At 49.6% G+C, this 71,641-nt stretch overlaps 1 protein-coding gene across 1 annotated transcript; it reads left to right on the top strand.

The window, feature by feature from the left end:
• The first annotated feature begins 1,470 nt into the window (after positions 1-1,470).
• Positions 1,471-44,672, top strand: PNOC (prepronociceptin). The gene is made up of 3 exons (XM_006116718.5): positions 1,471-1,608; positions 21,582-21,724; positions 43,210-44,672. Exons 2-3 carry the CDS (start codon positions 21,599-21,601, stop codon positions 43,774-43,776), a joined length of 693 nt encoding a protein of 230 aa, XP_006116780.1. The 5' UTR covers positions 1,471-1,608; positions 21,582-21,598; the 3' UTR covers positions 43,777-44,672.
• Positions 44,673-71,641: the final 26,969 nt, after the last annotated feature.

Consider the following 71,641-nt stretch of genomic DNA (forward strand, 5'->3'; position numbering starts at 1 on the left):
ACAGGTGGGGGAGGGAAGGATTCTGTGCTGTGGGGGCACCCTCTTTTAGAAGAGGTGGAAAACCCAGGGCCTGTCCTTTGGTATCTTTGATCTCCTGGTACTTTTCTCAAAAAATGGTCACCTTTGTTGCAAAAATCCAGCTGTCGTCTTCCTAAAATTCCCCTTTGCAGTTTCAGTGGGACTTAGCGTTTTCCTTAGGACTCCGGCGTACACTCTTGGGCCATGTCTACATTAGGAAAGGATTTGGAAATGACTAAATTCGACTTAAAAGACTCCCGATTTAACCCATTTGTAATAGCGTGTCCTCACTACGGGGAAGCATCGAAATCAGTCCGAGGCACATGAGTCTGGTCGTGTGGACGGGCCACCTCGACTTGGCGCCCCAGGCAGCACTGGGCAGTAATGACTCTGGGGAGTGGTTATTTTGAAATAGCGGCACTGGATCATCCACATTGCTTTTCCGTTATTTCGGAATTAGCTTTATTCCTGGTGGAAAGCAGGAGTACAGATTTCAAAATAAGTGGCCCCTTCTTTTGAAATAATGGACGTGGTAGTGTGGCCACTCTGCTTGTAAATTCGACCTAAGGGGGGTTATTTTGAAACAAAGTCCTAGTGTAGACAAGGCAGGTTCCCATGTGCTTCTAAAGAGCTGCTGGATTCCATCCCAGAACTGCCTTCTTTTCAGCGCTGGGTGAAATGATCCCTGCTTGAGCTCTTTCCTACCGCACAGGGGTCTTGTGTAGCTTAATGCATTTATAACATGGATGAAAACTGCCATCGCTTTATATAAAGGAAAGAATTTTTAATAATACTCTCAAACGCTCACAAAAACACAAAGCTTTTATGAAGCACTGTTCATTCTGTGATTTCTAAGCACTTGTAATAGTAAGCCCCTTTTACAGAAAGGGAAACTGAGGCTCGGGGCAGTCAAGTGACTTACCCAAGGTCACCCAGCATGCCAGTGGCGGAGTCAGACACAGACTACCTGTCTCCTAGTCTGGGGCTCAGTCCATATCACTACCCAAGCTCCTCGGGGGTTTCTCATATACAATGCTCACAATGCTGGGAGGAGAACAAGAGGTGCTAAGCGTTCACTCCCCACCCTTCTGAAGTCCTTTGTGAATGAGGGGTAGGCCAGGGGACTGGGAAACCCATTCCCTTTCTGATTGGGGGCCTGGGATTCCCTTGTCCTGGAGGCTGTTGCTCTGATGGAGCTGTTTTGGGGTTCTGTGCTGCAGTTAGCTGGCACGGGGAGCTCCGAGCCTTCATTACTGCTTCTCCTCCCGAGAGTGAGTAATGCAGGGAGGCTGGTGTGTTGCATGTTAAAGGGTTCCGGTAAAGCGATCACAAAGTGATACTGTTTCTGGAAAGGTTTCGGGAGGGGAGGGGGATGCTAAGGGCACGGTGCTGCTGTTAGTGTGTCAGCCAGCCAGCATCCTGAGGGGTGGGTTCAGCGATGCACGTGGTGGTAGGCTAGGGCGGGAGAAGTGTGGATGAGTGTGTACTGTCTATAGATATAGATATATATACACACACACGACTGTGGCAGAGGCACTGTGGAAGAGTCACACATCAGAGGAAGCCTTGCTCCGGACAACACACCCTCAGGTAGGCTAACACCAGCCCTGCGTCTCTTTGTGTCGGTGGCTAGCAGAGCGGAGGGAACAGAAGACCACACGGGCTGTCTCTTGCTGCAAGCAGGTGCTTCTTCAGATCAGAGCATCTTGTTAGTATAAAGACAATGGGGGAGGCTTTTGGTTTTTACTGAGACTTTTTCCCCCCTGTTTAAAGAGTTACAATTAATTTAGTCTCTTTAAGGAGTTTCTCTGGCTGTGAGGGACTGAAAGACTCAGACACTAGTTTGGGTGAGAGATTCAGGCGAGGGGGGCAAAGTTTTGCCTTCACAATCTGGCTGCCTAGAAAATCTTCCTCGGACCTTATTACGTGAAAGACCAAATGCACCTGGAGGTGGAATTGCTCAGTGTATCAAAATCTACTAACCCCAAGGAAAAACCATATTGTCTTAGTGCTGTTTCTATTGATTTCTACCCTCCAATTTATTTCTATTGATATTTATCAGACAGGTATTGTTTCTTAGACTGCCCATTTTAGACGTAATTATTTTGCAGGTGCGTGATTCTCAGTTAAATAGAAAGGGGGGTTGTTTGCTATTTGGGGGGGGGGGCTGTTTTGGGCTTTGTGCAGTTATTTCCAGGAGAATTGCTTCCACCCCAGTTCAGAATTCCCTCAGTCGCTGTCCCATTGTTTTCCCCGTTCGGTATTTCTACCTCGTCTAATTTAAAGCAAGAACAAAAGAGATTGCTAACTTTGGAACTTGACTGGAGGGTGTTCTCAAAGACAGCTGAATTAGGAACAGTGCCTTGTCCTTTCTGAAAACACACAAAAAGGTACACAAATACTCTCACAGTCACCCGTGCAGGACAAGGAGGGGTCAGGATGACTGTGTTTCAATGGGGTGATGCCAGAAGGAAAAAGGCAAGGAAATTGTTCCCCAGCAATTCTTTGCCTCCGTATTGCATTTCTGAATCTATATCTGTCCTATCTGTCTCTGCACTTTTACTCATCTTATAATTTGGCCAATTATGCTCAATTGCACAATTTAGTGCATTGACAAGAGGATGCACTTGCTTTTCTGCAAGCATCAAATAAACCAGAGGAATCTATGGCCAAAAAAAATCCCTCGCTGAAATCTCACAAAAGACAGAAATATATTTTCCTTCTTATCCATCCCTTCTCACAATGAAGTGTGATTTCAATCAGATTTGCGAATTGCGTTGAGACTCTCTAGAGCCGCTAAGTAGCCTAATTATTTTGTATGGCTACGTCTTGTAAAGCAGCATTTTCTGGTTTGGGGATCAGCTTTCTTCCTTGCTCATAGGCAGAATCATCATAACTTTATATTTTGCATTGGAAGAGAGATGCCAGTGTTTTAATCGTTGCCAGTGGGGGACACTGTTGGATAATGTGGTGGCTAGTTGCTCAAATCAGCTGGACACGTTCCCTGTGACTAACAGGAGCCGAGACCAACTAGCTGCTTGGTGTTTAGACCCAGGGCCTGATCCAAAGCCCATTGACAATAATAGGAGTCTTTCCAATTGGACTTTCACTCAGGTCCCATTTTGGGGGGCTCTCATGAATGAATGAAAGAATGTGATGGCTGGATCAACGTTATAAATGAAAACTTTCGATCATGCAGGGGGCAGTTCTTTGTCGCTCCCTGGTTCGGGAATCACCTTGTCTGCTGGCTCAGGAGGAGTACGACTGATTCAGTATCACTTCACGCACTGAGTGATGGCTCTCTACACCAATATTGTCAATGTTCCTAACTTTTATGGCCCTGGAGCATAGTCCATCCTGCCCATCTCTCTCCCCCATAGAATGGTTCCTTCCTAGACACGGTGTCCAGCAACCGAGCTTCTGCCACGGACCTTAAGAGACCACTAAACAGTCAGTGGCAGGAAGAGCAGGAATTCTGAGCCGGCTGTCATCAGAGGAGAGGCAGGGTCTTTTAAATTCATTTTCCCAAAGACGCGGCGAGAGGGCAGAGATCCTGCCACCGGTTCTTTCTGCCTGGATACAGTGCTTTAGTGGGTTCGTCAATGCCGATGAGGGGCACTACTCAGTCTCTAGTCTCAGAGGGGTGGCCGTGTGAGTCTGTAACTTTAAAAACAAGGAGGAGTCCTGTGGCACGTTAGGCTATGTCTAGTGCAGCCCTCTGTCAACAGAGGGATGCAGTCATCAAGCACATCAAAATTGCTACTGAAGCAGGGATTTAAATATCCCGTGCCTCATTAGCATAAACATGGCTGCCGCTTTTTTTTCGAAATGGAGTTTTTTCGGAAAAAAACGGCAGTCTAGATGCAGATCTGTCGAAAAGAAAGCCTTTTTCAACCGATCCTGTATTCCTCAAAAAATGAGATTTACAAGATCTGTCAAAAAAGGCTTTATTTTTGACAGATCCGTGTCTGGACTGCTATTTTTTTTTAAAAAAACTCTGTTTCGGAAAAAAAAGGGCTGCCATGTTTATGCTAATGAGGTGCGGGATATTTAAATCCCTGCTTCATTAGCAGTTTCAATGTGCTTGATTTGCATCCCTCTGTAGACAGAGGGATGCAGTCTAGACATAGCCTTTTAGAGTAGCAAAAGTATTTAGGATCATGAGCTTTCGGGGGCAAAACCCACTTCCTCAGATGATAAGCTGGAGTGGACACTGTGGTATAAAGCCAGTCTCCCCTGTCTTTAACACCTTGTTGTTACATCAAAAGCTAAGTAGGGGACACTTCCTGCTCACTCAATTCTCCCCATTAGCACCAATGCTACAGTTGACAGGTACCTTTTTATCCCCCTGTTATAAACAACTTGGTTTCTGTTCTTTCCACTCCAGCTCATCATCTGAGGAAGTGTGTTTTGCCTCCGAAAGCTCTTGATTCTCTATACGTTTGTTAGACTCTAAGGCTACGCCTAGACTGCACGCCTTTTTCGAGAGAGGTGTTGTCGACAGATACTGTCGATAAAGCCTCTGTCGAAAAGGAGCATCTAGACTATGATCAGTCCTGACGCTCTCTTTCGACAAAGCACAGTTTGCATGCAATAACGCCTTTTTTCCAACAAGCACTTTCGAAAAAAGGCGTTACTCCTCGTAAAATGAGTTTTACCACCGTCGACAGAACGCGGCGGCAGTGTAGACGCAGGTATAGTTTTGTCAACAAAGGCCAACTTTTGTTGACAAAACCCTGTCGTCTAGACACACTCTCAGGTGCCATAGGGCGCCTCCTGGCTTATTCAGTCTTTAGCACAGCCGGCCTCCAGCAAGATCATGCACTGAATGGGTCCTGGCCGGCTTAGACACAGTGGGTCACGGGAACTGGTTCAATCTCCATGTCTTTGGGGGTATCACGGCAGGAGTATCATGCCTCAGTTGCCTTCTGCAATGTTGAATCCTGTTACCCATCAGTTCGTGCCCTACGGTATGAGGACTGACAGGTCTTGTAGGCTGTTTTTTTCTGGCAGGTGCCAGTCTTATTAATCTCAATGTCCAATCCAGTTCTTAGATCTTACCCACCTAGTTGCCTCAACCACGTCCTACAGCAGCAAATCCCGCTAGTTTAATCATATGCTGCTTTTAAAAAATACCAAATCCTTTTATGCTTCCCGTTCCACTTGTATTATATGGGGGAGAGTTATTAATGGCTGCGCCTGACTTATCTCGGGAGCTGTCCCCCATACAAGTGGCCTCTGTTTTATTCATGATTTTATACACCTCCCGCATGTCTGGACCCACAGCTCCCCCTCCAAAAGCCGGATTCCTAGATTTCCATAAGGCTTCACAGCTTGGCAACATATCCATAGACATTGAGCACAATGAAGCGACACTGAGGGATCATAATTATCAACACTGTGTGTTTCCCTAGTCCCAATCCCTCCAGGGATCCCAAACACGTTACAAAAAATGAATGGATCTAGCTCCCTGCGAGGCTGGAAGGGGGAGATGTCTTGTTACACACACACTTACCCCCGGAGCTATATCAGTACCCCTCTATTCCAGGCAAAGATTTCTGCTGAGCATGCCTGTGTTACAACTTCAACTATACTTTCACAAATTCCACGAACAAGGGTCCGTTCCCCTCCTGACACCCTGCCTGGGGAAATGAGCATACTCATCCGCTAACCGTGAATGGCTCACGCCACCGTGACTGGGCGCCTCTCACGGAAGCTATCGGCATCTCTTTGGAGTCCCTGCCGTCATGCTTCCCAGTTCCTTCTCACGCCCACGCTCCCTGCACTTTAAAGAGCCCCACGGTTCTGACATGGCCGTTCCGTGGAGTTTAATAAGCAGAAAGGATGGTGTCATTGTGCATTCAGAAGACCAGGTCAAATTCTTTTTTGTACCCTGGCACCGTAAGTGCTATTCCCGTTGGAGAGGGCAGTCACCAGGCTGATGGCCAGAGAGAGAAAGCTGGAGAGAAAGGCTCCTTTGCTCACGGCTTGAGTTCGACTGGCCTACTTTTGGCTACATGTGATGGTACCAAAGTTGGAACAAGACGATTGTTTGGAACAGCCTCTGTCCAGCAGACGGGTGTGGGTGGCGTTGGCCTGCCTCCCAGTCCTGTGCTGGTTGCAAGTCCCAACAGGCCTTAAGTCAGCTTTGGGCAGGGGTGGGGAACCTCAGGCCTGGGGGCTGGATGCAGCCCCCAGCTTGCCTGGATTCGGCCCCCATGCCTCAGGGCCCCGCCTAGCACTGGGGAGCCTGCACTGCTACTCCAGCCCTCCTGCTGCCCCACCGTGGGGCTGGAGCACAGAGGCTCTGGTGTGGGAGAGGAATATGGGGTGTATCTTTCTGCTTCTCAGCTAAGGGCCATGTCAGTGAAGGTTTGGGGGCTTTTTGGCTTCTCACTTGTGGCCGGCCCCTGACTGATTTTTCTGTGGGTCAGAGGCTCCAACCCAAAAAAGGTTCCCCCCCTCCCGGCCTAGGGGCTGCTCCAAACTACCCTGGGGGCTCTGGGCTCCAACTACCCTGAGTTCTTTGGCCATGCCCCCTGCCCCAGGGTGAGTGAGGGCAAGGTGGGAACTGACCTATGAGGAGAGACTGAGGGATTTCGGTTTGTTTAGTCTGCAGGAGAGAAGAGTGGGGGGGGGGCAGTTTGATAGCAGCCTTCAACGTCCTGAAGGGAGGTTCCAAAGAGGATGGAGAGAGGCTGTTCTCAGTAGTGACAGATGGCAGAACAAGGAGCAATGGTCTCAAGTTGCAGTGGGAGAGGTCTAGGTTGGATATTAGGAAAAACTATTTCACTAGGAGGGTGGTGAAGCACTGGAATGGGTTCACTAGGGAGGGGGTGGAATCTCCATCCCTAGAGGTGTTTAAGTCTCGGCTTGACAAAGCCCTGGCTGGGTTGATTTAGTTGGGATTGGTCCTGCCTTGGGCAGGGGGCTGGACTTGATGACTCCTGAGGTCTCTTCCAGCCCTAGAATTCTAGGCTTCTATTCCCTAGCTCTCCATACACGAGCTGGGGCGTTGGAGCTGCTTCTTGACCACATCTGAGCCATGTGTGTCCTCCTTGCTCAGATCTCCACCCTCCCTCCCTGGGACCCCTCTCTCTTTCTGGCTGGGCTGATCCGGGCAGCGGGCAGCTCTCTGCTCGCCCCTTGCGGCGGATCTCCGGAGATCCACCAGCAGCTGTGCCCTGCCCCAGAGCTTCACCCTGACTGGCGGTGCCCATCAGCGGCTTTGCTTATCTCGCGCACCAGAACGCGTCTGTCCCCGCCGGATCTCAGTGCATCTGCCCTGCGGCGATTGCTAGTGCCTGGAGAGGCCTGGCTGATAAGATCTTTCAATTAGCAGGGAAGAAAAGCCTCGATGGCAATCGGTGTGTCTCCCCCAGCCGCTCTGTGACAGCCCGTGGCAGCCTGCTTTCCTCGGGCATGGTGAACTTGAATTCTCCTTGGGAGGGGAGGGCGAAAGGAATGCGGCAAGCTGCCTGGAGAGCCGGGGGAATCAGGAGTCACTGAGGTGCAGTTCCCTGGCTCTCAGTATGTGAGTGAAGTCAGAATCCGCCCCCTTGGAGGTCCTAACCCCCTCCAGGCCTTGCTGAGCCGGGGAGAACACAGGCATTGTCCAGTGAGCCCGGGAGGAAGAGAGAAAGACCAGGTCTTGTCTGTGTCCGGCAGCTGCCACAAAAGACTCCCCTTGATAGGAATTACAGCCTGCTCCTGCCTTTCCCCGACCCCCAGGAGCAAGGCACTGCTGACTTGCATAGGGGCAGGATTGATGTCAGTGAGCTGGGTGCAGCTGCTCTGGGCTGAAATAATAATTAATAAACTAAGCGAGAGGAGAGGCCTTAACAATTGGGCTCCACTAAAATGAATAAGTATTGGCAGGTTGTGGTTCCTTTTTTCCTTCCTCTGAATCGGAAGGTTCCCACTGTGCTTTGCAGGATGATTAATCGACTTCCAGGCCATTAAGATTTCCTAGCCTGACCCGAACAGCCAGCGCAGGAGCATCCGCTACAGCCGTTGTCATTCAGGCGGGTCGGGTGTTTCCCAAATGCAAGAGCTGAAAAATGAGAACAGGCTTTAAGATCAGTGACCATGGGTAGAGCCAAGGGATGTGGGTTGTCAGCAGGTGGGACTGAACCTGGGACCTTAGGGGCTAAAGCCGGGAGCCTCTATTGCGTGAGTAAAAGCCAGCTGGTCCTTAGCAGATTGCACTCTCCCATCTTGGTGCCTCTGGGTTACACACGTAACGGGGCGGTCGGAGATGCTGTAGAAAGAAGACACCACATCTGTAGCATTCTTCCCACCTCCAAGGTGTTCTGCGCGCATCCATCATTAACACTGTGTGAGGTAGGTTGGTCAGAATCAGCACTTCCTCTGTATTTGACACAATAGGGAAACCGAGGCACAGAGGGGTGACAACACTTGCAAAAGAACCCCCCCCCAAGGGAAGCAGTGGCAGCCCTGCGTGAACACGCCACGCTGCCTGGCCCCACTAACCCATGCCTGGCCCATGCACAATGAAGGGGGGAGATGGCTCTGAAGGACTTTCGGGGCTGAGCTGACAGGGTGACTGCCATTCCCAGCCCCTCCTGTGGAAGCTTTTGCCAATCCTCTGACTCATTCTTCCATCCAGATTTAATGAGCCTCAGCAAAGATTAAGGTAATTCCAGGCCTTATCAGCGCTCTTCCTCGGACAGTCAGCAAACAACCGAGATTAACCCTTCCGTGCCCTCCTCTGGCTCTACTCCAGCCAGAGAGAAACTGCGTGTGCCAGAGTGCAATAAATCCGCTACTCCGGCTTTATGGGTTGCCTGGGTAACTCCCTGACACTGCTGGTAAAAAGGAATTAAGGAAACATTGTATGGCCCATTCCACCCCAGCATCCCTTCCAAGCAGAAAGAAGCAGCCCAGATTCCTTCATTTCTCTCTGGCCTTAACACGTTCCTTCTGTTCAGCTTGGAAAATGGTTTGTGGGTCCCAAGAGCAGCCGTCTCTATATTTGCCTCTCTCACAAGCCCTGGAGAAGTTAACTAGCTCAGACCTGATCACATTGGAACCAGCTCAAACGTTTGCCCCAGCTCAGAGCTGACTCTGGGTCAAACCGGGCCTTTGTTCTCAGTGTCACAGCTGTGCACGAATGAGGTTTTTTCATGGCACTGCACTCTTGAGTCACTAATAGGAGATGTTACTCCCAATGCTCAACTAATCATAGAACGCTAGAACTGGAAGGGACCTCAAGAGGTCATCAAGTCCAGCCCCCTGCCATCACGGCAGGACCCAGTACCATCTAGACCATCCCTGACAGGTGTCTGTCTAACCTGCTCTTAAATATCTCCAGAGAGGGAGATTCCACAACCCCCCTAGGCAACTTATTCCAGGGTTTAACCACCCTGACAGGCAGGAAGTTTTTCCTAATGTCCAACCTAAACCTCCCTTGCTGCAGTTTAAGCCCATTGCTTCTTGTCCTATCCTCAGAGGCCAAGGAGAACAATTTTTCTCCCTCCTCCCTGTGACACCCTTTTAGATAGTTGAAAACCGCTCTCATGTCCCCTCTCAGTCTTCTCTAAACTGAACAAGCCCAATTCTTTCAATCTTCCCTCATAGCTCATGTTCACTAGACCTTTCATCATTCATGTTACTCCTCTCTGGATCTTCTCCAATTTCTCCACATCTTCCTTGAAATGTGGTGCCCAGAACCGGACACAATACTCCAATTGAGGCCTAATCAGTGCAGAGCAGAACGAAATGACGTCTCATGTCTGGCTCACAAAACTCCTGTTAATGCCTCCCAGAATCAGATTTGCTTTTTTTTGCAACAGTGTCCCACAGTTGACTCATATTTATCTTGTGGTCCACTATGACCCCTAGGTCCCTACGTGGACTTCTCCCTAGACAGTCGCTTCTTATTCTCTGTGTGTGCAATGGATTGTTCCTTCCTAAGGGGAGCACTTTGCATTTGTCCTCACTGAACTTCATTCTGTCTCTGATTAACCAATGAAACGAGCACTGCCAATAGAAGTATTAGAATCACGGGATCCCATTCAACGTGGAACAAGTAGCTGTAACCTCCATAGGTCTCTCTGGGCCAAGTTCAGTAGTGACATCCACAGGAGTGTACTCATAAGCCAGGCTGACGGGTGGTGGTCAACACAGCTGAGATAAAACCCCTACATGTTAGCCCCAAATCATAGACCTGCTCTGGCTACTTTGCATGATCCTCAACATGAGCTGCCACATTTGTGTCCTGCACTGTCACTGCACCTGTTTCCTCCTAGAACTACTGGGAAAACAACTCATGGGTCCCACACCAGCCAGCTGAGCTAGCTGGAGACACCAGGGCCGGTCATGCTGGACTATTGTAACATGCAGCAGTAGCGTAAGGAGCCACAATCCCTTCTGTGGGGTAGCACCAAGACCCTGGTCAAGGCAGCACCTATCAGGTATGCTTGGGTCTCCATGGATTCAGCATCCTGACACCGCTCTGAGACACCCCCATTTTGCAGCTGGGATAAATGAGTCACAGCAAGGTGAAGTGACTTGCCCAGGCCACACAGTGGCAGAGCTGGAAAATGATCCCACTACTTATGAATATTCATTGTGTAGGAGTTAACATTACTAATTAAGGTTTTAGGGAAAGTAGTAATAAATGTGTGAATTAACATACTAAAATAGATAAAAGGGTATAGCTGTTGCCAATTTGTTGCCACTCGGCCATTGTGTTGACTGTCCGCGGTAAACATGCACGGGCAATACAGCAGTTCTGTTTACCCCAGCTGCTCCTGGGTCGCCTGTTTCTTCTCTAACCACAATGATCTGGTTCTTTCTTTTAGGCAGCCAGTTAATCCAGTCCCCGGGCTCTCAACACTTTCTCATTTTTACTCTGTAATTATAAAATGAATCAATTGGAATATAAGTATTGGACTTACGTTTCTGTGTATTGCATACTGAGCAGTCGAAACACGTCATTGTCTGCACGAAAGTGTAGCGTGTACAGATTTAGCTGGGGCGTTTTATGTACGTATTGTAAAACTAAGCAAATATCTAGATGAGCGGAGGTATCCCCCCCAGAAGACCTCTGTGTACTCCCAGGGATGTGTGCCTGGTTGAGAACTTCTGATCTAACCTATCCCTCAGATGCCAGCACAAGGTGAATTCTTAGGATTTATATTCCAGTGCTGTGTCCTGGAGCATTTTCCCTTTTGGGCACAGCCTACATGCAAATGTCCATAGATTAACTGTGATAGGGCGACATCACATGAATGGAACTGCAGCTTTTGTGGGCATTCCCCCAATCTCAGGTCTGTGCTATGCAAGGCGGGATCCGAGAGAGATCTGATTGCTCATTTTCAGTAAATCGATGCAGCGGCAACAGCTGGTTAGGTAACATTATCCTGTGGCCACGTTCCAACCCGCTGACGGTATCACGGTAGTCAACTACCCCAAGGGAAATGTTTTTAAAGAGTATTCGCAATGTAATATGCAGCCCTTCAGTTCTGCTCCCCTCGTGCCCTAAATGAAAATTGGCTTCTGAATATGAATATGCATAAATCAGAGATGCACTGGACATGATACCTCATGTAACATCGATTTTAATGCTACGATCTGCTGAATGTGTACATGCTATTTTAGTGCATGGATCATTCTTGTGTGTGAAGTTAGAAATATGAAGTGTGGACCTGTTTATACTTCTAAATGTGCTGGTGAGGGCTGTTACTCATGCTCCTGCAACGTAATGGCTCAGTGATTAAGCCAATGACCCATGAACAGTTCCACAAAGAATTCCCATCTTGGGCAATAGGGATATAAGGGGGGGACACAAAGAATAGGAGCAGTGGCCATATGGCAGAAGACCCCCCCCCCCTTACCACCTAAGCTGGAAACATGTGAGATCGAACAAGGAGACGGATCAGGTGCAAGCTAGGAAGCTGCTTAGTTTGTGAAATAAATGGTTAGATCGATTGCTTAGGTTAAGAATTTGCATGTAACAAGCTTCTTAATAGATTAGAGTTGGTTGGCATTCTTTTGTTTATTTTAACTTTGTAACTTACTTTGATCTCATTGTTTTCACTTGCAACCACTTAAATCCTGCTTTTGATACTTAATAAAAACACTTCTGTTTATTATCAAGCTCAACATAAACAGATGGTATGGGGTGGGGGGAGAGAGGAGCAACTACTGTGCATATCTCTCTTTCATTGATAAAGGGGGTGGAGTTTATGAGCTTTCTCTGTGTAAAACTTTTACACAGAGTAAAATGGACTGATTTGGGACCACTAGCACTATGTTTCTCAACCTTTATTTATAAAGTACCCCACCTTTTTTAAAAAAATTATAAGTACCCCCCTGTACCTACAGTTGTCAGATACACAATTTTTTTTTCTACGATTGGAGCCCATTTGTTTAAACAATTTAATCGTAGCCAGGCGTGCAATGAAATTTTTGGGTGTAAAAAGTACAAAAATAAGAAAGCGCTGTAAAACTTAAAATAAAAATTCAGTTTTCTCCAAATTACAGTTGTGTTGACGTACCCCTCCCCCCACTTCTCTCAAGTACCCCTAAGGGTACTGGTACCCCTGATTGAGAAACACTGCTCTAGCACAAAGGGAACAGAACCAGGATCTGGCCCTAAGTCTCAACGAATCTTGTCCTCCAGCCTTCTCTGATTTCCCACTTCCTCTCTCTCTCTCTGCCCCCTACAGACGTTTAGGGATTCCACTAGCTCCTGTTTCACACACAGCTCAACCCAGCAATCCCAAGCAGAAGCAAACGGAATGCTGTGGTCTGAATCCTGGTCTTATTGAAGTCAGCCCAGTTGTACTCTCACACTGGTTTGACACCAGCTGAAGTCTACTGTCTGTGACCAGGTTGCTCAGGGGCGGTGGGTATCCTAGGAGGGGGAGGCTTTGCCTTCCCAAACCACCAGCCTGGCCCCACCCACACTCCTCCCCCAGAACACCTGCTGTAGACGCTACCCCCAGTGCCCACCCTCCCCATGTTCTGGAGCCAGGAAGACTGGGCCATGCACCACCTGCCTTCCTCGTGGTGCTGAGGGGTGGGGCCTGGGCAGAAGGGGTGGGGTTGGGGGCGGGGCTGTGGGGCTTACCTCCCTCATCCCTACCTTCATTCACCACCCACAAGGTTACTCTTGATTGACACTGGTGTGAGCCAGGTCAGAATCAGGCCTTGTTCTGTTGACTTCAGCTGCGTCGGGATTTGGCCCTTTTATCAAACATCTCATTTTTGTATTTGCCCAACAGCAATTGCAAGCGGAATAGGAGACAACGAATGCTGCAATCACATGCATTATACCTGATTGCTCCTTGCAGCAGGGAATTGGCAAAAGGCATACCCAAGTGCTTCATTAACCTTGGAGCCCGCCATATCATCCCAATTAAACAGTATGTTTCCTCTTGCAATTTGTTCATCCCTCACTATAGTCATCAGAAACGTCTCACAACCCCCCCTCCTCCTGCACTCCACTGGCCCGATTCATCGTATTTGTGATTATACAGATGAATGGGATTTTCAGCTGTGAGCTGCTAATCATTCAGACAAAAGCAGTTTATCCCCATTGTGCAGAATGACACTCTGACGAATGAGACCGGTGTGGCAGGAATGACCTTCCCTTGCACCAAACGAGTCCTGATTTTCGTTTTTATATGGTGATGTGCGCTAAGGCTAAACACCCGGCTGGAGCTATTCACCCAGCAGAGTAAGACTGATGGCAGATGAGCCTCTGGATTAAGAGAGTCAGATCTACCTCTGCTAAGCTAAGTCTATTCACAGTGGCAAAAAAAAAAAAAAAAGTTAGTCTTAAGACACAAGTTCGTCATGAAAGTGAGAAATGAGACAAGCCGCTTCTATATGCACTGCAGACATATCTCAGATCTGTTGTGGTGTTTGTGGCTGTGCATTCCTTCAGCTGGGGCCAGTTCAAGAAAGTCCTGGCTTGACTAAACTTCTCCCAGATAGGTATGCTCCAAAGGAACCCTCTGCCACCCACTGGCTAGAGCACAGCGTGTTCTGGTGATGCCATCTCCCCTCCGCCCCCCGAGAAGGACCTGACAGGTCCCCCTACACTATGGGCAACAGAGAGAACTCCTCCATGTGGTGGGGAGACCTGGCCGCTTTCTAGGAAATTATTTCGACATAACGAAATTTGAAATAACAACTCCCGAAATAACAACATCCAGCCTGCGTGTCCACATGACGGGGGAGCCTTGAAATGCGTCAGAGGCAGGCTCTGTTAATATGGACGCGCTTCCTCGACTTAGAGCCCCAGGGAGCACTGGGGAGTGATTAGTCTGAATTCCTTGTGGAAAGCAGGAGTTGTTATTTCGAAATAACGGGTTTGGTCGTGTGGACGCTCCGCTTGTTATTTTGGAATAACAAGGGCCGATGTCTTTGCATCATGGTGATAGGACAAGAAGCAGGGGGCTTAAACTGCAGCAAGGGAGGTTTTTGGTTGGACATTAGGGAAAATCTTCCTAACTGTCAGGGTGGTGAAACACTGGACTACGTTGCCTAGGGTCGTGTTTCTCAACCAGTGGTACGAGTACCCTCAGGGGTACTTCAGAGACGTCTGGGGGGTACATCAACACAATTGAAATTTGGAGAAAACTGAATTTTTTTTTCAAGTTTTACAGCGCTTTATTATTTTTATATTTTTTACACCCAAAAATTTCATCACCCACCCGGCTACAAATAAGTTGTTTAAACAAATGTGTTGCAATGATGGGGAAAAAATTGTGTCTGAAAACTGTAGGTACTGGGGGTACTTACAATTTTTTTTAAAGGGGGTATTTATATTTTTTAAAGGGGTACTTATATTTTATAAACCTCAAAAAAAAAGGTTGAGAAACACCGGTCTAGGTTGTGGAATCTCCATCACTGGAGATATTTAAGAGCAGGTTAGACAGACACGAGTCAGGGATGGTCTAGACGGTGCTGGGTCCTGCCATGAAGGCAGGAGACTGGACTTGATGGCCTCTCGCGGTCCCTTCCAGTTCTTTGATTCTAGGATTCTATGAACAGTGCCCAGCAAGACCAGAGCTGGGTTCAGGATTGAATCCTACTGTCCATCTAATGATATGTAAATGAGGAGAATTTGCATTGCTTTGCATATCACCCCGAGAGCCAGCCCTTGGTCTTTGATCAGCAGGTCTTTGTCCTCAGTGCCAGCAAAAGGAATGGTTTGTGCTGTCCCGGCTCATGTCCAGTTTCTAGGACGGACCCCCCCCCCCCACGGATTGTCACGGCCAAGCAGCATCCGACCCCGGGAGGGGAGGAAATGAAAGTCGCACTGCAGGGAGGGGGCCTTTTGAAGCCTGCCAGCTCGGTGCCACGTGCAGAGAGCTCGCTCCACACGGAGGAGGGGAACGCGAATGACAAACAGAACATCCTGCTAGACAGGAGACATAATGCAGAACATCTGTCACCCCACTGTGCTTGGTGGGAGCCGTGGCCCCCCGTGCAGAGGGAAATGCAGATGAGGCATTTTGCAGGCAACAGCACGATTGGCACCCGGCCCCCTCCCCCGGCGTTCAGCATAAATCACCTTGGTGACAGGCACCCTGCCTGCATTGCAGCGCTGCTCCTGGACACCGTTCATGAGTCACTGCGCCCTACGGTTCCGTTCTCGCTCTCATGCAAATAAGAGAACCTGCTTCTTCTGAGGGCCAGGACCCCCGCGTCCTTGCCCCGCGTCTCTCAGCCTTCTTGATTAGATACAACCGCTCCCAGAGGGAGATTACAGAGCGGCCAGGCCTCAGCCTAAACGTACTTGGACAGCATATAGCACCGGAACGCTCAGATCCGCGCCTGGGGCACCTGGGTGTGTCTACACAGCAAAGCTAGTTCGGAATCACGGCCGTTATTCCGAAATAACGATGCGAGTGTCTACACAGCAATTCCGTTATTTCAAAATAAGTTTGAAGTAACAGACGGCTTATTCTGACTTCTGTAAACCTCATTCTAAGAATAGCGCCTATTCCGAAATAACGCTTTAGGAATAGGGGCTGTGTGGATGCTCCACTGCTGCTATTTCGAAATAGCCCCTCACCAGGCCCATTCTAAGTTATTTCTTCGGGGGCTCTAAATGGAGATAGCTCGTCTACATCAGGGAAGCCGGCCTCGGCCTAATTTTGAGGCTTCCCTGCAGTGTAGACGTGCTATTTCGAAATTTTGAGGCTTCCCTGCAGTGTAGACGTGCACAGTTATAGCTTATTCCGAAATAACTGTGCAGCGTAGACATAGTGCTAGGTGCAGGGGTGGCCTGTGAGCCTAGGCGAGCTAGGCAGCTGCCTAGAGCGCCCAATGATGATGTCATGGGATGCTGGGGCGCCCCGTGATGATGTCATGGCCATTGACGGCCGTGCAGGCAGGGGCACTGATTGCGCTGCTCCGCCTAGGGCGCCAGCTGCTGCAGCCAGCCTCGGGCCGCTCCTGGCTAGGTGCTGGTATAGTACAAAAAATAATTTTTCCAGTGCTGGTGCAACACCAACAGGTGGAATCAAACCTACGGCCTCTGGAGCTTAGTGCAGGAGCCTCTACAGCCTGAGCTAAAAGCCACCTGCTTCTCTGCTAATCCTGTGGAGCACACTTGCTGTTCCTTGCTGCAAGCAGTCTAAGTGCCACTAGATGGGACAGAAGGTGTGTGGGTTACAGTGGCATTTCTGGGGTGAGAACTTTGGGGGACTAAGAGAAAGGACAGGAGGGCCACCTGCTCTGCTCACGTTCGTTTAAGTTGATCACTCATTGTGACACGTATCATCTTCTTAACCAGGGGAGGAAAGATGGTTAAAAGAACAAGCTGCTGGCAGTAGTCCTGGATCCCACTTCTTCAGCTCTGATTCACTGCTGCTGCTTGATTGAGTCACTTCACTGCTATGTGCCTCAGTTTCCCCACCTATAACATGCCAAGAAACAAGCTCAGTCTCACAGACGCGTGAGTCTTCACTCCTGGCTATAAAATGTTTTCAGGTCTTTGGGGGGAAAGGTGCTCGAAACAAGGAACCAGGGTCTCTATTGGCCTATTCCAGCTATCCCCCTATTGGCTGGATACACGTCATCTCAGGATGGGATGCAGAGATAGAGTTTCTTGACACTTTAAATGACTGCTTCTTGGAGTCACTAGTCCTGGAACCCACAAGGGGCGAGGCAATATTTGATTTAGACCTAAGTGGGCCACAGGATCTGGTCCAAGAGATGAATATACAGTAGTTGAACCACTTGGTAATGATGACCCTAACATAACCAAATTCCTGTGGAGGGGAAGGGAAAAATCAATGCAGTCCACACCAGGGGCATTTAATTTCAGAAAGGCGAACAACACAAAAATGAGGGAGTCAGTGAAACAGAAATTAAAAGGCACAATGCCAAAGTGAAATCCCTGCAATCTGCATGGAAACTTTTTAAAAACACCACACTAGAGGTTCAATTTAAATAGATGCTCCACATTAAAAGACATAGCTAGAGGACCAAAAAAGTGCTACCGTGGCCAAACAGCATAGACACAGAGGCAAAAAAGCATCCTTTAAAAAGTGGCAGTTAACTCCTATTGAAAATATAAAGGAGCCTGACCTCTGGCAAGTGAAGTGTAAAAACAAAGACTCAAAAAGCAACCGCAAAACAATGTTAAGTACCTCGGAATCAGGAACCCTGCTAAGCTACCAGTGGGACCTCTGGACGATGGAGATGCTAAAGTAGCACTCAAGGACAAAGGAGCCATTGCAAGGATTAAAATGAATTCTTTGCATCAGCCTTCATGACTTAGGATGTGAGGGAGACTCACAAACTTGAGCTATTTTTTGTAGGTGGCAACTATGAGGAACTGTCCCGGACTGAGGTGTCATTAGAGGAACAAATCGAGAAATTAAACAGCAATAAGCCACTAGGACCGGATGGTATTCACCTGAGTTCTGAAAGTGCAGAACTACTGACTATGATATGTAACCTAACATTTAAATCAGCTTCTGTACCAGATGACTGGAGGAAAGCTAATGTGATGCCAATTTTTAAAAAATGCTCTTGAGGTGATCCTGGCCATTACAGGCCAGTAAACCTAATTTCAGCACCAGGCAAATTGGTTAAAATGATAAAGGGTCTGAGTAACATTATTTCTTCGGGAAGGGCAACATAGTTTGTCCAGAGGGAATCATGCCTTACCAATCTGCTAAAATTCTTTCAGACGGGTCAACAAGAATGTGAACAAGAGGGAGCTAGTAGATATAATGTATTTAGATTTTTAAAAACCCTTTGACAAGGTCCCTCACCAGAGGCTCTTAAGCAAATTAAACTGTTAGGGGATGAGAGGAAGGTTTTCTCATACATTGGTAACTGGTTAAAAGACAGGAAACAAAGGGTAGGAATAAATGGTCAGTTTTCAGAATGGAGAGAAGTAACTAATGGTTTCCCCCAGAAGTCTGTTCTGGGACCAGCACTTCTCAACATAGTCATAAACAATCTGAAAAATGGGACAAACATAGAAGTTATAAAATTTAAAATGATACAAAAATAATCAAGATATGTAAGTCCTAAAAAGACTGTAAAAAGTTACAAAATGATGTCACAAAAGCTAGGTGACTGGGCAACAAAATGATAGATGAAATCCAAAGTTGCATATTGGAAAACATAATCCTAACTATCCATATAAAATGATGGAGTCTAAATTAGCTGTGACCATTTAAGAAAAAGATCTCAGAATCATTGTGGATAGTCCTCTGGAAACATCCACTCAGTGTGCACCAGCAATCAGAAAAGTGAACAGAATATTTGGAATCATTAGAAAAAGAATAGATAGTAATATAGAAAATATTATTTTGCCTCTATATAAATATATGTATGCCTACATCTTGCATACTCTATGCAGATGTGATCACCCCACTTCAAAAAAGATATATTGGAATTGGAAACGGTTCAGAAAAGGGCAATAAAAATGATTTGGGGTATGGAACAGCTTCCACTGAGGAGAGATTAATAAGAAAGGGACTTTTCAGCCTACAGAAGAGATGACAAAGGGGTGACATACTAGAGGTCTATAAAAGCATGACTGGTGTAGAGAAAGAAAATAAGGACATGTTGTTTGCTCCTTCTCATAAAGAACTAGGAGTCACCCAATGAAATCAAAAGGCAGCAGGTTTAAAATGGACAAAAGGAAGTATTTCTTCACAAAACACAATATCAACCTGTGGAATTCCTTGCCAGAGGATGCTCTGAAGGCCGATTATATAAGGGTTTAAAAAAGAACTAGATACATTCATGGAGGATAGGTCCATCATGGCCATTAGTCAAGAGGGGCAGGAATGAAAAACCATGCTTTGAAGTTTTCTTACTTTTTGTTTGCCAACAGCTGGGAATGGGTGACAGAGGAGGGATCATGTGATGAGTGCCTGTTCTGTTCATTCCCTCTGGGGCACCTGGCATTGGCCCCTGTCAGAGGACAGGCTATTGGGCTAGACAAACCGTTGGCGTGGCTTAGCATGGCTGTTCTCAGTGCTTTTTTTGTGACGGTACTGCCCAGAACGGCATACTGTCACCTATTTTCCCAGCCCACAAAAAGGGAATGGGATATCCCCTGCACGTACCGGCACCTGTTTCCCTGGGGCAGCTCCACTCCTGACGGAAGCCTGCGGGACAGGTGGTGTTTTTTTTCCTGCTCCCAGTGCGGCGCCGTAGCTCTTAAAAGGGGCCACGATTGCATTTTGGCTTTTTTTTCCTTTTTGGGGGGGGAGGGGCTTAACAAGTTTGCCACGGAGTACCGGCACCTTTTTCTTACAAAAAAAAGCACTGGCCATTCTTATGTTCACATCCTCAGCAGCTACTGACTGATTCCTGCTATCTGGTTTTGGCACTTGTGGTGGGAGCGGTGGGATAGGAAACTAGGCTCTGAGGTACAAAGGTCCTTCTGGTGTAGCTCTAGATCCCGCAAACCTGGGCAGAAGGCTTGAGCTGGGGTTCATATTATCAAGGACAAGGGCTATGAAAGCTGCTAGATAGAATAGTAACTTGCACTCTAGCTTTGTTGGTGATTGAGAGAACCTAGAGCAGCAGAGAGAAGTGAATGCAAACAAGCCGAAGCTGGAGAAGTAGATGGGTGATAGGGGAGGGGATCACGTGAGGATTACCTGTTATGTTCCCTCCCTCTGGGGCATCTGGTATTGGCTACTGTCAGCAGATAGAATACTGGGCTGGATGGACCGTTGGTCTCACCCTTATGGCCGTTCTTATGTTCTGTTCTTATGGCTGCAAGGACTGGAAATGAAATGCAAACACCTTCACTTCTAGATTATGCTCAGACAGAGGTAGGTTTCTGCCCAGCTCCTAGCAGACCGGAACCAAATCTCACCAACCAGTTCTCTAATTGGCTTTAAATCAGGAGCATTGGTGGTGGCAGCTTCAGCTTCATAAACTATTATCGGTCACAAAAACTGACTTCCCCTCTCACCCCACATATGATAACTCCAGCATCGTGGTAAGCTTCACTCTGAAGATATCTGTTATCTGGACAAATTCAGTCTCTGGCAGCCAAAGCTTCGTCCACACAGCATTAACTTTTAAGCCATATTTCAGTAACACCGAACTTGCTTTGGGTTGGAAGAGTGCTTCAAAGAAGGGCAGGGTTACGCCTTTGCAGCCCTATTGATTTTAATGGGATACCCCGACAGGAGTGACTGAGCAACTCGGCCCATTATAACTCACTGATATAGAGTTTTCTTCCAGCACCATCTCAAGTACAAAATTAATGTACCAGACAAGTACATCTATCAAAGAAGACAATGTGAATTGCATGAATGTGTCTGTCAGCGGAATGTGGTCCCATATGTTTGACAATATCTCCCTTACATGTGTCAGTAAGAGCTGATGGAGTGTTATGAGTAACGCTGTTTGTTATGGATTTAGCTGCTCTTTCAATTAGCAAATTGTTTGGGAGCCAAATTTGATTGCCCATGAGTGTATTCATTACTCACGTCTGCTGAAGAGTTTCAACAGAGGCCTTTCCAGATCACAGGTTCCTCATCAACCATTTACTGTGACTATTTGCACCTTTTGTTCCAGGATCTTAAAGTTACAAGCAGATCAGTTACAAGCGAATAAGTCTCACTAGGGCCATGTGGAGAGACACCATCTTGAATGTAATGATGAGAAATTTTTCGGGGGGAGAGGAGGGAGTTAAACGACTCACCCAAGGCCACAGAAGGAATCAGTGGCAAAGTAATAGAACAGTGCAGTCCTGAGCATTCGTTTTGTGAAATCATGCACAGTCGGGGAAGCACCAAATGACTGGGAAAAAGCAACTGCAGGATCTGATCCTGGCTAGTCACACCATATGGACCTTGTTCGTGTACTGGGGAAATAACCTGGTTGCTTAGGAGGTGGTCTATTACTCACTCTGCCACTGATTCCTTCTGTGGCCTTGGGTACATCATTTAACCCTCCAGATCAATTTCCCATCGTTACATTCAAGATTGTATCTCGCTGGTGACCCAGCCACGGGAGACGTTCTCTTTCTAACAGCCTGGGCGCGAGCTCTTTGCTGAAAGACTTGTCTTTGTTTCCCTGTTCCCCAGGTCTTGCGACTGCCGCCATGGGGGCTCTGCTGTGGGATCTCTTGCTGCTGTGCTTGTTCGCCCACGTGCTTGGGGACTGCCAGAAGGACTGCCTGAGCTGTAACCGACACCTGTACGCCCAGCAGGACAACTTCAATGTCCTCGTAAGTCCGCCACCGCCAGAGCCTCTTTCACATGCCAGGGATGGGCACGCGGGTGTCCCAGGTCAGCAGTCACGCTGCCGGTGTGCGGGACAGATAACACAGGCAATTGCCTAGAGGGCCACAGCAGCGGATGCGGGGGCAGTAGAGCTGATAAAATGCTGCACTGGGATAAACAAGCCCTTCTCTGCCTCTTGGGTTTTTGTAAATATGCCAGAGTCATCTTCTGCCCTATACTGAGATCCACACTTACACCCATCCACTCCAGAATCCTTTATTCCTGGGGTGGGGAACCTATGGCCCCAGGGCCGGCCCCGGCCCCGGGTGCTGGCACTCCAAACCTGTGGTCCCCCCACCCTCAGCTCACTGCTGCACCCCCTCTCTGCTCCTGCACTCTACCTCCCACCCAACCCTCCCCAGCACACTCCCAGACTCACTAACCCCCCACGCCCCAAGCCTGCTTCCCGGCAGCCCCCTCCCACACACTGAACCCCTCATTTTTGGCCCCACCCCAGAAGCCTGGAGGGGCCTCACAAAATCTACTAGCCCAGCCCCCCCGTTCTCCAGGCTCTGATGTGCAAGGGGAATATAGGGACCGTCTTTCTGCTTCTCAGTTGGGTGCCACATCAGTGGGGGGGGTTGTTTGTTTTGGGGGGGGTTTACTTCTCACTTTTATGTGGCCCCTGACTGATTTTTCTGTGGGTCAGTGGCCCCCAACCCAAAAACAGTTTCCCGCCTCTGCTTTATTCCTGCAGCTGGGCTAGCCCCATGCACAGGGTTCTCAGAAGCATTTGGGAGCAAGGGGAGCGATTGGATCCTTCTATCACTTAGGGCTTCTAGGGACAGACCTGGGAGCTCTGCCGGAGAGCTACGGCATCTGTGAATAGTCAGACATCCAGCTTGATTTTTATGGCTGCAGATTAAGGATGATCAATTACCAGAGGGAGAGTCAAGTAAATATGAAGCACAGGAAGTTGAGCTCTGAGTCTGAGGTGGGATAGCTCAGTGGTTTGAGCATTGGCCTGCTAAACCCAGGCTCGTGAGTTTAATCCTTTAAGGAGCCATTTAGGGAGCTGGGGCAAATCTGTCAGAGATGGTACTTGGTCCTGCTGTAAGGGCCCTGGACTTGATGACTTTTCAAGGTCCCTTCCAGTTCTAGGAGATAGGTATATCTCCATTGATTTAATTTGAGCTAGCTTGCCCTGATGTAAATCAGGAGCAATCCCATAGAAGTTAATGGGGTGACACCAGTGTAAAACTAGCATGGCCCCGTGCTCAGTCAGGTCCACCCTCCTCTTCTCTGAATTTGAAGGAACCCGGGAAGGCACCTCATACAGCCGGAGCTATGTTTGGCACGGTGTTCCTATTACAGTACATAGCACTGTGTGTGCAGATATGGCGTTATATATATGGCCCGTATGGAAAAGCAGGGCCGGATTAAGACATGCTGAGGCCCTAAACTACGTCAAATTTAAGAGGCCCCATAGAATTACCCCCAAAATGAGTATTAATCTATCAGAAAGGACAATGACAATGTAAATAATAAGGTTTGATATTTGTATATATACTGGTACATCGGCAAGGATGCCGCTAAAAACTAGTCATTTTTTGGATTTAGAGGCCCCTCATAACCTGAGCCCCTAAACTGCATCTTACTTAGCTTGTGTCTAAATCCAGCACCGTCCTGTGTTTTAGGAGCAGCAGGTCACAAGCTCTCACCCAAAAGTCAACTTTGTGCAAGTCAGTTGGATACTGAGGCTACATCTACACTGCAGCGCTATTTTGGGATATTGGAGTATCCCGAAATAGCTATCTCGCGTCTTCACAGCAAACCCGTTATTTCGAAATATAACGGGCTCGCCATTCCAATGTCCCTGTTAACCTCATTTCATGAGGAGTAAGGGACATTGTGGAATAGTGGGTTGTTTCGAAATTGGGTGCTGTGTAGACAGCGTCAAATTACGAAATAAGCTATTTCAAAAGAAGATGGAAATAAGATACACAATTTGCATAGCTCAAATTGCATATCTTATTTCAAACTATGGTGCAGTGGAGACGTAGTCTAAGAGGTCTTCATTCCAGCCCCAAGCCTAGAACTTCCCAGATGGATTATGCTAGGCCACTTGCTTTCTGGACTCTCGACACTACCGCAATGGGTGTATTACACATATCACAGAAAGACAGTCTAGCTGGGGCGGTGGGGACACAAGAGTGGGTTGCTTCAATCTGATATGTGGAGCTCAATGGTGGTAATAAGAAATCCAAGAGCTTGGCGTTGCCCAATTCCCACCCCCGAAAAATTCCCAAGAGGCTCCCCGATACAATCTGAGCCGTTTCCTGGTGTCACAAGAGGTTCCTGTGTCCTGAAGACAAAACTGTTCTCAGAAGTGCCAACCCCCGAGACAGCGCAGAAAGAGACAGTCTGGTTGGGAGCAATAGGGACCAGACCTTTCACAGCTACCCCCTATTCTACTGCCGCATTAAGCCTCCCTGCTTATTCTGCCCATGGCAGGAACATTCCTGCTTTTCTTCTTCCCACCCGCGTCTCTCTCTCTGGCACAGTGTTTGTCGGGCAGCGAGTCCTGACCGGTTTTATCGACAGCAATGGGTTTGAAAGACCAGGTCTCCCTCCATAACTCTCTGCTGAAGTTTATGACTCGCATGCGGTACCACAGAATGAACCGAGCAAAGGGGCGGAAAAGCCCAGCTCATAAAAACCACGTCTCAGGAGCTGCCTCCAGGAGAAGGGTTCCCACAACAGGGGGCTACGGTCGGGTTCAAGGAGCATCACAGAGCAGGTTTTGATTCCTGTTTGGAGCAAATTAGTAATCAATGGGAAGAGGCTGATACGATGCCCTTTGGGATGGGTCATGGTAGCTCCTAATACGTGGTGTCCAGTGTCGAGAAAGAATTTCCAAGGATTTGTATTTACACAGGAAGAGGAGAACATAAGAACGGCCATACTGGGTCAGACCAAATATCCGTCTAGCCCAGTATCCTGTCTTCTCACAGTAGCCAATGCCAGATGCCCCCAGAGGGAATGAACAGAACAGGTAATCATCAAGTCACTCATTTCCAACCTCTGACAAACAGAGGCTAGGGACACCATTCCGACCCATCCTGGCTAATAAGTATTGATTGACCTATCCTCTGTGAATTTATCTAGCTTGTATTTTTTAACCCCATTAAAGTCCCGGCCTTCACAACATCTGCTGGCAAGGAGTTCCACAGGTTAACTCTGCATTGCATGAAGAAACACTTCCTTTTGTTTTAAACTTGCTATCTATTAATTTCATTTGATGACCTGTAGTTCATTTGGTGATCCCCTAACCCGTATGATGGGTGGCACTTGACTTCAAGCTTTGTTCCCTCCCTCCCTAAATTGCACCCTGGAAGAGGTGTATAAATCCTGATGCCAACCCCCCCACCTGTCATAGGGTTTAGGCGGCAGAGTTGAGGGAATCTAATGCACTACCGTGATTGTGTCTCTGATTTCAGACTGACATAGTCCGCTGTCCAGACTAAACAGGGACTGCTCTGGTGGGCTGGGTTCCAATTACTCATATTGATTTTGGAATTCAATATCCTCTCTGCCTTCACACGCCAGGGGTTGAACTAGAGTTACAATAAGGGGTGCCCCACGGAAAGCATTTCCCTTTTGTACCAGTTTCAAGGGAGCAGCACTCCCCCATGGGCTCGCCTCAGTTTCTGTTGGGGTTGGGTGAACTTTCCCATCCCTCTTCTGTTTCCTGCATGAACTGCAGTGAGAACTGGACATGCTAAATACTCAAGAGAAGCTGCTCTTGCCTCATTTCCAGCCTCAGCTGTGTAAACCCAAAGGCTGCATCTAGACTGGCAAGTGTTTCTGCAAAAGCATCTGCTTTTGTGGAAATACTTGCCAGCTATCTACACTGGCCGCTTGAATTTCCGCAAGAACACTGACGATCTCATGTAAGATTGTCAGTGTTCTTGCGGAAATGCTATGCTGCTCCCATTCGGGCAAAAGCCCTCTTGCGCAAATGCTTTTGCGCAAGAGGGCCAGTGTAGACAACGCGGTGTTGTTTTGTGCAAAAAAAGCCTCAATCGTGAAAATGGCGATCGGGGCTTTCTTGCGCAAAACCGCCTCTAGACTGGCACGGACGCTTTTCCGCAAAAAGTGCTTTTGCGGAAAAGCGTCTGTGCCAATCTAGACGCTCTTTTCCACAAATGCTTTAACGGAAAAACTTTTCCGTTAAAAGCATTTGCGGAAAATCATGCCAGTGTAGACGTAGCCAAAATGTCTGGGTGATCCTTCATTATCTGCATTAATGGGACACCGGCAAGCCTCAGTCATAAACCAGGGCCCCTTGGTTAGGCACTGTAGGAACCCACAATAAAGACATAGCCTCTGACCCAAAGAGTTCACAGTCTCAGTGGTGTAAGCCAAACATTCGCTATTCTGACCCCTTTTGTTGCCGCAACCCACAGCTTGGAATAAAGGCATTGGTCACGTTCCAGTTTCATTCATGAAGTATGGGTTACCCATGAAAGCTCCTGATCTAATATATTTTGTGAGTCTCTAAGGTGCCACAGGACTACTCATTGTTTTTAATGTTACAGACAGTGCCCTCTTGGAGACTTTTTATTCACAAAGTATGTTATACTCTGAAGTATGTTAAGACGCATCCTCTTTTACATGTAAACAAACAAAAGGAAGTATTTCTTCATGCAGCACACAGCCAACCTGTGGAACTCCTTGCCAGAGGGTGTTGTGAAGACCAAGATTTTAACAGGGTTCACAAAAGAACTAGATGAATTCATGGAGGTTAGGTCCATCGATACTTATTAGCCAGAATGGGTAGGAGTGGTGTCCGTAGCCTCTGTTGTCAGAGGTTGGAAATGGTTAACAAGAGAGGGATTGCTTGATGATTCCCTGTTCTGTTCACTCCCTCTGGGACATCTGGCATTGGCCACTGTCAGAAGGCAGGATACTGGGCTAGATGGACCTTTGGTCTGACTCAATACGGCCGTTCTTATGTTAGTGTATTGATTTCCTCCTCCCCCCGCAAAAAAAACAAAACAAAAAAAACAACAAAACCTAACCCAGGTGACCTCTGTGAAACATTTTTGGTTTCTTTACCTTCAGTCCCAGTGCCCAGATACCCCCAACATAATGGACTCTAGCTGGCCCCCTTTCTCAGCATCCCCCGGCTGCGTGGTCCGAGTCCAGAGGGAGTGAATGGCCATCTGAGTCCCAGAGGCGACCTCTGCTGGGCAAAGCTGAGGTGTGGCGATGGAGGAAGCTGGCATGACCACTCCTTCTGCAGAACATGTTCTGCCACTAACTTACCAGAGGACTTCAGACTCCAGGGCTGTCAAGCTAACACCAAGTGCCTTCCGAACGGAAAATTTTAATTGGAAAAGAATGAATCAGCGTGTCAGACCCGGCGCGCCGACCCCTCACAGACAGGAGCCCTGAGAGCTGGCGCGTAACTTGATCCTCTAGACTTTAGACACGTTTTCAGAACAACGCTAAGCTTTGCTGGTCTCTTGAGTCATCCCCCCCATCCAGCTTGTCTCCACAACTCATCCCCGTTGCCAGCTGTTTGTCCCTCAGGACTCAGCTTCACGCGTTCAAACGAAACTTGCCTTTGTCAAGACCAATGAGGCTCACTGGGCCGACACATGGTGGCGTTCTGATCTGATTCGACGTGTAAACTAATTAACGAGCATTACTTAGTTCTGAGCATCTCCTGATGCAGATCACACACGTGGAGCGGAGCAGAACCGGGCTGGAAGGAGAGGAAAGAGAGGACGTTTCTATCCTCCCTACCCAAGGACGGAAATGAAGGGCCAGACCCTGAAAGGCAGTGAATAGGCCTTTGGATCAGTCTCCAGCGTCCCAAGGGAAATGTCTGTGTCTAGATCAGTATCTTCTCATTCCTTGGTGATCGCTGCTCCCATCTTTCTAGTCTGTCGTGCCGCAAAATGAGACTTGCCTTCAACGCTTGATTAAAGAGCACACGGGCCTGAGAGCCATTAGAGACTTTGGCCAGTACTTTTTCACAGTTCATAATGCTTTCTGGTTCTCACTATTGATCCTCTGGGGCGGCCGTGGTTGGCGCTTTTCTTTCCCTATTGGTCTTTCCTACTTGATAGGTATTGATTTCCCCCTCCCCTTTCCATTTCTTAACAAGCCCTAGCCAATACATCACTGCAGTATTTCACTCGTGCCTGTCACGGTGACAAGTCTGGTGTCACTTGGGTAGATTTCACAGGATGAATTCCTTGCATTGAATGCCCCCTGCAGGATGCTTCACCCTTCACCAGATATGCCAAGTTTGGCCCGCAGGAGGTGCCTTCTGCATCAGCAAACCTCTTATTGTGGTCCTTCTAGGGACCCTCAGGGCTCCTGTTAGCCGCAGGAGGAGTGTGGACCAGTGGTGAGGCACTAACCTAGGACTCAACAGTCTTGTACTCCCAACCTGGCTCTGCCATTAACTTGCCAAGCCACCTTGGACAATCACGTCTCCATGCCCAAGCCATCAGCTGACCACGGTGCCTCCACCTCGCCCAGCCCAGTGATTTGGGAACCAGACATGGATCTTCTCAACCTTTGCGGCAGGCTGATGCTTAGGAAATCATGGTGAAGCCGAGTGAACAGAGCAGGCTTCTGGGTCACTGTGAGTGGTGGGAGAGAGAGAGCGACCCCTGTTGCAGCCCTGGGATTGGGGTGGATCGGGGTGGGGCTTCAGGGAAGAGGTGGAGTGGGGGGTGGGGGAGGAGATAAGCAGAGACAGGGCCGGGAGCAGATGGGGTTGCCCCAGTCCCCACTCCTGGGGATGGGGTTGCCCCAAGCCCTGCACTCCCTTAGGGATGGCCCTGTCTGCAGAAGCATACAACTCAGTATGAGGAGTCAGGCACAGTACTTGGCTCAACTCCATGAACATACAGCTCAGTCTGAATCTGCTCAGGCATCTGGAGACGTTCAGTTCACACAGGGCGTGCTCAGAGGTGCTCAGTCCCATACTTAGTCACATCCCTCTCCTTAGTCACATAGGGTACGTCTAGACTACAAGCCTCTTTCAAAAAAAAGCGTCTAGACCACAAGCAGATTTTTCGAAAAAGCGAGCCGCTCTTTCGAAAGAAAGTCTAGAAGCTCTCCCAGGAGGCATACCTGGGTGGTCGACAAATACCTTTGATGTCGACACCCGCGCATCCAGACTATCGCGCTGAGCCGACAAACAGCTGATCAGCTGTTTGTCGGCTCAGCGCGGCAGCCCTGTAAATTTAAATGAAGCGGCGATTATTTAAATCGCCGCTTCATTTTCCTATGTCTGATAGCCTAATCTACATGCCTCTGGCGACAGAGGCATGTAGTCTAGACGTACCCTATGTCTAGACAATAGGCTTTTGTCGACAGAAGTTTTGTCAACAGATAGGGTGTGTCTAGACTACATAGCTCCATCAACGGAGCCATGTAGATTAGGCAGGTCGGCAAAGGGAAATGAAGGTGCAATTTAAATAATCGCCGCTTCATTTAAATCAAAATGGCCTCCGCGCTGCGCCGATCAGCTGATTGTTGGCACAGCATAGCAGTCTAGACAGGGATGTGCCAACCCCAGAACCCTTCGTTGGCAGATCCTTTATGCCTCGTGATGACGGAGCCATGTAGTTTAGACGTACCCATACTGTCCACAAAGCTTCTGTCGACAAAGAGTGTCTAGACTACATCCAGTTCTACACAGCAAGCCACTTTGTCGACATGACAGTGTATAGAATCATAGAATCATAGGACTGGAAGGGACCTCGAGAGGTCATCGAGTCCAGCCCCCCACCCTCAAGGCAGGACCAAGCTCCGTCTACACCATCCCTGACAGATGTCTATCTAACCTGTTCTTAAATATCTCCAGAGAGGGAGATTCCACCACCTCCCTTGGCAATTTATTCCAATATTTGACCACCCTGACAGTTAGGAATTTTTTCCTAATGTCCAATCTAAACCTCCCCTGCTGCACTTTAAGCCCATTACTCCTTGTCCTGTCCTCAGAAACCAAGAGGAACAAATTTTCTCCTTCCTCCTTGTGACACCCTTTTAGATATTTGAAAACCGCTATCATGTCCCCCCTTAATCTTCTTTTTTCCAAACTAAACAAGCCCAGTTCACGAAGCCTGGCTTCATAGGTCATGTTCTCTAGACCTTTAATCATTCTTGTCGCTCTTCTCTGTACCCTTTCCAATTTCTCCACATCTTTCTTGAAATGTGGCGCCCAGAACTGGACACAGTACTCCAGCTGAGGCCTAACTAGTGCAGAGTAGAGCGGCAGAATGACTTCACGAGTTTTGCTTACAACACACCTGTTGATACAACCTAGAATCATATTTGCTTTGTTTGCAACAGCATCACACTGTTGACTCATATTCAACTTGTGGTCCACTATGACCCCTAGATCCCTTTCCGCCATGCTCCTTCCTAGACAGTCGCTTCCCATCTTGTATGTATGGAACTGATTGTTCCTTCCTAAGTGGAGCACTTTGCATTTCTCTTTATTAAACCTCATCCTGTTTACCTCTGACCATTTCTCTAACTTGCTACGGTCATTTTGAATTATGTCCCTATCCTCCAAAGAAGTCGCAACCCCACCCAGTTTGGTAGGCGCAAAGGGCAGTGTAGATGCAATAACGCCTTCTGTTGACAGAACTCTGTCGACAAAAGGCGTTATTTCTCGTAGAATGAGGTTTACCGCCATTGACGAAACTGCTGAGTTCTGTCGACGTTATGTCGTTATGTCAGCGGCAGTGTAAACACCGGTATAGTTTTGTCGACAAAACCCTGTAGTCTAGACACACTCCCAGTGAGGGAATGTAGGGGAGGGAAGCCAGGTGGACGGATCCCTTCTGCACAAGCCCGACCAACCAGGCTTGAGAGCCAGAGCTCTTTAAAAAAAACAAGCACATGGCTGATGCTTTCCTTGACACATTGGGTGTGTCTAAACTACATGGCTCCATGGATGGAGCCATGTGGATTAGGCTGATCAGCAAAGGGAAATGAAGCCGCCATTTAAATAATCGCGGCTTCATTTAAATTTAAATGGCTGCCGTGCTGAGCTGACAAACAGCTGATCAGCTGTTTGTCGGCTCAGCGCGCTAGTCTGGACGCTCCCGCACCGACCTGAAAGCCGTTTATCAACCTCCCTGTTATGCCTCGTAGGATGAGGTTTACCAGGGAGGTCGATAAAGGGCTTTCATATCGACAGGGGAGCGTCCAGACTGCCCCGATCTGCCGACAAACAGCTGATCGGCAGAGCGGGGCAGCCATTTAAATTTAAATGCAGCCACGATTATTTAAATCGCGGCTTCATTTCCCTTTGCCGAACAAACAAATCTACATGGCTCCGTGGACGGACCCATGTAGTTTAGACGTACCCATTCCCATGCCTCCGTTGGGAGGCCGGCCCCACTGTTTGAAAACCTCTTTACTAAAGCCGGGGTCCTTACTCCTTTGTGAATCACACCTCAGTGTAGATTAAAAAAAAACCCAAAAGGTAGAGCCCCATCCCTTTTTACAAAGCCAAAATGGTACTGCTCCCTTGCTGGGTGCTCCTTAGACAAAGCCCCCAAACCACCCTAGTTCTGCCCTCACAGAAATGCCAGCCTATCATCCCCCCATGCCAAGTCTTGACATGGTGTGTTGCAGGATGGTGGTTTTCTCACTTCTCCCACGTGGCTGTGGTAGTAGAGGGGCTACGTTGGCACCCCAGCCATCATTCTCTTCTCCGTACAAGTGTTCTGCTTTCAGGTTTGACCAACAAAAGTTTCCATGCAGACATGTTAGCTGCGTGTCGAAGGAGACTTGCAGAGCTCTGATGATCCCCTGTTGTGTTCACTCCCTCTGGGGCACCAGGCATTGGCCACTGTCGGCAGACAGGACACTGGGCTACATGGACCAAAGGTGTGGCCATTCTGACAGCTGGCCACTGGATTCAGCAGGATTTACTTGTTGCCGGGGGTATGTAAAAATTAATAGATCTGAAGTTGCTCTTCTGGGTGGTTCGGGGTCTAGCCAGGATAGGCATTGCCCTTTAAACATGCTTTTTCCTTTTGTTTTTGTAGTTTGGGAAGATAGATTAAGAGTCTGGTCAAAACCAGTATTGTTCTTTCTGCTGTTTAAACAAGTTCTCTCCTCCCTCCCTCCCCCATCCCCGTTCTTGTAGCCTAGGAGACCAGATAAGTATGGAATTGCTCTATTTTGTTATGTCTCTTACTTATCCTCATTGGCTCTGCTTAACAGATCTTCAGGGTTAAATTCCTTGTAATCTCTGTAACCTGTTAGTCTGTAGTATAAGAAGGTGTTGATTGAATTAGATGTTATATCGATAGTAATTAGGGGTGGGTATAATTGTATTCATGATTTGCTTATTAATATTGAGTTTATGGGAGTTAACATTACTAAACAAAGTTTTAGGAAAAGTAGTGATAGACCTGTGAATTAACATACTAAAATGATAAAAGGTTCTGACTACGGCCAATTTGGGGCCACTCGGATGTCGTGTTGAATGTCTCAGGTAAACATGTGAAGGCAATAAAGCACTTCTGTTTACCCCAGGCTCTGGGATGAAATTTGGGGGCAGGAGGTGAGGAGGGGTGCAGGCTCTGGGAAGGAGTTTGGGTGTCAGAGGGGATCAGAGGTGCAGTCTCTGGGCTGGGGCAGAGGATGGGGGTACAGGAGGGGTGCAGGCTCTGGGAAGGAGTTTGGGTGTCAGAGGGGATCAGAGGTGCAGTCTCTGGGCTGGGGCAGAGGATGGGGGTACAGGAGGGGTGCAGGCTCTGGGAGGAAGTTTGGGGGCTGGAGGGAGTGCGGGGAGTGAGAGAGGTGGGGGCAATGGGTACAGCCTCTGGGAGGGAGGGGTGTGTGTAGGGGAGAATATGGGAGGTGCAGTACTTACCTGGAGCACCCAAGCAGGAGTTGGGGGGAGGGTCTCCATGCATTGCTGCCCACAGGCACTGCCACTACAGCTTCCCCTTGGCTGCAGGGGTGCTCGGGGCAGGGGCAGTGTGTGGAGCCCCCGCCCCACTGCAGGGCCATAGGAAGCCCATCTAGTCCCACTGTGCTACTGGTGGGGGAGGCAGGGGGTCAGGCTGTTTTAAATCACCCGGGCCAGCAGGAGGAGCTGGGGGTTGTACAAGCCAGGGAGAGAAGGGAGCACATGGGGGCGGCAGGCAGGCTGGGGGAGAGACTCAGCCCCAAACTTTGTCGGAGAAGGGCCCCCAGGCCAGGAATATTCCTGTTGCCCCAGGGAACCACATGACCATATAATGCACCACCTAGGTACTGGGGGGAAAAGGGGGGCTTGCTTTCATTTATCCCAGAGCTGAGTGTGACCCTGGGCCGCTCACGCTAACTCCCTCAAAGCCGAGAGCCCAGAAGAGATGAAGGAGAAGGCAGCAACGCCCGCTGGCTGACTTGGTCTCTGCATGGGGTCTCCACAGCTCCTGACGCCCCCTCCCCAGGAGAACAGACAGGGACCACAGCGGAGGCCCCCTTACGTTAGTTCTGAACGCCCATCCCTAGCTCCCGCTGCGCTCTCCCGTGGTCTGGGCACCTCAGCCCTGTGACTAACGGTTCTGTCAGCTCCCTGCTGCTGTGTCTGGGAGAAGCCGTGGGGATGGCCCTACTGTGAGGGACCCGGCAGATGGCCGCTTTCCGGCTCAGTAACCCAGGCAATCACGAGGGGTGATGGGGAATGAACGCACGCACTGGAAGAATCCCCGCTGGCAGCTGGCGCGACGAGTGGCCCCTGGCAGGCAGCTACACTACCAGGTATTTGGAGCAGGAGGGAGTCAGAGGGCCAGGAGTGGGGAGGGAAGTAAACAAGAGCTAGGAGGTGAGAAAGCAAGTCTGTTCCTAGGGTTCTGTAGCTCACTGATCAGCTCACTCCCACGGGGCCAGTGACTGCAATGGGAGCAGGACCACTCTGCACAGGAGGCTGCTCTCCCTTTCTGTATCAAGAGAAACCATTGGCAAACCAGCTACACATTTGCATATGCTCAGCTCACCCTGCCCATTTGCATATGGTCCTTGGCCTCTGTCTGTCAGAGGCTGGAGAGGGATGGCAGGAGACAAATCACTTGATCATTGTCTTCGGTCCACCCTCTCTGGGGCACCTGGTGCTGGCCACTGTCGGTAGACAGGATACTGGGCTAGATGGACCTTTGGTCTGACCCAGTACGGCCGTTCTTATGTTCTTATGGTTCGCTTGCTGACAAGTTCCCCGCTAAGACTCAAGACTGCTCACAGGTGATTTTTTTTTTTCCTTTTTAAATTTAGAGCACGGTCCCTCCAGTCCCATCACCCCACCACCACCACCGCCCCACCCGTCCCTCCACAAGTGGTTCTAGCCAGTGTCCCCCGTAAACTGAGCACTTGGGCGGCCACCCAAGAGAGATTCAAATGCCACCCCCGCTGATTAGCAGAGCACCCACAGCCAGCAGCATGTGTTTCTAGTGGTGGTGCACAGCACATGCCTCAGTGCACATAACAAAATTCATTCTGCACATGGATGGGGGAAAAAGTTGGGAGGGAACAATGGTTCTAGCCCTCCCTCCCACCTGCTTTTTTTCCACAGAATGACCTCAGAAGCATGCTCAGTATTTCCTGTCTCCCCAGCAGATCAGGTCTGGTTTGTGTCTGTAAGCAGCTTATCCATAAGCTTGTCAGTACCTCTTATTGCTGAGTCTCCTGCAGCACAGAGCGTGTAGCAGGAGAGCCCTTCTCTAGGAATTGGGGAAACGGACCCAGCCTCCCTGTTCTGTAGAGTGACTAGGTCAGTTTCAGATCTCAGTTGCACCTGGGCATAGATACTGAAGTCAAAGCAGTGTAAACAAGGCCCGGCTTTTCCCTTAGGAATAGACCAGTTCTGTTTCGGAAAGGGTCTGGTTCTCTCCAGTCTCTCAGCTAGCCTGTTCCTAGGTGCAGCAGTAACGAGGACTGTCTCGTTAGTCTCGAAAGGCCAAGAAGGTTGGTACTAAAGAGACAGTTGCTCTAAAGAGACTAGCAGGGATGGCAGTAGTTGGATCTTACGCCCATTGGGAGTGGAGATAGTTCTTCATGTTGGGAATATCTCCAGGCAAGAGGAAGAAAAGCCAAACATAAATGCGGGCGTAAACTTCCCGTTGGCTCAGGATTCTGGGACCCTGGGTGGTGTCTGGTAACGTCTCACATTTTATTTCAAGCCGGATGCAAGCAGAGCACCGAGGAAGAGTGTTTTGCATGATGACAAACTGGATTTGCTCTGCAATGAGATACGGTTCTGACAGGTCCTGACAGGGTGGCAGGAGGGAGATGAATGACAGCTGGTAACGATGACTAGTGATATGCCAGTGAGCAATGGCATTGGAAATAACTCCCTTGTGAGGAGAAAAGGCAGGATGATGTCGGTGGACCAATGTGTGATACTGGAACAATAATGTATCATCACGCAATGGGTGACTTGAATGAGGGAGGTTCAGATACCACATTGAAAGGCCTAATAGACTTAGGGCTTGTCTACACTACACAGTGGATCGACACGGCAGTGATTGATCCACCGGTGGTCGATTTATCGTGTCTGATTAGATGTGATCACTCAAATTCCAAGCGCTCTCCCGTCAACTCCAGTACTCCACCAGGATGAGGAGAGTAGCCGGAGTCGTGGAAGACACTGTGGTAAGTACATCAACTTCAGATACACTATATAGGCTTCGTCTACACTGGCATGATTTTCCGGAAATGCTTTTAACGGAAAAGTGTTCCGTTAAAAGCATTTTTGGAAAAGCACGTCTAGATTGGCAGGATGCTTTTTCGCAAAAGCACTTTTTGCGGAAAAGCGTCCCTGGCCAATCTAAATGCGGTTTTCCGCAAAAAAGCCCCGATCGCCATTTTTGCGATCAGGGCTATTTTGCGGAAAACAGTACTATGCTGTCTATACTGGCCCTTTTGCGCAAAAGTCTTTCGGAAAAAGACTTTTGCCCGAACAGGAGCAGCATAGTATTTCCGGAAAAGCACTGACAATCCTACATGAGATCATCAGTGCTTTTCCAGAAATTCAAGCGGCCAGTGTAGACAGCTGGCAAGTTTTTCCGCAAAAGCAGCTGATTTTGCGGAAAAACTTGCCAGTCTAGACACAGCCCTATTTGTATAACTGAAGTTGCGTAGGTTTAATCGGGGTAGTGTGGACAAGGCGTTAGAAAGAAGATTTGGTTTTGGCAGTGAGAACTTTATACTGGAACCTGATATGGGACCTCTACATTTTCTCAGCATCAGCCATGTAAGTCTCCTTCCATCTCATGGGCAGGTGAAGCCCCACCCAACACTTTGAAAACATTAAGGGTACGTCTAAACTACATGGCTCCGTCAATGGAGCCATGTAGATGAGGCAGGATGACAAAGGGAAATGAAGCGGTGATTTAAATAATCGCCATTTCATTTAAATCAAAATTGCCACCGCGCTGTGCCGATCAGCTGTTTGTCGGCACAGAGCGGCAGTCTAGACGGGGATCTGCCGACCCCAGAACCCTTCGTTGGCAGATCCTGTAAGCCTCGTTTCACGAGGCATAAAGGATCTGCCGACGAAGGGTTCTGGGGTCGGCAGATCCCCATCTAGACTGCCGCGCTGTGCCGACAAACAGCTGATCGGCACAGCACGGCAGCCATTTTGATTTAAATGAAGCGGCGATTATTTAAATCACCGCTTCATTTCCCTTTGTCATCCTGCCTCATCTACATGGCTCCATCAACGGAGCCATGTAGTCTAGACACACCCTAAGCGTTGTGACCCAATTGGCTGGCTGGTAAAGCTTCTTAATGATGTCATAGCCAACTTCAGATCCAAGATAAATTCATTGAGGTTAGGTCCATCAATGGCCATTAGCCAGGTTGGGTAGGGATGGTGTTCTAGCCTCTGTTGTCGGCGACTGGAAATGGACGGCAGGAGAGGGATTACTTGATGATTCGATTCCCTGTTCTGTTCACACCCTCTGGGGAATCTGGCATTGGCCACTGTCGGTAGACTGGGCTAGATGGACTGTTGGTCTCACCCAGTATAGCTGCTCTTACGTTCTTAAGGTTATGGGCTTGACCTCAAGAATTTCATCATCATACCAACTTGCTGTCAGTGTGGGGCAGGACTTTGGGGGTGAGGTGGAGAGCACTGGGGAGAGGAAGTCTGTGGAGCAGATCTAGCAGGCAAAAGGAGATCAGCTGTTTGCTCTGAGCCGGCTCCACAGATGGTATAGCTCAATGGGGCGCCGTTCACAGCGAAGGACCTACCATTACGGCGCTGGCAAATTAAAAACACAGGAACGGGTGGGGGAGGGGCGAGACAAGGATCCGGCATGTGGCGTTCATTGGAACAGTCTCCACCCTTATATCCCACCCCCATTCCACCCCCTGTCAGTGCCCCTGTGTCAGCCTTCGCTGGTAGGTGCCAGGGAGCCCTGAAAGGCAGCCCCAAGGATAAGTTAAGGCGAGAGATGGAGACAAGGACACCCTGACAACAAGGGCCTCCTGCTCCAGTAGAGCTCCACTGAACTCTCTGGAGGAAGCCATGTGGAGCATGTAATGTCCCTAATGTGGACACAGACCAGTGCCCTAACGGCGAGTGGAAAGCCATTTGCAAGTACGCTTGAGCGGCAGCAAAGGCGTTTCATTATCTCTGACTGGAAATGAAGCATTAAAAATTGCACCTGCTCTCATTCTGACAGTCTGAGTGGGGCCACCGAGGGGGGCGGGAAGGAGACAGATGGTCCCCCTCCCTCCTTGCACCCATCAGCTCAATCAATAGCACTCATGGCCTGTATTCCTGCTCAGTGGCTCGGAAGGGAAGCCGCGGCGTAGGCGGCAGGGGACGGGCGGGGCCCCATGGATAGCATGGTTGAGCTGATTTGCTAAACCGCCCCTTTGCATGATCTTTGCAGGGCTGTGATGCTTCACTTGCTGTCCTCTGCGTGTGCTTGCGTGGGACCACCTCCGGGGGGTATAATAGCTGGGGCACAGGGGGACATCTCCCTGCTGGAGGGAGGGGAGATGCCGATGCTCTTTCCTTTGAATCAGTGAGTGGCGATGGGGCGTGCTAAGTAGCGCGCGGCGCTGATTTATGGCAGAGCTACAGGACAAAGGTGCAGGCCACTGTGGGGGTGTAATTACACCCCCTTCCCGCCAACACTAAAGCAGGGGAATCAACCCTAGCGTCACATCGGCACTTTACAGCCAGGCCGGCCGACAGGGAGGGGTGGCAGCAAAGGGAACCGTTGCTGGAACCGGTGCGTCATTCAGGCCCAGCGTGTGTCAAATTGTGAGGACCAAATCGGGAGAGAACAAAGAAACCCCACAAACCCCTATTTTCCCCTGGGCTGGTTTTCCCTGTTGGCTGGTTGAAGTTAGCAACACAAAGCTTGCTAACCATGACTAACCTCTTGTTTGATGTGCATCCTGGCCTGGGGAGGAGTGGGTCTGTTAAAAGGAGGACGGACGCGGATGATGCCTGCATTAAGGACAGAGCTGTAATTGGCAGCGAGAGAGTGGAACCGGCGTGCACACTTCAAAGGGAAACAGGAATCATTTTCACCAGTGAATGGATACAGTTGTGGGTTGGGGTTTTTTTTTGAAGCAGTTGCTGTCTGTTTCCCCAATCAGCAGACTGAGGAGCCACAGATAAGGCCTGGCAAAAGGGACGAAGTGACCAGTCTTAAGGATCTGTTTGGATAATTAATACATTGGGCACTTCTGGAAGGTGCTTTTCAACCCACGGGACTGCCTAGTGCAGGGCTGGGCAAGATGCGGCCCGGGGGGCTGGATGTGACCCGCCTAACACTTTGATCTGGTCCATGGATTGCATCTGGCCGCTTTCTATTTACATCCTGCTGCCCATGCCACTGAATTTCCAGGGGGTGGCTCAGGCAGCAGGATCCTATTTAAAGGGCTCATGAATCCTGGTTGCAGAGGGGCTGGAACTGTGAACCTTTTCAATAGCCACAGCCACCCTGGGTAGTTGCAAGGCAACGTGGTAGCAGCAGGGCAGGAGGCTGTGAGCACTTTGCTGTGTTTTTAATTCAAAGCCTCTGGCCCCGGACAACTCTGGGGGGAGGCTAATCCCCAGTCCCACCCCTTCTACCCCAGACACAACTCCTTCCAGGGGTGGAGCCGGCTCATGGCCATGTTCCAAAATTCATTAAGTGGCTCCTCTGAGAAAATTAACTGCCCCAGATAGGCAAATACTTTCATGCCATCTCAATGGATCAGCAAACTGAGACATGCCCAAAGTCACGCAGCATGTCCGAGAACCCAGAAGTTTATAGAGTCATAGAATCATAGGGCTGGAAGAGACCTCAGGAGGTCATCAAGTCTAGCCCCCTGCCCAAGGCAGGACCAATCCCAACTTATTTGATCTCAGATGCTTATTTGATCTCTTGGAATCTCTCAAGTCTGATGTCAAGTATCAGAGGGGTAGCTGTGTTAATCTAAATCTGCAAAAGCAATGAGGAGTCCTGTGGCACCTTATAGACTAACAAAGTGGGTCTTTGCCCATGAAAGCTTATGCTCCAATAAATCTGTTAGTCTATAAGGTGCCACAGGACTCCTCATTGCTTTTTCAAGTCTGATGGATGCCTCCCAGGGCCAGACTTGCAGAGAAACGTCAGGTCAGACATAGGTTGAGAACAGCATCTCTCGTGTGTGTTTCAGCCTCTCTCCTAGCAAGCAGGCTAAAACCAGCGAGCAGACACATTTTAAACAAATGAAAGCTAAGGAGCAGCTCCAAAGCTCAGCAAAGGATTGGTTCAGGTTTGAGGTAGTTCTGGTTCACACAGTGGAGTTACTCTGGCTTTGCATAACTGGGAAGAAAATCTAGCTCTAAAGTCTGGGATGCCTGTCGGGCTGTAATAGGTTCCTGGCTACTGTTAGGCTCCGTGTGGTAGGATAATTCCCGTATCAGGTTTGAATGTTGTCTATGACTCGTCTGCGCAGACCGATTGGTGCTGCCAAACAGCCAGCTATGTCTACACTGGCCCCTTCTCCGGAAGAGGCATGCTAATTTCGAACTTTGGAATAGGGAAATCCGCGGGGGATTTAAATATCCCCCGTGGGATTTAAATAAACATGGCCGCCGCTTTTTTTCCGGCTTGGGGAAAAGCCGGAAAAGAGCGTCTAGACTGGCGCGATCCTCCGAAATAAAGCCCTTTTCCGGAGGATCTCTTATTCCTACTTTCGGAATGCCTCTTAGCATGCCTCTTCCGGAGAAGGGGCCAGTGTAGACGTAGCCGAAGGGTGTTAACGCTACAATTTCCAAGCATACTTCAGTGTTGGGATTGTGTGTGTGGGGGGGTCTAAATAGCCCCCCAGTGAGCACAACTGTTACCTTCCAAGATCTTTTAGCCAGTTATCCAAGGCTAATGAAATGCCAAATTGTTGTGCCATATTAGACCCTCGGTGTTACACATGCCCAGGCATTTCCCAGGCTGCTGTGATCTGACAAGAGGGATGAGCATGAATGGGACCTAGTTCCAGCTGCAGGGAAGCACTGTACAACATGAAGTGGATGGGGATGCATTTTGCCAGGACGCTGAGACGAAAGATTCATTGCAAATTGTCCTCCAGCGGACGCGTGCCGTGGTCGCGCACACTCTGTATTGTAAATGCTGCGGTTATGAGCTGGAGTCAGCTGTGTGATGGGTGAAATTAAAACCTCATTGAAGTTAAAGTGCGAATTTACCCTTCCCTTAGGATAGCCGGGAAATGTGTTTGGTGTGAGAACCCACCCAGGGGTTCTTGGACAGCAAGCAGAAGGGTTTTGCTGATTATTGGTTGTTGGCTGGGATGGGGGGAAGGTGTGAGCTGAACACACAGAAACTGAGAACAGAGAAAGAGAGGCAGAGGCAAAAAAAAGCAAGAATGCTCAGCAATATACAATAGCAATATACACCCCAACTCGACATACAAAATAATGGGGACTAATTTAGAGAGAGATCTTGAAGTCATTGTGAATAGTTCTCTGAAAACAACCACTCAATATGCAACAGCAGTCAAAAAAAAAAAAAAGCAAACAGGGTGCTAGGAATCATTAAAAAAGAGATAGAGAATAAAACAGGATATCTTATTGCCTCTATAGAAATCCATGGTACGCCCACATCTTGAACACTGCCTACAGATGTTAACGCCTTAACATCAAAAAAACATATCTTGGCATTGGAAAAGGTTTGGAAAAGGGCAATCATAATTAATAGGGGTTTGGAATGGGACCCACCTGAAGAGAGATTACAAAGACTTGGACTTTTCAGGTTAGAAAAGAGGAGACTAAGGGAGGATATGAGAGAGGTCTATAAAATCATGACCGGTGCGGAGAAAGTGAATAAGGAAAAGTTATTTACTTGCTCACATAATATAAGATCTAGGGGTCACCAAAAGAAATTAACAGGTAACAGGTTTAAAACAAACTAAAGGAAGTTTTTCGTCATGTGGCACATAGTCAACCTGTGGAACTCCTTGCCAGAGGATGCTGTGAAGACCTGGACTTTAACAGGGCTCCAAAAAAAAAAAAACGAGATACATTCACGGAGGACAGGTCCATCAATACTTATTAGCCACAATGGGTAAGAATGGTGTCCCTAGCCTCTGTTTGTCAGGGGCTGAAAATGAGTGACAGGAGAGGGATCATCTGATAATTCCCTGTTCTGTTCACTTCCTCTGGGGCACCTGGCATTGGCCACTGTCAGAAGGCAGGATACTGGGCTAGATGGGCCTCTGGTCTGGCCCAGTATGGCCATTCTTATATAATGTTCTTATGTTAATAGCTGGTGAGCACAATGTGTCCATGGAAAAACCTAGAGAGTGCATTTGTGGGTCTGTTAGCAAGAGAGCCGGGGGCTGTAAGCTCTTTTTGTTTTTGGTTCCTCCTGCCCTTGGGGAAGCAGGACTTTGTACCTTCCTTGTAAATAAACAAGATTGCATCCAAGCTAAATACCAGACTTCATCTATTTCTGCTTCCAGCTAGAACATCCCTATGGCCTCTAGTGACTAGATAGCAAGTGTGAAAAATTGGAACAGGAGCTAGGGGATAATAGATCCCTCTACTAGGACAAAGCTCTAAAAACTGGGCCTGTCCCTATAAAATCAGGACATCTGGTCACCCTACTCTGGCCCTGTGATGGATAGGAGGAATGCCAGCCCAGCACCCAGGGTATGTCTACACTACCCCGCTAGTTCGAACTAGGAGGGTAGTGTAGACATACCCCCAGTGACTAAAAGGTTATACTCAGGTAGCTAGGGGGGTGTTGGCAGAAAGCCAGGAAAGACCATGGGAAAGAGGGTTGAAATCTGAATTGTATATAGATACCTAGCTGCTTCTTCCTGTGTGTAAGGGCTGGAGAGAGCAGCTGCAGGGATCGGAATTACCATGCCTATGAGGGATTTTGGATATGGGAATGAACTGGGCCTTGAAGTACGGACGGGCATGGATCGTGAATAGAGAGAGAGAGGAATGTATGTTTAGTCATGATCAAGGTATTTGTGCTCTCCCCCCATTCACTATTTAAGCTGTACCCAGAGATTCCATGTTCTCTGTGTTCTAATTTGTTTCTCTCGGTTGCTCTGTAACACCTAGCAACCAAGCATGCTTTATTAAGGATGTCTTTTGTTTTTCTTAATCAAATCACCTTTGTAAGGCTATGATTTGATTCTTGTGTCCTGGAAGGTAACAGGTCTACATGTGTGCCTGCCTAGCCTGAGAGGTCAGCTTTCAGAGAGACAGTTTGGTTTTGGTTGTTTTTTGTTTCTTTTCTCAAGCTCTCTAGTGGCAGGAGAGCTTGGGGCACCCCTAGGGAAGGAATTCAAGTGCTCCCTCCTGTTTTTTTTCAGGGTTCTTTAAAATCACTTGATGGTGGCAGCTTCTCTTCCAGAGCCCGCGCATCTGTGACTCTGGGGAGGTTTTTTTGTAAGCAGAGCCTATAGAGGCGAGGTATTTAAGGTCTTTTGCGGGCCCTTTCCTTCTGCACTCGGAGTGCCAGAGTAGGGAACAGCCCTGACAGGCCCCCAAAATAAATGTAACTTGCTACTCAAGTCAGAAAAGCAGCAACACTGTATCTCATGCCATTGACCTGGGATGGGCAGAGCTCCATGCATAACAAAGACAGTTCTGCCTGCAGGACAGGGAGTTAGCATAATTACTTTGCGTCATTTCATCCTGATTCTGTGCAGCCCTTTTCAAACCTCTTGGGATTATTGGCACAATTGACATTTGCATTGTCTTGGCCAGCCCTGTGGAATGGTCTACAGCTATTAATTGTCAGCTAACGAACAGCTCGTGTTGATGAGCAATTGTTCATGTGATTTCTCCCACTGATTGGTCCCTGAGGGCTTAGGTGAAGTTACTGAAACAGAGCGCAGGCCTTATGCTGGTGTTCTGCAAGTTGCTTTCTCTGGTTGGAGAAAAGGTTGAATGGCCAACTGATAGCTCTCCCGTGTTTTTATTCCTCTGCAGGTCTGCATCTTGGACTGTGAAGGGAAGGCCTTTTCAAGTACCGCCTGGGATCTCTGCACCAAAGCAGCTGGGAAGTCGTCCATACAGGTGAGCGCGGACAGCCTGGAAGAAGATTCCTACCAGCCCTTGGAAATGGAAGATGGTGGCCTATTCCGAGGCAGCCGGAGACACCTCAATGACCTCACCAAAGTGGTGGATCTTAGCAAAGTGGAAGGGGAGAAGAGAGTTTCCAAGGTGAGCAGCCTGATCCACCAGCGGGAGGTGGAAGAAGGAATCAGCAACGGGAGTGAGACCCCGCTGGGTGACTTCCAAGAGCAGCCCAAGGATATTTCCAAGCGGCTCGGTGGCTTCCTCAAAGCGAAGTACAGTTACAGGCAGGTGCTGGAACCTGCGGGGCAGGGGGTGCAGAAGCGCTACGGGGGCTTCATTGGAGTCAGGAAGTCAGCCCGGAAGTGGAATAACCAAAAGAGGTTTAGCGAGTTCTTGAAGCAGTACTTGGGCATGTCGCCGCGCTCCAGCGAGTACGACAGCTTAACCAACGACCTGAACGAACAGAACGAGATCTAACCGGAAACTGTTTTCATGTCACTGACACGTAGCGAATCGGTGTAGAACTGCTATGGCCAAAGAAGTCAATCCCTTCCCCGATCCCAAAGAGCCGGTGTTAGGAGTGGTTCCCCAGACACCACTGGATTCATTGCTGCTCAGAGTCAAGGCGGAAAAGCCGGGCGGTGGCTGTTTCTGAATCATCTGCTCTGTTTATGAACTCTTCTCCATTTGCATGGCACTTTTGAAGACAAATGGCCCTGGGCTTACGGTCTGGGCTTACTAGAATGTGAGGGGAGAGAGGGAGTCAGTCTGGTTTCTTTTTCTGCCTTCGGACCAGCTTCCCAAGTGTTTTGGTCCCATCGGGTGTGTCTACGCTGCAAGGAGACGCCCGCGGCTGACCCATGCCAGCTGACTCGGGGCTCATGGGGCTCCGTCTAGGGAGCTGTTTAACAGCTGCTTAATTATTTAATTGCAGCTCAAGCTCTGAGTCCCTCCCACCTCGCAGGGTCCGAAAGCCTGAGCTCGGAGGAATACGCTGCAATTAAACAGCTGATTAGCCTGAGCCCTGCAAGCCTGAACCAGCTGGGATAGGCCAGCAGCAGGTTTCTGATTGCAGCGTTGACGTACTCTCGGTCACAGGGCTTCATGGGCCCCTCAAAGCTCCGCTCACCAGAGAATTCATGAGCTAGACCATGAGGCCTGTGACTTCCAGGCACCCATCTCTACCTAGGCAGTCTTACTGCATAGCAACCAAGGGATCATCCCTCACTGCTTGGAACCAGCCTGCCCCTGGAGGAGACAATCTCTAGCCTGATGAAGCTTGATAGATCAGTTGTGTCATGCTCTGCTTCTTCAACTTAGGCGTTTAAAATGTAGCCCTTCCCCACCCACCCACCCCTTGCTTCTCTCCCGGCCCCAAATGGGGGACTTGGTTTATTGTTAATGCATTTTCTTCAGGTGCTGGATTAACATCCCTGGCGACTGATGAACTGCAAACCAAGCATGCAGGGGCCATCAGGCGCACAAGTCTGATGGCACTGCACCGCGAATCTCCTGAACGGGGAAGCAAGAGCTGCTACAGCTTGAGCTCCGGAGCCAGGCTCTGTGACTGGCTGTCATAGACTCATTGTCTGCAGCCCAGGCATACCCAGGGACGTGTAACATACACTCCCAGTGGTTGCAGAAACCCCTCCTGCGCTCTGCCCCGTCATGATGACTGAGCCCTGTGGGGGATGGGCAGAGAGGAGAGTTGATTCCCGTTGCCCATTCAGTTCCTTGAACTCTCTTCTGAGACTTAGCCCGCTTCAGACGGCTCCAGGTATCGTCCAACCTGTAACCTCGGCAGAGGACATGGTTGGGATGCACCCATCCCCTCACTCAGTTTCAACATGGATAAAGCAGTAGTATAGATGGGATCTACTGGTGTCCCCACACCAGATTAAACCTTGGACTTGTCAAGGGTTTAGTCCAGTGACAGGGATCTAGTTAATACAGCTTCGATCAGGGTTGTAACCACAATCCACTGATTAGGTTGTAGCTGGAATGCAGACCCCTTTTCTCCATCAGGAAGCCAGAGAAACCCTCTCCTCTCTGCATGAGTCCACTTGGCTCACTACTCTCCTTCCTCAACCCAGCCGGCAACCACCTTTTGGGCAGGTCTACACTACGGGGCAATGTTGACCTAAGGTGCATAATGCCAACCACCTGAATAGTGTAATGTTGGTCATGTTGTCATGGGGCCTCCATTGTGGGGTGATCGATGGGAGAAAGTCTCCTGTAGACTTCCCTTATGCTTCTTGTTCTTGTGGAGTACCGGAGTCAATGAGAGAGCAATCGGTGGTCAATTTAGCAAGTCTTTACTAGACCTGCTAAATCAAACTCCGGGGGCTCAATCACCACAGCACCAATCTTCCAGGTAAGTGTAGACCTGCCCTAAGTCTCTGGCTTAATTCAGAAGCTGCAGCATCGCTTAGTAGATGTTCTGCCAGAGAATTGATAATGTATGCATATCAGTTGCAGGAGATTTAGGGCATATCTACATAATAGCTGCGACAGCCAGACAGTTATGGCACAGGGTTTCCGAGCACAAAAGGGATCTTTTCAGTGCTGGAGGTGGAAGAGGCATGGTGGAGCAGAGGAAGGGGACAGAACACTGTTAGAGACTCTAGAATACTCAGCAGCCATGAAACAGATGACAGCTCACATACACACAGGAGAGTCACAAGCTGGTAGCCTCAGAGACCAAGGGCTGATTGGACCATGGGAAATGAGCTCTACCACTAGAAGTGTCCCTCCAGGACAGGATCCCGGGCACTTTGGGAGTGTCTAATACATGTTTAAGGAGCGCAGGCATTGCTATTGCTGTTCTATACCTGCTCTGTGGTTAAAGAGGACTAGTCTCCACGGCTGCTGATTCAGCATCACATTTACTGCCTAATGAACAAAGCAGCTTCATGGTCCCTTCCCTGTGTTTAGCCCTGACTCATTTGTGAGAGCGTTGCTTCAGTTTGTCCTTAGAAAAATCCTTTGGATAAAATATCTCATACCTACATCAATAAAAAATCTCAGAGGGTTCACCATGTTAGTCTGTAACTTTAAAAAAATGAGTAGTCCTGGGGCACCTTGCAGACTAACAAAAATATTTAGGGTCATGAGGTTTCATGAGTAAGGCCCACTTCATCAGATGAGGTGGAGTGGAAATAACAGAATCCAAGATATATAGAACAGCATGCAATCATGGATTTAAAAGTAGCCATTCTTCTACAAAGGAATTTCACCAGCCAATTACAGAGCGTGACTGCAGAACTGAATTTCATCTACACATTTGACAGTTACCCTCAGCTTGAATAAAGACATAAACTGGTTAATGTGTTACAAAGCCAATTCCTCCTGCCTTTAACATCCACATTTTCACATAAACAACTATGACTAGGACACATTCAGCCCACTTAATTAGCCTCATTACTACAGGTTCTACAACTGACAGGTAACTGCTTTTGCTGTTATATATATCTTGGAGACTTTCTGAGCGTATGCACAACATGCCTCAGGAGGCCCATGAGCAGGATTCATCACCGAATTTGTTCCGCTGGTTGGATCATTGGTTTCCCCAGCCTGGGCCACATGTTGATGGGGAGTGCAACGAGAATGCTGATCCATGTGCCCCACCCGCCAGCCCGAGCCCTTTACCCAGCTGGCCATGAATTGCCAGGAAATGTCTAGCTAGGACATTGGTTCCCAAACTTTTCGGCATCAAGCCCCTTTTTGATTTTTTGAGAAACCCTCATGCCCCACCCCACCCCCAAGAAAATAGCAGCTAAACTTGTTGAGCAAAAAAAAAAAAAGACTGACTGGGGCCAAAAAACAGTCACGGGCCCTTTAATTCCTGGGACCAGTGTAAAAAAAAGGGGAAAGTTGTTAACTCTCCCACCCAAAAAAGGTTGCCCTTTTAAAAGCAGAGCAGGCATTTCCCTTTTAAGGTGGCTATTTTGAAGTCTGCCCGGGATGCTCCATCCTCCCTCCACCCCAGCCAATCCGAGCTGCACATGTTCCAGCAGACACCCGAGCCAGGAAAAACAGAAAATACCGGATATTTCACATGACCAGTGTTTTCTGGATATTTTTACCGGACCGATCGGGCTCTTTCTTGGGGGAGGAGGGGAATTGACAGCGGGGGCTGGGTCGCCTCGCGTCCCCCCTGGAATTTCTTCATGCCCCCCCAGGGGGACACACCCCCCAGTTTGGGAACCTATGAGCTAGGAGATGGATGTTGCTATTAGAAGCTATGGAAATATAAGAGCATACATGAAACCTAAGAGCTGCATTTTGCTTCCTTTACTGCTGCTAAAGTAAATTGCTACTTTGTATGAATAGAGGCATCGAAATTTGGTCCTACAGCTTTGATGCCTTGCACTTCTCCAGCGTCTTCCACCTGGGGTGGGGGTGGCACAAAATACTTAACAAATTTGGAGTGAATTAAGCCTCTCCCCACGCGTGGGTTGTTATGCCTCCTTTTACAGACAGGAAAACTGAGGCACAGAAGCATCACATGACTTGACCAAGGTGCTCCATTGAGTACAGAGGAGAGCAGGGAACAGAACCCAGATGTACCAAGTCAATAGCTGACAGGTACTTCTCCTTCCATCCCAGTTCAGAGTTGGCCTGTTTACCGCCATGGACACGGAGATCCATCTACAGTTCAGCTCCAGTAAAGTAGACCAGGGTTGTCAGAATCAGCACCAGCCCACTGGTTAAAGGCTGGTCCAGGAAGCAGCAAGGAAACCAGGTTTCCTGATCCACCTTCCTTGTGGTTTTCTCCTCCCTCCGGGGTTGACTTCTTTGCTCAGCGATACAGCGGTGTCTCTGTGTTCTCTTTGTCTCTCTTCCCCATGGCATGTATCTTGTCCTAGCTACTGTCTCAGTGCTGTCACCTTAGAGGGTGTATTTTTGTATCTCCCAGGATGACAAACGGAGCCGTGCTTGCAGACGAAAGCACGGCCAAGCAACGACGACCCTGGGTCTTACCTGCATTGTCACTGCCGTTACTGTTTGTAAAGAGAGCCCGTTCTTTTTAATTGTTTCATACAATTTCTCCATTAAACTTGTACATAGCAAAAATGATTAATAAATTAGTTTACTATTTCTACTGGATCATTGTGATCGGCATAGTCACTCGGCCAGACTTTCCGAGCACCCCCGCCACAAGCCTTCACTGCAAACCGATGGACCGCATGTCTCACCCCAGCCAGACGTCAACATAATTATGGGACAGATTTAAAAATCACGAGGTTTTAGAAATAAAATAAAGCAGGTGGGCTTATGTGTGCTGCAGAGCCTTTAGGGGGTACTTGGGTTCAGGCTTCAAAGCTTTTCTCTACAGCCAGAAGGGTCGGAGTTTACTTCTTTTTAAATGGAGGTCAAGAGTGTCACAGAATCCACATGTGACTCCAGAGGAGTCATGATGAAAAATATTATGAAAAATATTGCTAGACTCATGACAAACTTGTGAGAGTTGCTAAGCTTGCAGAGTACCCAGAGCCAGTAACGTGTTTCTACTGGTGGTGCACATCTGCACATGCCTTGGTGCACATACCAAAATTTATTCTGCACATGGATGGAAAAAATGAGAGGGAACACAGGCCAGGACCATGGGTTAGTTCCTTCCCACTCTCGCCTGGCTTCTGGGGAGGACTAGGTAGAGCTCTGAGAGGATACAAAATTTGTATCCACATCCGTATCTGCAAAAATGAGTCACGGATATCTGCATCCGTGGATGCAAATCCTTGCAGCTATAAATCAGAGTTCCTCAGATTTGGAAGGCTCTAGAAATACAGAGGGAACCTATTTGTGGGCCCCATTCTGATCCTGCCTCTGGAAGAGGGTCAGAGGATTGTAAGACCATAAGAATGGCCAGACAGGGTCAGACCAAAGATCCATCTAGCCCAGTGTCCTGTCTGCCAACAGGAGCCAACGCCAGGTGCCCCAGAGGGAATGAACAGACCGGGGACTCATCAAGCGATCCCTCTCCTGTCACCCATTCCCAGCCTCTGACAAACAGGCTAGGGACACCCTCCTTGCCCATCCTGGCTAGTAAGTGTGGCTGGACCTAACCTCCATGAATGTATCTAGAGTGCAAGGCACCGAGCATCACCTCTCACGAGTCTCACACCCACCAGGAAAGACAAGGCTGAGCCTTCACAGACCCGTGCAATTCCAGGAAGTAATTTGTGCTGCAGGCCTGCACCCACCTCTCCCGGATCTCACCCAGCCATTTATCTGTCTGGTCCGGGGGTGGCTCAGAAGCCACATGCATTGAAAGTGCAGTCCACAGAGCCCCTCCTGCCCCCATCTCCCCATTCTCCACCTATCAGGAATGCCTGCCTTGCAGCAGAGTGGTGGGGTAGAGGCTTCTGCCCAGCTGGAAGGTGGGGCGGGGGGGTCTTGGGACTTCAGCCCCACCGAATGTGCCTGCCAGGGCTCAAGGCTTCAGCAGGAGCAGGGCTGAAGCTCTGGCACACAAGCCTTGGCTCTCTAATGGCTGAAGATTGTTGCACGTGGCTCAGAGAGTCAGCAAGTCTGGCCACTCCGGGACTGGATGCGTACACGTCCAGGTCCATGAAGGATAAGTCTGTCGCCCGCTGGAGTGCAGCGTGCAAGTGGAGCTAATCAGTGCACAGACTTGGCAGAATTCAACTTTTTTATAATTGTAACAGATCATACGGCTCTTTAGCTTCAATTATTTGTTGCAATAGTCGCGTCTTTCACAGGCGTGCAAAATGCGGGGGGCGTTGCACAAGAAAGTTGCGCTCCCCAAACTTTTCAAGTCACGCCCCCCCCCTTATCTCTAACACAATATGCCCTCCTGCCCTGGGAGCCAAGGTTGGGAACCAGGAGCAGAGCCCAGCCAGGCTGGGAGGGGAACCACAGCTGTGATCGGAGCCAGGAGCCACAGCTGAGGGCAAGGCTGCTGACAGAGCCGAGGCTGAGGAGCCAGGCTGGAGCAGAACAGTGTTGACTCATGTTCCCTCCCCATATCTCATGAGAGCTGGCCTAGACCTCACTGCGCTCCCCCCCCCGAACATTCCACCGAGTCCCCCAGGGGAGCGCAACCCCCAGTCGAACGTTCCACCAAGTCCCCCAGGGGGCGCAACCCCCAGTCGAACGTTCCACCGAGTCCCCCGGGGGGGGCGCAACCCCCAGTCGAATGTTCCATCGAGTCCCCCAGGGGGCGCAACCCTCAGTCGAACGTTCCACCGAGGGGACGCAACCCCCAGTCAAACGTTCCACCGAGTCCCCCAGGGGGGGCGCAACCCCCAGTCGAACGTTCCATCGAGTCCCCCAGGGGGGGCGCAACCCCCAGTCGAACGTTCCATCGAGTCCCCCAGGGGGCGCAACCCTCAGTCGAACGTTCCACCGAGTCCCCCGGGGGGGCTCAACCCCCAGTCGAACATTCCACCGAGTCCCCCAGGGGGGCATTGCCATAGGGGGATGAGAAGCCTTCAGTAACAACAGTCAACACTGAGGTTCAAATAGGTGAAACATTATCCCCCTTCACACAAATTGTAAGATCACCCGTCAAAACTATACCCAGCATAAATAGCCTTACAGCAGACTCTAGCCTGTGCGAAAGCAGCATTGTTCTACTTTGCCCACCCAAGATACCGCCAGGGTCAATGGACCCATTCGGTGGCTGGTTTGTAGGTGTACAGTGACATCAGCATTCCTTGAGAAAAAGCTGGGAAAAATCATTCTGTCCTAAAGACAGGACTCTGCACTTGCCCTTGTTGAACCTCATCAGATTTCTTGTGGCCCCATCCTCCAATGTGTCTGTGTCACTCTGGACCCGATCCCTGCCCTCCAGGGTATCTACCTCTCCCCCTGGCTTAGTGTCATCTGCGAACTGGCTGAGGGTGCCATCCAGCCCCTCGTCTAGGTCATCCATAAAAATGTTGAACAAAGCGGCTGCAGGGCCAGGATCCAAGTTCCCTCGAAGCTGCTCGGCAGCATGGCCGCGCTGCTGCTCATTAAACCACGTGCACTGTCCATTAAGCCCCATGTAGGGGCTCAGGGAGAAAAAGCCCCTCTGCCAGCCAGCCCCAGTGCCAGGTTGTCACAGCTGGAGAACAGGTGTTTCTGCCCTCTCGTCCCAGCCCAGCTCTGCCACAACCAGGGGAGAGGTGCCCGACCTCGCATGGAGCTGTCGTGGCTGGGGGACTGGTGCTCCTCTCCTCACCCAGCCTAGACCAGACCTGACCCAGCTGAGGGACAAGCTCCCTTCCCCCAGCTGTGCCCGCATGAGCAGCTGCGGTGAGAGAGTCTTCTCTCCCCGGAGCAGCCTGCACTCCAAACCCTTCATCCTCAGCCCCACCCCAGACCCTGCTCCCCCAGCTACAGCCCTCACTCCCCTGCACCCCAATCCTCTGCCCCAGCCCTGAGCCCCCTCCCGAACCCCAACCCCTGAGCCCCACCCCCATCCCACACTGCCCATGCGCGGAATGACTTTTGGAATGTGATACATCACCTCCATACAGGTGCCCTGCCCAGAACCGGCCCCGGAGCACTTCGCTTGATACTGGCTGCCAACTAGATGTTGAGCCGTTGGTCACTACCCATTGAGCCCAATGACCTAGCTCGGAAGAATCCTGTGGGAGACCATATCCAAAGCTTTGCTAAAGTCAAGGTATCTCACAGCCATGGTGACTAAACACCTGTCTTACCCTGGATAATGACCCCTCCTTAGACAGTTCCTCTTCAGCAGGGCTTGTGCATGCTAAGGGAGGCCCTTCAGCAGCACAACACAGACCTCTACCCCTTGAGGCACAGAATTCACTTGATTAGATGGTAGCAGCATTTGGCTGGTTCCCGACTGCCAACAACGCTACATGCGTTGGTACTACCCACTGCCTTCGTTAGCTGTCCTGTGGCTAACTAGGGGGCTTGCATCTTCCAAGGCCATCAACTCAATGCCGTTAGTCTGCTTCAGAGTCACTGGAAGTGACATTTTAAGCAACTCACACCATGCAGTTGGGTGGGACAATAATACAATTCATTTGTAGATTCCTGCGTGGACACAAAATTTGTATCTGCATCTGTACACACAAAAATGAGCCACCGATATCTTCATGGACACAGATGCGGATACCCACACATATAAAGCAGATAGCCACCCATTTGTAGGGTCCTACTAATTTGCAGCCAGCTAGGGCTTCGCGGTAGCCATTGTGTGCCATGGCTACTTGGAAAGTCACGGAGACAGCAAATACAGAGATGCAAAAGCCCTAGAAATATCCTACTCAGACAGCTGGCGCTCCACTTCCCTCTTTATTCTATTGGGCCCCAGGAGACTACACGCTTGGCTTCTAAGAGATCTCTCTGCTACACAAGACAGGAAGTGCAAAACAAAATTAAAGTAATAATTAAAAAATAGTTCATGCCATCAGGACTCATCTCCAGTGTTTATTAGAAATTGCCCCCTCCGGGCTGAGTATCACGATAACAATAAGGCGCGGAACCCATTGTGCGTCTGAGCATTCCGGAACACGTGGTAATTTGTTTCACTAGATACTAGACATTTTTAACCTCCCCAAGGATACCCATGGCCACCCTGCCCCCTCCAACATGGGCATCCCTGTTGGAATGTAAAGCTCGGCGTAGACACAGCAGTTTCTCAAGAATTTAACCATGTAGGTCACTGTGAAGATCACCTTTAATGAGAGGTTGCACCCTTCTTGCAGAAGAGACATTGTGAGGATAGATTGGAAGTCTTGCAAGAAAACACCCAGGATTGAGTGCGGAAGCATGTGATGGGCTGAGCAGAAAAGTTTGTACTGGGTGAGAGTTCCTGCATCCATGTAGGGCAACCTTGCATGCGGCCCACCAGCCCACGAGATATTTTGTTTACCGTTGCCCAGGTGCAGGGTGGCCAGATTTCGCTGGGTTCCATCCATGTCATTTGTTTCCAACTGGGATCACGATAGTGACACGCACGGAAAGCCCAGGCACGTGAAGTGAGGTGCTAGCTGATTGCACACAGCGTTGATTGTGAGAGCCGTGCGCTCACTCTGCAGCCAATCAAAGCGCTGTTACAGTGCAGTCAGCTCACCCCACGCCAATTCTAGATACACAAGTGCAGTGAGCAAAACTAGCCTTAGTTACCACAGTCTTGTGGCCCAGTGAGATGGCCCACTCAGGAGCATAGGTTGCCGATCGCTGTCCTAGCTGACTGTTGAAGCAAAATGCAGGACAATGTAGCACTTTCCTAGCTGACTGTCTTAGCTTTCACTTGAACCCTTGCCTCTCATTTGAAGAGAAGAGCCACAATCTTGTCTAAAAACCACAATGGTGAAACGCCGTCACCCCTGCAGCTGTAATTTGGCCTGTATGTAGGGCAGCCCCATGTTCAAACATGTATTCTTTCAAGAAACGGTCTGAGAGCCATCCATATGCACAACCCAATGGTCCAGGCAAGGGAATGGGCTTTTTACAGTTGTGTTTGAGACGTCAAAGCAGACCCATCCCTGGATCTGTGCCCGAGGAAGTTACAGATGCCATGGCCGCATTCAGAAAGGGAAGGGAAAGACCTTGTCCCAGCTGACCTGTACTCTCTCAGTAAACCAGCTGCTAACACCCAGCGCTGCACGTGAGTAACTGAGGAGTGCAGGAGGTCTGCATTTACCTGCAAGTCACGGCACAGCAGGTACCTCATTGCTTTAAGTGCCTAGAGCATGAAAGATCGTCGCTAATAAAATCATATTCTATCTGAACAGTAATAACCGTCTTGACTTACAGGCTTTCTTAAAAGTTAATGGCCCACGGTGCTCAGCTCTCTTGGCAGGGCATTTTTTCCCCCGGAAAGGCCACCTCCTGGCACCCTTGTTTTCTAAGGAGAAGGAAGGCTGGTCGTGGGATTATAGAGTCAGGTCCCGGCTCTGCCACCAAGAATTCCCCTAAGCGACTCTGGGAAAGTCAGTCCCCACTTCCGCGACTCGGCATTCCCGTCTGTAAAATACAGACCATGTCTCCCTGCTTCCAGCTGCTGCAAGCCAAGGGGCTCGCCAGCTGCGGATGCCAGGGGAACTCCGGCTTTTCCCTCCCCTTCCTCTTCTCCTGCACTGCTGAGCTGCTTCAAGCCTTGTAAAAAAAATCCAGGCTCCTCACCCATGCTCCTAAGGCAGAGGATGGGCCCGCAGGGACTCTGGGATGGTGGTTGGAAGGCAAGCACGCCCCCACCCCCATGAAAGCACGCAGAGATTGGGGGACCCCTGCAAGCGTCATTAATTTCGCCAGGAGGATGACACGGTTGCTGGAGAACAGCCCAACTCCTGTGCAGCCCTTGTGGCCAGCAGAAGATGGGCTCCCTGCCTAAAGGATTGGAGGAGACATTCCCTAGCATGGCCCCCACCCTGCACAGCAGGGCGTCACAAGAAATGAAGGGGAAGTCCCCAGCCCCAAAACGCCTAGCATTCCCCAGCACCTTGGTATGCCCGTTTGAAAAGCCAAGAGAAGCTCCACGCCAGGGGTCCTCAAACGAGCAGCCCCCTTCTGACTAGAAAAATAACGACGGGACCCCAGAAGGGGGGAATGGCACCTGAGCCTGCCCGAGCCCCTTTGCCCTTGGTAGGAGACCAAAGCCAAAGCTGGAGCCTCGCTGGTGAAAGTGGGGAAGCCACCGCAGACACCCCAGGGCTTCAGTCTCAGGTGGGGGGGGGGCCTGGTAGCTGAGCCCCACTCCTCACGGCTTTGGCCCTGGGTGGTGGGGCTCAGGCTTCAGCTTGCCTACCAGGCCTCAGAAGGACTAAGTCAAATCTGGTGGCTCCACCAAACGCAGGGTCATGACCCACTTTGGGGTCCCAACGCACAGTTTGAGAACCGCGGCTGTAGACAAACAATCTCTGTGACAATGCAGATAAGGCGGCAGGCGCAGAGCAGTGCTTGTTGCTTTCCTTGAACGTAGGCGTTGTTTTTTTTAAAACCCCACTCTCCTGCGTCAGACACCCAGGAAATGTAGAGATGAAGATTTATTACTCTGGCCAACTCCTCAGCTTGCCCTTAAATAAAACAAGCGCCTGCTATTGTTCTGCAGCCAGCCGGATCACCCATAGCCTGGCGTATTGTGGAGGACCTGACAAATGTTGTGAGAACTGGGGACAGAGACAGTCAGAGCAAAATGGTCACAGGTAACAGTGCACCTTGCCCCGGGAAACAACACATTAGAACTACTGAAACCATCTGTATAGAGGGGTCGCCGTGTTAGTCTGAATCTGCAAAAGCGGCGAGGAGTCCTGTGGCACCTTATAGACTAACTGAAGAGTAGGAGCATAAGCTTTCGTGGGCAAAGACCCACTTCGTCAGCATCCTGCAGCAAAAAAACTTCAGGACCAGACTTCAAAGAGGAAGTGGGTCTGGCCCACGAAAGCTCATCATCTAATAAACCAACTTGTTAGTCTTTAAAGTGCTACATTGTCCTGCATTTTGCTTCAACTACCCCAGACTAACACGGCTACATTTCTATCACTATTCTGCTGAGCTACAGTTCATCTTCAAGTTTGACACAATCAGCTCTGGATTAAACAAAGACTGTGAATGGCTTGCTAACTACAAAAGCAGCTTCTGCTCTCTTGGTATTCACACCTCCAGATCAGCTGCTAGAAGTGGGCCTCATCCTCCTTGATTGGATCCACCTCATCATCTCCAGCCTGATCCTGGCCTGCATAGTTATACCTGCCTCTGGAAATTTCCACTCCATGCATCTGACAAAGTGGGTCTTTGCCCACGAAAGCTTATGCTCCTACACTTCAGTTAGTCTATAAGGTGCCACAGGACTCCTCACCGCTGAAACCATCTGGATGCTTCGGTAGCAAGATGGCAAACCTGCTCTGATAGGCTAGTCAAGAAGGACATACATAGAGGATAATAACTTACAGCCTCTAGCTTCCCTTTATTTCTGTTCTCCTGAGACACTTCCCCTACCAGGAAACATTCTCCTTCCCCCACAACCAAGTTAATATGAATGGATGCAATACACAGCAAGTCAAGACTGGCTTTAAATCATTGGGGGCCAGGATGTTGTCCCTATATATGGATGATAGGCAATATGTTGCTTAGAATTGGTAATTCTGAAATAACATCTGCACTTAGGTGTGTCAGGACAATGTAAACTATATACTAGAACAGTGTTTCTCAACCTTTTTTATAAAGTACTCCTTTAATATCTATATATTAACTATATAAGGGTGTGTCTAGACTACAGGGTTTTGTTGACAAAAGTGGACTTTTGTCGACAAGACTATACCTGCGTCCACACTACCGCTGAGTTCTGTCGACATAACGTCGACAGAACTCAACAGTTTTGTCGACGCTGGTAAACCTCATTTTACGAGGCATAACACCTTCTGTCTACAGAAACTCTGTCGACAGAAGGTGTTATTGCATGTAAACTGTCCTTTGCGTCTACACTACCATGTCGACAAAGCGGCTTGCTTTGTCGACAGAACTCAATGTAGTCTAGACACTCTTTGTCGACAGAAGTTTTGTCGACAGTATCTGTCGACAAAACTTCTGTCGACAGAAGCCTGTAGTCTAGACGTACCCTAAGATATATATATTATAAGTACCCTCAGTACCTATAGTTTTCAGACACACAACATTTTTTCTACCATTGCAACACATTTGTTTAAGCAAACTTAATCATAGCCAGGCAGGCGATGAAATTTTTGGGTGTAAAAAGTACAAAAATAATACAACTCTGTAAAACTTAAAACAAAATCAGTTTTCTCCAATTTTCAGTTGTGTTGATGTACTCCTTCCCCCCCCCCCCCCTCCCCCCCGCGGACATCTCTTGGGTACTCCAAGAGTACACGTACCACTGGTTGAGAAACACTCTACTAGAAGATCTACCTGGCGTCGCCCGGGTTCTTTAGAGAAGGAGGCTGGTGGTGTGGGGGGTGCAGGAGTCAGGGCAGGGCCTTGGGGATATGTGGGGCTAAGGGCAGAGGCTGGAGGCATGGAGGGCTACGGGGAACACCCTCCTGGCTCCTCCCAAAGTGGGTGCTGGAAGGGGCTCTCTCCCTCCCCCCCCCCGGCCTCTCCTGGAACTGTAATAGAATACTAGGACTGGAAGGGACCTCGAGGGGTCATCGAGTCCAGTCCCCTGCCCTCATGGCAGGACCAAATACTGACTAGATCATCCCTGATAGACATTTATCTAACCTACTCTTGAATATCTCCAGAGATGGGGATTCCACAACCTCCCTGGGCAATTTATTGCAGTGTTTGACCACCCTGACAGGTAGGAACTTTTTCCTAATGTCCAACCTAAACCTCCCTTGCTGCAGTTTAAGCCCATTGATTCTTGTCCTATCCTCAGAGGCCAAGATGAACAAGTTTTCTCCCTCCTCCTCATGACACCCTTTTAGATACCTGAAAACGGCTATCATGTCCCCCCTCAGTCTTCTCTTTTCTAAACTAAACAAACCCAATTCTTTCAGTCTTCCTTCATAGGTTATATTCTCTAGACCTTTAATCATTCTCGTTGCTCTTCTCTGGACTCTCTCCAATTTCTCCACATCCTTCTTGAAATGTGGTGCCCAGAACTGGACACAATACTCCAATTAAGGCCTAACCAGCACAGAGTAGAGCGGAAGAATGACTTCTCATGTCTTGTTCACAACACACCTGTTAATACATCCTAGAATCATGTTTGCTTTTTTTGCAACAGCATCACACTGCTGACTCATATTTAGTTTGTGGTCCACTATAACCCCTAGATCTCTTTCTGCCGTACTCCTTCCTAGACAGTCGCTTCCCATTCTGTATGTGTGAAACTGATTGTTCCTTCCTAAGTGGAGCACTTTGCATTTGTTCTTATTAAACTTCATCCTATTTACCTCAGGCCATTTCTCCAATTTGTCCAGATCATTTTGAATTATGACCCTATCCTCCAAAGTAGTTGCAAACCCTCTAAGCTTGGTATCATCTGCAAAATTAATAAGCGTACTCTGTATGCCAATATCTAAATTGTTGATGAAGGTATTGAACAGAACCGGTCCCAAAACAGACCCCTGAGGAACCCCACTTGTTACTTCTTTCCAGAAGGATTGTGAACCGTTAATAACTACTCTCTGGGAATGGTTATCCAGCCAGTTATGCACCCACCTTATAGTAGCCCCATGGAAGTTGTAATTGCCTCATTTCTTGATAAGAATATAATGTGAGACCATATCAAATGCCTTACTAAAGTCTAGGTATACCTGTTGGAATGGATTGTTTTGTTTCTGATATTTGCAAGGCAAGGATTTGTAAAACAAAACAAACAAACAAAAAACCCGTCCTAAATCAATAGAGTAAAAAATAAAAGCAACAAATGAAACCCTTTCTCTCTTGCAAAAATATACCTGTAACCCTCTTGTCACTTTCAATCAGAGAGCAAGTGGGGAGCTTTGTGGCTTTCTTTGCATGCGCGCGCGCGCACACACATACACACACACACACACGGTGTTTACAAAAGCCCATGGCCTTCGGCAGGCTATCATTGGCTACACCTCTTTAAGAGGGCGGGACGGGGTCATGAGAGAAAGCAACTGTGGACAGGTTTTATTCAACCACAGGAAGAACACAGATGGCCTCTGATGACATCACAATGGACGCATCATGTCGATGGTTACGGGAGCTGGCATCCCACCTGTTTCCCAGGCGTTTCTGAGGGCACCACCCGGACATTCACCTACCGATGTAGGACAGGGTGCTGTGGCTTGGGAAAGAGAGCAGGAACCATCCTGCCAATCGGGAGGAAATTATAAAGGAGAGAAGGTCTCTTAGAATCAGCTTGGACTTGTAGCTTCCAGGTAAGTGACACATCCAGACGCTCCCGCATTAAATCAACAGGCTCCACGTAGGCTGTCTTCTCCACCTCATCTGGTTGTATTGTGACACAGCGTTCCTCGTGTGTTGTAACAGGGCAATCTTGCCAGGAGTCACCCCAGTCCTCTCTCATCCAATTGTCCCACGTTCTGCTAGCTCCTTCCACACAAAGAGCAGAAATTCAGCAGGTCCTCTTCTGCCTGCCCAGGTGCGTCTCCACTGCATTGGGAATCTGGATCTGCACAGCCCACCTTTGTGGACTCGGTGTTTCCAAGCCCCTGCTTGAGTGTCCACACTGCTTGGTAAATCTGGACTTCCAGTTGCCAGACCTGGGTCTCTCCGCTGTACACGTCTCCATGCTGCCCTGCGCAGACCTGTCGTGGGTCTGTGCCTGGAGCGGTGTCCACATTGCAAAATGAGAGGGCTTGAGCCCAAGCCAGAGCAGGATTCAAGGTCTCTCCCATCCCTCTCATGGGGTCCTGGCACCCAGGGACTGAGTGCTTGCTGACCCGAGACACGCTGATTTGTATGTGGACAAAAGGGAGGTTTGGGCTCAAAGCTGCATCTGCGCCCGGGCTTACTGCGCCATGTAGACATGCCTCCAGAGGGAGGTCTGCTCTCTTCTCAGCTGCCAAGCAGGGGCCAGCCCTTTTCAGCTATCTAGGGCTCTTCACTCCTCACTCTCTTACAAAGCTGCCATCAGGGAGAGCTTCCCTTAGTTCTCCACCTGACTCCAGTTTCAAATTTTGTCTTCAAGCCTTTTGCCATCATAATGACCAGGAGACTGACCTAACTGCCTTCCAGCTGGTACATCCAGCTATCAGAAAGGGTCACTGGAGTGTAGAGGACTCCTCTGCTGCCCTCCAAATGCTGGACAATTTCTCATGCTGACCATGGTGCAAAATCCTTTACAGACCAGAGCTGGGCCCAGATAGTTTTTCCTTTCCCTAGACTCCCCATCCCTGTATCTATTCCCCTAAGTTATTAGCAGGGCTCTGTGTAAATTACAACATTTAGTTTAGATAATTCATGCTAATGTAATGGACAAAGTATGGAATGTCACAGCCAATGTTCCCTCTAATTGTTTTCCTTCCATGAGCAGAATAAATTTTGTTCTGTGCACTGAGACATGTATGGATGTGCACCACATGTAGAAACACATGCGGCTGGCGGTGGGTGCTCTGCTAATCAGCTGGGTGGCATTTCAGTCTTTCCTGGGTGACCGCCCAAGCACTCAGCTTTCCTGGAGCCCTGGTCACAGACTATGCATACGTAATGTTACAACTAAAGTCAGCAGGAGACAGAACTATATACAATTCCCTGAATGTCACAGGCAAGGGCTACCACATGGGCAAGTCTAGCTGTACATGGCAGTGAAAGGCTCTGGCAAAGGGGAACCACTAGGATGGGGAGGCCAACCCTTCTGGTCGAAGAGCATAGATAGGCGTGGATCCAGCATGAAGAGCCAGAGCAAAGTTGTCGAGGGGGAAAAAAAAAGCTCTGTCCCTTGACGGTTAGTCAAGAAAAAACAAAAACAAAAAAAAACCCAAACATCTCTGCCCCTGTAAGAAAACTCATTTAAATGTGTTTTGAGGCTTTTTGGCCACAGCAGGCGCATGCCACCTTCCACCATCTTGGATTCTGCAGCTTTCATGGCCGCGCCAGACGGCTCCCCTGCCCAGGTCAGCACAGGGAGCTGGGAGGAGAGGGCCATTTTTGGGGGTATGAGGGCAGCTTACGAACCACAAGGGGGGCTTCATGAGCTGCACCCAGGGAGGGGGGAACAGCCGCATGCAACTCGTGAGCCTCGGGTTGGCCATGGCTGCACTAGGATGTGACCTTGCTAAAAATAGTAGTATAGACACTGGAGACTGCTTGGGCATGTAGAGAGCCTAGATACGCTATATACCCCGGAGCACACCATTTACTTAAGCCATGCCTTAGGTTATGTCTACATGGAAAGGTTTGGCAACAGAAGTGCTGTCGACATGCAAAAGTCAGCAAAAGTAAAAACAGGTCAAAGTGTTTTTTCTGCCTCCCATTGGCAACATTTCATGGCCACAGCACTAGCTCCCCTGTTGACAGATAGAGCAAAGCAGTGTGGGTAAGCAGCCCACAGGGCAATAGTGTGGGAAGGCAGAACTGATCCCTGCACTTCTTTGGTGATCCTTGTTGCTCTGTGAGCTATCTGTGCTAAGGCATGTCAAAACCTACCTGCTGCTGTGCTTCTAGCAGGGCAGAACTGGAGTATTCCAATGATTTGCTCTTTGTTCCCCAAACGGAGCAGCTTACTCAGCTGTGAGATACTTCCTAGTGTTTTGAAAAGGGAGGGGCACACGCCTGCAGGGCAGCAGAGATCACAAAACACTGAACAGAGCCATGAGGGCAGGCATTGTGGGATACTGGAAAAGCCAGGTCTCTCAACAAAACAAACATCAGAGTCCACTGTAGCTTTTTGTCAACAATAAAGGGATGGGAAAAGACAAAAGTCTCTCACAGGGGGTGGAAGTTTTTTGTCACCAAAACTAGGTGTTTTTCCCTACAAAAGTTTCATTGCACTATGAACGCTTTCACTGTTTTGCTGCCAAAAGGCAGTTTTTGGTGACAACATTTTGTTTTGTTCCTTCATAAATAACACAGTTGCCATAATTTGAATTATGCCAGGTCTAGTGTAGACTTAGCCTTAGATTGCATGTAGGTCTATTCCTTTACACAGCACTCTCTGCTTGCAAACAGAAGAGTAGTGCACAGAGCACATAAGAGTTAGGCTGCACAGTTTGCTATGCTGATTTTTTGTATAAAATACTTTATATTATAGACTTGAGAATATTGGAACAAAATATGGCCTTGGAGTACTGTCATAATTCCTGGCACACCCTGTCAGAGCTAAGACACCTGTCCAGAGCTCTAGAGATGGTTGAATTTATACATCTAGACCCAGGGCCATCTCCATTTAGCAAGCTGATGACTGATTGCTTCCAATAGACCTCCGAGGACTGTCACGGTGACCCAGGAGTGAGATGCATGGGGGAGTAAGAAAGGGTTTGATTCTTTGCCTAGGTGTTGGCACATTTGTATGCACGTCTGTGTGTGTGCGGGGGGGGGGAGGGAGTGTTCTGGAGCTGGAGACAGAGCCTGCCACAAGGTGAGCTAGAAACACCTCCAGCCATTGGTTCTTTCTGTCACATGGTCTCCGGGTTCCTGATGCCGGTCTTGAAACTGGCAGGTTTTGTTTGCAGCCATCGCAGTGTGGATGAACTCCACCGTCAGCCAGTCGGAGAGCGAGGTCTCTTCTATGGCCTGGATCCCTCACCCGGAAGACCTTCAGCGATACCTGGCTAAAGGGGAATACCCTCTCTTTCAGTCTGTCGCAATGTTCGAGAGTAACTTCATCCAGGTACATACAGACTGGGCGTGGATACGGGAGGGCTGGATCACACACCTGGGAGCCCTAAGTACTTGGTCCCAACCTCTGGCTTTGCCACTGACATTGAGAACAGAATATGTCCCCTTGCAGTCCCTAGGAGAGGTCTCAGATGCACCCCTCCTGCTCCCATGGGCGGGAAGGGAAGATACCCTAAAGCAGTGGGTCCCAAACTTTTCATACCCTGTCTGCACTCCGCACCAGAGCCCGGGCTGGTAACAGAGCCACAGCTAGAGACTGGGATGGGGGCTGGTTGTGGAGCTGCGGATGGCGGGTGGGGCCAGAGCAGAGTTGGGACTGGGGCAGGACTGGCATATGGTCCTCATGCCCTGTGGGGGCTGGCGTGGACCTTGCTGCCCCCCAAATATTCCGCCAGGCCTTGTTAGGCAGGTGCACCCCACACTTGGGGACCAGTGCCCTAGAAGGGAACATAAGAACTGAAGCAAGAGTCTGACAACTGCCCCCACCCCCAGAGCTGAACGAGACTCCCACGTGTAATTCCCCATTTCAACACATTGGTATTTATACCGGAGCCATCCACCATCAGGTCCCCCCCACGCCAGGCACCGTACAGACTTGTCAGGTCGGTACTAGGGTCTGATGAGACGCAGCCGGTGGGCGAAGCAAACAGATCAGATGGCGCTGTGAGGGGGAAGGAGCACCAAGCGAGCGAGTCGTATGGCATCCACTCCCCCTCTGTTGCGACACCTCCGCCTTTCTGCACAGATCACTCGGGGAGGCAGGCACGTGGACGTCCATAATCATCCGACCGAGGCCACCATTGGCATCGTCTCCACTGACAACAAACTGCCGCTGCCCAACATAATGCTCATCGCTCGCCCGGTGCCCACGCAGAACGGCCAGGTCTCCTCAGGGGGCCGTGCTGAGCAGCTGGTGCTCACCAGGTAACTGCACGAAGGCCCTGCCCTCGTGCAGGCTGGCTTGGGGGGGGGGGGTCACTAGCTCACTATAAAATAGAGCCCTAAAAAGAAGAGTGTGGCCATTGCGGCCAGTTAGCAGCTAGAGCTAGCCACTCAAGCCTACCTGCTTTGGCTAAGCTTGCTGCCTCGGTTTTGTCTCCCTGCACTGGGAATCCCAACTCCCAGCTGCAGTGAAGACATACTCATAGGCTGTGTCTAGACTGGCAAGTTTTTCCACATACTCGTAGGCTGTGTCTAGACTGGCTGTCTACTCTGGCCGCTTGAATTTCCGCAAGAACACTGATGATCTCATGTAAGAAATCAGTGCTTCTTGCGGAAATACTATGCTGCTCCCGTTCGGGCAAAAGTCCTTTTGTGCAAAACTTTTGCACAAAAGGGCCAGTGTAGACAGGTCGGATTTGTTTTGCGCAAAAAAGCCCCGTTCGCGAAAATGGCGATCGGGGCTTTTGCGCGGAAAAGCGTGTCTACATTGGCACAGACACTTTTCCGCAAAAGTGCTTTTGCAGAAAAGCGTCCGTGCCAATCTAGACGCTCTTTTCCGCAAATGCTTTTAACGGGAAACTTTTCCGTTAAAAGCATTTGCTGAAAATCATGCGAGTCTAGACGTAACCATAAAGGAACGGGAGAGAACACAGTTATACCACGGGCTACAGTCTATACTGGTAGCACCACCAGGCTTTCAACCAGCGGAGGATGCCTACACAGCAGCTAAAGGAGTGTCCACCCAAGCTAGCAGTTACACTTGGGTGAACTTTGATTGAGCTAGCACACCAGAAATAGCAAGGTATCCTTAGTGGTGCAGGCATGAACTAGCCACCCTTGTATAATCCTGTCCAAACTTTAAGTATTAAAAACAATGAGTAGTCCTGTGGCACCTTAGGCTGTGTCTAGATGACAAAGTTCTATCCGAAAAAGATACGCAAATTGCAGTTCTGCTTTTCTTCCAAAAGAGGCTTTTCCAACAATTGGCCTGTCTACACTGGGCCAAATGTCGGGAAAATAGCCTCTTTCGGAAAATCCCTTCTTCCTCATAGAAGAAGGTTTACAGGGATGCCGAAAAATGCATCCGCTTTTCCTTGGACATGGCAGAGATGTTCTGGGATACCTTTGGTGTCCTGGAAAAACTCTGCAGTCTAGACGTACCCTTTGAGACTAATGGCTTTTGTGGGCAAAACCCACTTCATCAGATAAACTGGAGTGAAAATAAGAGAAATCAAGATAGATAGATAGATAGATAGATAGATAGATAGATAGATAGATAGATAGATAGATAGATAGAAGTACCTATCAATTGTAGGACCCTTGTTAATGAGGCTAATTAAGTGGGCTGGATGTGTCCTATATATAACTTCTGATGTGGAAATGAAGATGGATAGACATTTATCAGAGATGATGATGCATGGTCCTGCCCTGAGGTCAAGGAACTGGACTCAGTGACCTCTCGCGCTCCCTTCCAGTTCTAGTGTTCTATGATTCTGTGTTATAGCAGGAAAAATTTCTCCTGCTATAGGAGTCTCTGCCTAAGGAATAGAAATTTCTCCAGCCTATAACATCTGCATTTCTACATCAAAGCTTTGTATGGGGCCCAAGCAGAATTAGCCTCATTAATATGGGTCCTACAATTGGCAAATACTTCTTCTGCTGTTATATATATATATTTCTATCTTGGTTTTTGTTATTTCCACTCTAATTCATCTGAGGAAGTGTGTTTTGTCCCCAAAAGCTCATGATTCTATATATCTTAGTTAGTCTCTAAGGCTACGTCTACACTGGCATGATTTTCCGGAAATGCTTTTAACGGAAAACTTTTTGCGGAAAAGCACTTTTTGCGGAAAAGCGTCCGTGGCCAATCTAGATGCGCTTTTCCGCAAAAAAGCTCCGATCGCCATTTTCGCGATCGGGGCTTTTTTGCGGAAAACAGAACTATGCTGTCTACACTGGCCCTTTCGGGCAAAAGTCTTTCGGAAAAAGACTTTTGCCCGAATGGGAGCAGCATAGTATTTCCGGAAAAGCACTGATGATTTTACAGTAGATCGTCAGTGCTTTTCTGGAAATTCAAGCGGCCAGTGTAGACAGCTGGAAAGTTTTTCCAGAAAATGAGATGATTTTCTGGAAAAACTTGCCAGTGTAGACACAGCCTAATGGTATGTCTACTCTAGCCCCCAGTTTGAAGTAGGGAGGCTAATGTAGGCATTCAAAGTTGCAAATGAAGCCCGGGATTTAAATATCCCGGGCTTCATTTGCATCTTCCCAGGTGCCACCATTTTTAAATCCCCCTTAGTCCGAACTCCATGCCCACGGCTACACGCGGCACGGAGTAGGTAGTTTGAATTAGGATCTCTAATTCGAACTACCGGTACTCCTCGTGGGCTTTGATGTCAACAAAGGACTTTGATCAGCTGTTTGTCGGCTCAGCGCGGCAGCCATTTAAATTTAAATAATCGCCGCTTCATTTCCCTATGCCTACAACCCTAATCTACATGGCTCCGTAGATGGAGCCATGTAGTCTAGACACAGCCTAACAGGGTTTAAAAGAGAACTAGATAAATTCATAGAGGTTAAGTCCATTAATGGCTATTAGCCAGGATGGGTAAGGAATGGTGTCCCTAGCCTCTGTTTGTCAGAGGGTGGAGACGGATGGCAGGAGAGAAATAGCTAGATCATTACCTGTTCGGTTCACTCCCTCTGGGGCACCCGGTGTTCGCCACTGTCGGCAGACGGGGTACTGGGCTGGATGGATCTTTGATCTGATCCGGTATGGCCGTTCTTATGTTCTTATGTTAAGCCTTCCCCTAGGGATAAAGCTGTAGGATCTAGGAGCTGGGAAAGGTCAGGGAAGATGATATGACCACGACCACAACCATGATTATGACCACACACACACACACACACACACACACACACACACACACACACACACACACACTAAGCTGTCACTGGATGCTCAGAGCTGCTGTGGTTTAAAGCCCTGGCAATAGGCTTGTTCCCAAACCAGAGGGCAACAGGCCAGTCTGGTTCCCATACGATCTGCATGGAAGCCTGGCTGAGAAATGGCTCCGGGAAACTCTAAAAGGCAGTGTGCCCCGCCCCCCGCCTTTCTGCTCAGGCTCTTCCCTCCGCCGTCTGACCCTTCCCCACGGTAACAGAGGGGCTACAAAGAGGCGCTCTCTGGTCTCACCCGGGGGTTTCCTCGTAGGCTCCTGCCCTTGAAGTTCGTGCGCATCTCCGTCCATGACCCCGACAGGCAACGCATCAAGCTCCAGCTGGCCAACGGGCGCTCCTACTACCTGCAGCTCTATGCCTCCCCGGAGGAGCAGGAACCCCTCTTTGATCGCTGGCTGTCACTCATCTACCTGCTGCACCACCCCCCCAGCTACTACCTGCGCCCCACCTCCTGCACATCCAGAGACAGCCTCAGTGTGCGCATCCTCGCCAGTGAGGAGGAGATAGAGGCAGGGGTGAGTCTGCAGGGGACACGGGCCTCCCCATCAGCCTAGGCAAATAGAAGCTCAAACCCCTGCTGCAGCCATCCCGTCGTCCACGGGGCACCTCCCATGATTGTCCCCTCCCGTATGGCCTCTCCACGGTCTCGCTGTCCCTGCTATCTATGGCACTGTAGCCTTTTCATTGGCGTTGGCCCTAGGGTTGCCAGATACTTCCACAAAAAATCTTGAACGTGGCGGGGAAAAAATTGGTTGAGGACAAAAAAAAAGGTTGTTGAGCCAAAAAAAAAAAAAAAAAGATCACTGTGCTTTTAAATCACCACGCTCCCCGCTTCCCCCCATCTCCTGTTTGTACTGTATTTAACCCCCCTACAGACAGGAAGCCAGAGCAAGGAGTGGGAGGATGAAGAGCCAGAAGAGGAAGAAAAGGGGCCGGTGGACCATGCTGCACGTCCTCTTGGTGAGAGCAGCAGCCCAGCGAGTGTCGCCAAAGAGCCAAGCACCGAGACCAAGCAGGAACTGAACTCAGAGTCCAAAGAGTGTGGCAGCCTCGTACTGGCTGACGTGGTGAGGAACGACGGGGATCTGAGGGAAAGGGTCGAATGCAGCTCACTGCACGTCAGCGCAGCATTAGTCCAGACCAGGTAGGTAGGTGGCAAAGGGGCATCATGGGTCTGACTCAGGGGTCTTAATGTGCTTTGGGCTGGATGGACCTTTGGTCTGACCCAACATGGCCATTCTTCTGCTCTTACGCTAGTCTCAGAGGATGCCACGTGGCACAGACCTGAGCTGCAGGGGAGGATATCCTCAGACGGGATAGGTGCACAGAATTACGACTCGGGACCAGTCCTAGGGTTGTGAACATACAAACGCAGAACGAGGCACAGCCCTTGCCTTGAACAGCTTCCAAATTAAGCCAGCAAAGTCACGGGAGATGGTAGAAGGAGAAGGGAAGAGTAGGTTAGAAGGGAGGTTAGAAGGGAGGCTCTGAAAGACAGAGGATGCTTAGCCAAAGGCAGCAGGAGACTGTTTCAAGCGTAGGAGGAAATAGGAGTGCAGGTCAGAAGAACAGAAGGCGTGTAGGGTACAGGGAAAGTGTCGAGAGGTTATATAAAACGGCAGAGGACTTTCCTCAGATCGACATTGCCAAGGGAGGTGGTGCAATCTCCCTCTCTGGAGATATTTAAGAACAGGTTAGATAGACATCTGTCAGGGATGGTGTAGACGGAGCTTGGTCCTGCCTTGAGGGCGGGGGGCTGGACTCGACCTCTTGAGGTCCCTTCCAGTCCTATTATTCTATGATTCTATGCTTCTATGACATGAAGCAGTGTATGCTGGGACCTGTAGTTTCAACGGGCCATAACTGTACTGAAGATCTGAGAGACTACAGAAGAGATGGGCAATAATTTTTGATGGGGGTGCCATCCCAAGAATTTGCCATTGCCCTTCTTTCTTTGCCATTGCCTTCCTGCCTCTCTGCTGCACATCCAGGCTGTGTCTAGACTGGCCGGTTTTTCTAGAAAATCAGCCGCTTTTCCGGAAAAACTTGCCAGCTGTCTACACTGGCCGCTTGAATTTCCGCAAGAGCACTGATGATCTCATGTAAGAAATCAGTGCTTCTTGCGGAAATACTATGCTGCTCCCGTTCGGGCAAAAGTCCTTTTGCGCAAAGCTTTTGCGCAAGGGGGCCAGTGTAGAAAGCTCAGATTTGTTTTGCGCAAAAAAGCCCCGATCGCGAAAAGTGCTTTTGCGGAAAAGCGTCCGTGCCCATCTAGGTGCTCTTTTCCGAAAATGCTTTTAACGGAAAACTTTTCCATTAAAAGCATTTCCAGAAAATCATACCAGTCCAGACGTAGCCATGGTGGAGACCATAAAATGAACACAGCTCCAAAGTGATACATGCAGACATTTGGGACTAAAATAGCAGGGATTGGGAGAGATGTTCAGAGCGGAAGAGCAGCTGGATTGTATTTTACTTTTATTTACAGGGCAGCCACAAGCCTAGGAGTCTGTTCACAGCTCTGCCAGTCCCAAGTAGACCTGGGCCCCCTACCTCCCAAAAAGTGGGATACCGGAGTGGCAGGAGTGCATGGTGCAGTGAGAGGATGCATATCCTAGCAGCACCTCTGCTGCTAATCACAGCTGCCCCCAACTGGCTGCGGAAGTACAGAGCCTACTGCTCTACTCTGCACTGATTAGGCCTCAGTTGCAGTGTTGTGTCCAGTTCTGGGCACCGCATTTCAGAAAAGATATGGAGGAACTGGAGAAGGCCCAGAGAAGAGCAACAAACATGACGAAAGGCCTAGAGACCATGACCCATGACCCATGAGGATTGGGCTTGTTTCGTTTGGAAAAGAGGGGACATGAGAGAGGTTTTCAGGTATCTAAAAGGGTGTTAGGGAGAAAAAACCGTTCTCCTTGGCCTCTGAGGATAGGACAAGCAGCAATGGGCTTAAACTGCAGCAAGGGAGCTTTAGGTTGGACATTAGGAAAAGCTTCCTGTCATTGGGGTTAAATGCTGGAATAAATTGCCTAGGAAGGTAACGGAAGATATTTAAGAGCAGACACCTGTCAGAGATGGTGCTGGGTCCTGCCGTGTGGGCAGGGGCCTGGATTCGATGACCTCTTGTAATCCCTCCCAGTTGTAATATTGGGTGATTCTCTGATGCGGCTGGTATTTCTGAATGCGCTGTCTGTGTTAACCCGAGCTCTTTGCTTCCAGGGAGAATACATCCGTGTGTGACAGGGCAGACACCCCTGCGAAGGGGACAAGCACATCCTCAAGCACTTCAGGTATGAAACCGATCCTGTTTCCTTTTCACAAGCTCTCCCCACTTCAGCTACTGCTCCTGCAGCCGTTCCCCCTCCCCGCGGCGTCCCCTGCTAGAAAAGGCCAAGATGAGGAAGCCAGGCCCTCCCCCCGCCATTAACACTCCCCACCACTCCATACCACCAGGCCTGTCCCTAGCACTGCTGGTGCCCTGTGCAGCTCAGCACCCGCATTGCCCCCTCCACGGGGGGTAGCCCCTTTGCACGGGGAGGAGGTGCAGGGGCCGAAACTGTGGGGCACAGGAGCGCTGTAAGGCAGGGGCTCCAGAGTCTCCTCTGGGCGCAGCCTGCGGGGGATGGAGGTGGCCAGGGGATGAGATGGGCTGGCCCTGTGCCTGCCGGTGGGAGGCCTGGTTGGGGGACGAGGCTGGTGGCAGAAGCTGGCACTGAGCCTGGAGGCGGTGCTGGCCGGGGATGGGGCTGGCCACCGGAGCCGCCATGCAGCTGCCAGGGCAGCACGGAATTTGGGGCAAGTGGGTGCCCCCCCATTTGGTGGCGCCCTCCGCAGCTGCGTAGTTTGCGTATCCCTAGGGGCGGCCCTGCCTGCCACACCCTCCCGCTGGGGAGAGACGCTACGGGGCTCTGTAAGTGGAGGGGGGGTCAGCGCCTGGACTGGATCTGTATCACCGTGCAGACATACCCGCCGAGTCCCGTCCCCAGACCCGCAGGACACTGTGCTCCAAAGCTTGCCTCTGTCACCAACAGAAGTTGGTCCAAGAAAAGATTTTCCCTCCCCCACCTTCCGGGGTGACTGGTGAATGAGGAAACCGGGGTGAGGGTGGGGGCATCAATCAGGTGACCACCCCACCCATGTGACTCCTCCCCATGCCATCTGGGGAAGGGCCAGGACAACGCCCCCTCCACCCAGGCCCTGTCCCTGCTCTGCCTCCGCGCCGCCTCTTCCTTCACACTCCCTCCCCAGCAGTGTGCTCCCAGGCCTTAAAGAGGGTGGGGCTGACACCCACAGCAGGTGTCCAGCCCCCCCACTCACAGTTGGGGTTCAGGCATTTGCCGGGGGACCCCAGGGTTGTGGGTTCGAGCCCTGCCCACCTGGGGAGCATCACTGTCACCATGACCAGAACCAGCTGCCCCATTAGAAAGGCCAGATAAGGGGCAACCTGAAGGTAGGGAGGCGAGGTGGGTTTGAGAGTGACCTAGGGGTTACGAAACACTGTTTCACTCTGCTGGCTACACTGCTTTGTGGGGTGCAGACCTGTCCCTCCCCGGAGTGAGGTACCGACGTCTGGGGAGCGGAGCTGCATTGCTCCACTTCCTCCCGCCTTTTCCGCTGAGTGCAGGGACCCCCCAAACCCTGCTGTTGGGGCCAGGCCCCCTCTCGTCCTCTGTGCCACCCAGAGGCCCTAGCTCCTTGCCCCTCCCGCATGAGGCCCCTCACACTCGCCCTCACACATCGCCTGGGCCCACCTTTTCTCTCTAAGGGTATGTCTACACTACCCCGCTAGTTTGAACTAGCGGGGGTAATGTAGTCATCCGCAGTTGCCAATGAAGCCCGGGATTTGAATTTCCCGGGCTTCATTTGCATGAAGCCGGCCGGCGCCATTTTTAAATGCCGGCTTGTTCGGACCCTGTGCTGTGCGGTTACACGCGGCACGGACTAGCTAGCTAAGCCGAACTAGCAGGGTAGTGTAGACATACCCTAACAACCCTTAGAAGTGTCTCTTCAAGCCCTTCTCTACCTCATGGGCCGGGCTGCGTTGGAATGCACTGGGCTCAGGCGGCACGGACCATGCTAGAGACCAGGCTGTGCGTCCTTTGTCCTGGTAATCATCTCCCACAATTCCCGCCTGCGCAGGAACGGGCCTGTCCATCTCCCTCCTCCCACTCCCTGCTGTCTCACGCTGTTCAGCTGTCTGCTGAGATCTTCCCTG

This window comes from Pelodiscus sinensis, chromosome 3 (genome assembly GCF_052426305.1).
Source record: "Pelodiscus sinensis isolate ZL-2025 chromosome 3, ASM5242630v1, whole genome shotgun sequence".
NCBI lineage: Eukaryota > Metazoa > Chordata > Testudines > Trionychidae > Pelodiscus > Pelodiscus sinensis.

Bases quoted from the DNA above. Each gene is read 5' to 3' on its own strand.
- PNOC (XM_006116718.5), top strand. From the start codon at position 21,599: ATGGGGGCTCTGCTGTGGGATCTCTTGCTGCTGTGCTTGTTCGCCCAC. The intron at 21,725-43,209 runs GTAAGTCCGCCA...ATTCCTCTGCAG, and splicing joins AGGACAACTTCAATGTCCTC to GTCTGCATCTTGGACTGTGA.